The sequence below is a fragment of the Gracilinanus agilis genome, chromosome 3 (genome assembly GCF_016433145.1).
Source record: "Gracilinanus agilis isolate LMUSP501 chromosome 3, AgileGrace, whole genome shotgun sequence".
In the NCBI taxonomy this organism is placed as follows: Eukaryota; Metazoa; Chordata; class Mammalia; order Didelphimorphia; family Didelphidae; genus Gracilinanus; species Gracilinanus agilis.
The window spans coordinates 314,037,141-314,109,229 of record NC_058132.1 but is presented as its reverse complement, the minus strand read 5'-3'; the positions used below and the strand labels follow the sequence as shown (position 1 = coordinate 314,109,229).

Sequence of the window (72,089 nt, the reverse complement as noted above, 5' to 3'; positions counted from 1 at the left end):
TTAACCTAGTATCCATAAACATTTTCACATAGATTTTTATAACTCGGTTTCCATTTTCTTTTGTAATCCTACATATTTTGTTTTATGTATTTTAAAGCCTTCTGAGCAGGGATACATGGATGGTATCAGGTTATCAAAGAAATTCATGACACAAAACAGGTTAAGAACCCCTGGTCTCTAAGCATTTACAGTGCTAAAGATTTCTCAGCAGGAGAATAGCATGACCAGATGAAACTGTTCTTTAACTATCTTGCAGTGTCTTAGGTGAAACTATTGTAGCTTAGGGGAAGAAGTATGTTATGCAAGACCAATGAGATACCTTGAGAGGGACAGAGAAGGATGACTCATAAAAGTCATTGAACAAATTTTTTGTTTTTTGTTTTTTGTTTTTAATTCAAATGAAATAAGAGGGTCCTTTGTAACTTAAGGGCTAAATAATAATAAATGATAAAATAAAGACTACAGCAACTTAGAGAATTGAGAACTATTATCTTGGGAAAATTCTTCACATTTTTGACAGAGCCAGAATGAAGCTCTAGGTCTCAATCATTCAATCCATCATCAAGGATATAAGTGCTTGCTATGTATCAGGTACTTTGTTGGATCTAGGGAAAATAAAGATGAAATAAAATAGTTTTTGTTATTAAACAATATCTACATTCTATTTAGGAGACAAAATATATGTGTGTAGGCATATATGTGTATATATATACATATACATATACATATATATTTGTTTCTTTATACATATATACAGGGTGTAGTTTAAAAATATTATAAAACTTTTGAGAAACCTTGTGTTTATGTATATATGGCTAGAGAAAATGAAAGAGAGATTCTCTCTTTTTTCCTCTCATCTTTACATGATTATATAATGTATCATGGGAAGACAATATATAGATATATAAGAATGTATTCTAAATATTTGTATAGATATGTATTCACAGACTTGAGGTACATTAAGGTTTTTTTAAACATAGATTTGGATAAAAATATTTCAAAATAATTGGTTTACTTTACAATCTTATGTGTGTAGGTATAAATAGCATATAGAGAGATAGAAACATAAAAAAACAGAAGACAAATTATTTGGGGAGGCAAAATTAATATATTCTCTCTTCTCTCTTATCTATAATCAAATGTATATGTATTAAGAATAGAAAATGCATATTTATAATTACATAATTTTGATAGTTATATATATAGACTCATGAGGCTGAGGTCTATAAATTTTTCATATAGATTTTGATAACTGTGTTTCAGCATAACTGCTTTCTTTGTAATGTTATATGTGTATACATAGATGCTTACTATATACACATATTTGTCATATAGCATGTATAGAGAAAGAAACAGGGAGTGTGCTTATGTATATGGTATATGTGTTTAATAAATGTTTGCTAATTGCAAGGATATAAGACATGTCAGTTTTTCCTAATGTATATTGAATAGATAGTGTGCTTGGTGGGAAGGGCACTGAACTTGGAGTCAGTAAGACCGACCCAGATACTAGCTAATAGTCTAATATTAGACAAGCCATTTACCTCTCTGTATCTAAATTCCCTCATCTATAAAAGAGGAGGTTAGACTTAATAGAGTCTAGGTACCTTTCCAGTCCTGTGAAATATGTTATGTGTACCAGACCTTCATAGGATATGGACCCAAAAGTGTCAAACTAGTAAAACATCATCCTTGGACAGATGCTGAAGCTAAGTATCTGAGAAATTGTGATCTTTATGATTTCACATATAAAGTTAAATAATAGATATAGTGCTCAAAGTTAAACTTTATGAAAAAGACATGTTTGTTTATATATTTGTTTTCTAAGAGAAAGGAGTGGGGTTTTTTTTGTTTGTTTTTTAAAAATGGTCTCTATGCTTCTGGTGAAATGGTCTAGAAGACCATGACTAAAACTGTAAAAAGGAATTCTTTGTTCTCTTTGAGTTTACACTTGTGAAAGGGAATCCCTTATTCTCTTTGCTTAGTTGGAGCTAACACTTTGTTTAACAATAACTTAAGTACCCCTACTTAGTACCTCACTAGATTGTGAAGATGTGATTAACTCTCCTTTGTCTACCTTTTGATTGAATCAACACAAGCTTGAACTAGGTGGAGGAACTCCCAAACCACTTAGTGAATTCACAAATTGAGAAGCCAGCAAAATACTTGGAGAGCTCCACCCTTTATTTCCAATTCAAATAGTCAGAAACTTGTGAATTCTTTTAAGAGTTCACACCCTCAGAAACTGTGAACCCTTGCAATGAGTATTCACCTCTCCAGAAGGTGCAAACTGGTTCCCACAAACACTGCCCTCTAGGCAGTGCTAGGCTATTTGGAAGCTATGATTGGCCCCTGTGAAGAGGGGTGGAGACAAGAAGTCACTATAAAAGGTCCTGGATTTCTGAGGTTAGGGTAATGGACTTCAAGAAGAGAGTAGACTCCAAGAAAGAAAGTTGGCTTCAAGAAGAAGGTCAGCTCAAAGAAGAAAGTCGGCCTCAGGAGTCACCTTCAACTCAAGTCATTGTCTTGACCTGCCTCTTGGAGGGAACTTGGGTGAGTGGATGGCTGGCTTTCCCTTCCTGCCTTCTGGAGAGAGTTTAATTTTGGTTGAAGATTAACAAGTCCTGGTTTAGTTAAGTGTTAGAACAATATTTAGTTAGATAGGTTAATGTCTTCTCTACCCTTTTGTATTTCTCTACTTTCACTCTTTCTACCTCTTTTGTAAATAAAAGATTTATAATTTTCATATATTTAGCCAAACCATTAATTTTATCACTTAACATAACCCATCTCAGATCAAGACAATGTGGAAGATAAATAAAAATGGCTGCTATAAAGTGACTGATTCCTGAGCAAAGAGTCAGTATACATATGTTTAGAGGAGGCAACATATAGGGAAGGGAAGCAATGGAGTAAGCATAGAAGAGAAGAATGTAGTTTTTCATCTCAATTCTTTTTACTATCTTCATAAAAATGGGCAAATCATGTAATCTTACCAGAATTCAGTTCTTTATCTGTAAAATCAGGGATACAGTCAAGATATCTCTATTGTACCTTAGAGATCAAGAGTTATGAACTTATGATAACCTAGTCTTTCAGAGTAAGGAAATGTGAACTGTTGCCCATTCTCATGGCAAATGTGATCATAAGAGTAGTAGTGCTCAGGGGCAACCAGACAGAGGGCTGCAAATACACATAGGCTTTCCACTACTGGCATAACATCTATAGGTAATAAATCTATTACATCTTTGACATGTGCAACTGAAATATCTGCCATCTTTTCATCTCAGAAACTTCTAGATTATGGTGCAGTTTGAGTACACAGCTTTAATTCTGAATCCATACACTGATTTTCAATGAAAGACTGCTGGACTTAAAATAAATACACCTGAACTTGAATTATAGCCCTGTCATTTAACACCTGTTGTGATGTTGAGCAAAATAATTAACCTCTCTGAGCCTCAAGTTCTTCAAATGTAAAATGAGTTAGCATTTGAGGATTGAACTACTAGTAACCTTGAAGGCTCCTGTGAGCTCTAAATTCATAATCTTATTCAAAATTTTAAAAGAAGATGAATGTCTTAAGCAAGGTTTGTCTTTTTTTTTTTTTGCTTCATAATGACCTCTGATATCAAAGCCACATACTTGAAAGGAAGCAGTTAAATAAGAGAGTGAAAAGAAAACAAAACAAATAAAAACAAAAACAAAAAATACTCCAAACCTTTGACTTTTCTCTGTGCACTTTTCCCTATTGGGCACAAAGAGATTAAAGGAATCTTGCTTGATCATTACATATCCCATGAAGTACTAACTAAACACACACATACATATACACATACACACATACATACACACAGAAAATATAAGGCACCCAGGCACACATTGGAAATTACATTTTCAGTTGTGATCCTTTAGTCCTCACACTGTTCATTTTCTCTTCCTATTTTTATGCATTGTTTTGGTTCAATTTTCCAAAATGATTAATCCTCAGGAGGGAAAATATAATTTTCTTTTAGACAAATGGCAAGACATTGGTATTTGAAATAATGATTTATTATTATATTTTGGCCATGACACACATATAGGCACTGGGAGTGGTATTTGTATAGTTGACTTCTTTGGAAGGAACTCAATATGCCAGTTCTTAGACTTTGATCAGCAGCTCATTGTTTTCTATGTGTCAAGATGCCATTTCTGAGTTTATTTATCAGAAACATAGAGATAACTAAAAAGATGAATGCATATTGCTACATATGCTTCACAGTTTCAAAGATTCACAGAATCTCAGTTAGAAGAAAATTCAAATGTAATATACTTCAACTGGATCTAAGTGGAAATTCTTATCTTCTTTGCAACATTTCCAACAAGTGCTTCTCTAATTCTACTAGAAGACCTGCATTGATGGATAAATTTATCACTTCAAGATACAGACTCCTCTACTTTTGGTGTCTTCCAATATTATACCCCTTTCTTGGTATATTGACTTGAAATCTCTCCCTTTCCAATTTCTGCCAAGTATTCCTACTTATGTTCTTTGAGATAAATAAAATGGCTTATCTTTCTGCCATATGATAACCTATAAACCTTATAACATAGCTAATATATATATTTCCTATGTCTTCCCTTTTTCAGACTTCGACAGTTAGGCTATATAATTCAGAGAGGGCTAGACTTGGAGGCAGGAATATCCAAATTCAAATCCTGGTTCAGGTAATCACAAACTGTGTAGCTATGGTCAACCACTGAATATATCCCTCAACCTCTTTTTCCTCAGCTGTAAAAAGGGGATAATAATAATATATACCTCACAGAGTTGTGAGGATTAAATGAGGTAATATATCTAAAGTGCTTTGAAAAACCTTAAAGCAATGGATAAATGGTTGTTATTATTATTAGAATTCCCAATTCCTGTAACCAGTCCTTATTTATCATTGCTTTGGATTTCCTCAACATTTTTATTTATCTTTTTCATATAATGTAGTTTTTTAAGGTCTGACCTCAAATTAAAAGCAAAGTTGCTAATAATATTTCATAAGTGGTTTGACCACAGAAGATACAATGGGAATATCACCGTTAGCAATCTGGATATAATATACCTATTGACGCAGGTTAATATTACAATATATTGTTTGCATGCCCCTTCACACTTTTCCTGGGTGTTAAAATTTCAGATTTCTAAAACATTAAGAAATTACATACATAAGCTGTAGTTTACTCTTGATTCCACTATGTTCTAAATGTGTGTTTTTGAACTTGAATAAAATACTTTTAATTTATCCTCCTAGTTGTCAGCATTTCCTTTTTCCTCAAATTATCTTATAATTACTCATTTGTGTCTATGTCATATAATCTAGCAGAACATCAGCTCCTTATGGGGAAGTTTTTTTCCCCTTTCCTTTTTTTTTTGGATTCCAGACCCATTACCTAATATTTTGCTTTCTGGAGGTACCTGAAAAATGTTCATGAAAATGAACCTCTCCCCTTGTAATTAATTGAAATTTTAAAAAGTGAAACATTCATATGTGTGTAAACATTTGTCATGATTATTTTCCAGTATGTCTACAGATATCTTTTCAAAAAAGATCTCAGTATGGAAAAGCAATATATTTTTAAACCAGCAAGGTAAATATTTTAGCACTCCATCACTCTTATTCAGTCTTGCCATATAAGCTCTATTTTATTTCATGAATTTGATTGTAAGCTCTGTGAAGACAGAAACTATGTTATATAGTTAGCACCCCTCTCTATAGCCTTTTATAGCACTATGTTTTAGGAACATAGTAAGAGCTTAATTCATTCTTTTGTTCCTGGTACACAACTCAATTACCAATTTTCAGAATTAAAGTGCAATAAAATTCACATTACACTAAAACTATTTTGACCATATGGGCCCTTAATGATCCTGAAGGCCCGTTAGTACCCCTCAATACCTAAGTGTGGTCATCATGGCCAGAAAATGCTTATTTGTTGAATAATGTAAAGGAGCATCACTCTACAGGGATATAACAACAGAGAACCAATCCAAAATCTCTTCCTCATGAGCTGACACTGAGGTAAAAATGTTTGAGATTAGATTGTCATAATTATTTTCTTTCACTAGATTTTTATCTGTTTTTGTTGGGGCTGTATCCTTACATATATATGTATACATATGTGTATGTAAATAGATAGGATAGATAGATAAATAGATAGATAGATATGGGGAGAGAGAGAAAGAAGCCTGTTTGTGAGCACACACATTTTTTCCATATTTCTTCTTTTTTAAATAAATGATTAATCACAGAGACTTCAGATGATTCTTCTGGTATAATATGTACATGTTTACATATACATGTTCATATACCTGTACACACATATATTCACTTCATTCCCTTTAATAAAATGAATTGTTTGACATCTCAAAAAATGAAGGGGAAGGGGCAGCTGGGTAGCTCAATGGATTGAGAGTCAGGCCTAGAGACAGGAGGTCCCAGGTTCAAGTCCGGCCTCAGACACTTCCTAGCTGTGTGACCCTGGGCAAGTCACTTGACCCCCATTGCCTACCCTTACCACTCTTCCACCAAGGAGCCAATACACAGAAGTTGAGGGTTTAAAAAAATTTTAAAAATGAAGGGGAAGAAAATAGAATAACTTTTATCTTTTCTTTATAGTTTCTGCTTCCAGCCTGTTCTTAGCTATTCTAACTCTCAGGTGAAGTATGTAAGATGTCCCCTACATGCTTTTATGACCTATATCCAGTAATAACTGACATCCATATGGCATTTTAACCTTTATAAGATTTTCCATTCATCATTTCATCCAGTGCTCATAATAACCCCAGGAGACACACGCTAGATGTAGTAGAAGTACGATAATCTCCATTTTACAAATAAATTTTTTTTAAGGATATGAATCGTCTTGGTCATTATCACACATTCTATAAGTATTAGAGGTGTATTTGAACCCACAAAGTAAGTGACTTGAGATTCTCTGAACTAGAAATGTTCTCTCTGAAGGAAGAGCCATACTTCTTCTTTAGGTCAACTTTTACTTCTTCTATATGCCTTAGGTTTAACCCCCTGTTTTAAGTAATCTTCATAGATAAAGAAGTACTAACAAATTAAATAACATTCTTTTTATGCCTACCGCCTCCTTAAAAGCTCTGTTTTTGTTAAACTAAGACCTGTTTAATTTATTACAGTCTTTTTTTTTGCCTCCCAGCATGACATAATGTACTTGAAATTCACAAGGAAAGAAAACTTAATTCCAGATGTAATTAAAAGGCTCTGGAAAGGCCCTCTAAAGTGCTAGACTTGGAGACAGGAAGACCTGGGATCATGTCCAGCCTCAGGATATAATAGCTGTGTGTGTGACCTTGGACAAATCATTTAACTTCTCTGAGCCTTATATATAAATTCTAACATTCAATTCAAAATCTATAATGCCATGTTTGAACTCCCACCACTGAAGTTAACTGATGTTAACACTACTATATAGTAAAGATCAAGTCTTGAAACACTGAGACAGAGGACAATGAAGTTTTAATGAAACAGGAAACTAAGAATATTGTATAATATAAGGCACTGTCTACAAGGGCAAATCTGAATGACAGGTCATCCCCCATAAATAGTACTTGGCATTTAAGGAGTTAGATCATAAGGGGAGTTAAGGGAGAGGGTATCAATGAACACTTTGGCTTATTTCAACATTTTGTTTGGGGCTGCCTAATTTCCAAAAATGTTATAATTCCCTAAGTCCTATATTTTCACATAAGGTTCAACCTTAGCCTATATTTCCATGGAATGGTAGTCCTCCATAGGTTACTCAAGATGGTTCGTCATGAGGGAATGGGAATCAAACAAGGAAGAAAATATTGATGAGCACTTGTTATGTATCCTCATGGAGACAAGTCATATATTATGAGTTATGCTCAGAGTTGTACATAAAGATCTACAAGGCACTACCTTATAAGAGTTTACATTCAAGGTAAGAAGAAAGGATAGAATCTCGTGATGTTACCTGCCAGCTCAGGATAGTATATAGCTATGTGCCTAATGAGTAATCACAATAGGATTTTGGAGGAAGAGGTATAGATTTTCTGTGACTTAGTGACAGTGGCTTCTTGGAGACAGAGACATGCTTAAGGAATATGTAGCATTTAGAAAGTCAGAGGCAATGAGAGCAGGGAAGCAAGGGACAAGGAAGAGCCATGGAATATGGTTGAAAATGAATAGACCCAAAGTAGAGTCCTGGGAATGTGCAAGGTATCCTTAAGGATATTAAAAGGTGAAGTAAACAAGCCAGAGGAGATAAAGTGGTCCACGTAAGGAAAAGGTCAAAATAGGATGGTAAAGGGAGATTATTGTAAAGTGATTCCAATGTCAAGCTTACCTTAACCTTTTCATTTCCAATAAAGAAGGAGAATCACTAAAGTTCAAGGGATCATGGAGTCAAAGATTTATACCTTATAAAAAGGTACCTGAGAGGTTATATCCAACCTCCTTATTTCTGAGATAAAAAAAATACCAAGGTACATAAAATGTATGTGTTTTACTCAGATTTGCTCAAACACTCCTAGTATGCATCTGAAGAAGGATCTGAGTTCTTGTCTTACTTACTCCAAGTCCAATATTCTAGTCACTACACCACCTACTGTCTTACTAACCCTCCTAAAGTGACTCCAGATCCTCATCAAGAAAAGTCAAAAGCATCTTGGCAAGTGTTCCAGTTAAACATTTTAAGAAAGCCTATTAAGTAATGAATAAGGATGTGAAAAAGTGAAGACATAATGATAATTCACACTTATATAGGGTTTTAAAGTTTAAAAATATTTTACATACATTATCTCATTTGAGTCTTACGCCAGCCTTGCAAGGTATATCTGCTGCAGGTATTGCTACACTTATTTTGAAGGTGAAGAAACTGAAGGGTTAGACCATTAATCCAAGGTCTTAAGGATATTAAGCATCAAAAGTCAAATCTAAAATACTAACAAGAAATCTAGCATCTGACCTATTACATTGCAAAAGCTGTTGAACATGTAGCCCCCCCAAAATGACTATATAGATATAGATATAACTATATTTGAAATGACTGAATTAGTATGCAAATGACAAATGCCTCTATATATGAACCTCCCAAATTTGAGTTACAATAGAGATTGATGCATTCTGTAATTGATACTTAAAAGAACCCCAAATTCTTGCAATGAGAAATGATGACAGGATATACCAAACAATTATTCATCCCCAAATAGGTTAGATCTTCTTAAGATTCTATTTTTTTGGTTTCTGTTTATATATTGTTTCTTTTAGGATGATTTACTAACTCTAACATGAAATATGCTAGGAAGATTGCTTCATCTATCTCCTCATTCCTGATTCAAGCCAGGTGTGCTTCCTTGATTTCATCTGTAGGCCTAGGATTGACTTCTCAGACTTTGGGGCCAGGTTTAGCCTTTAGCAGTAAGTATAAGAAACATCTGATTCACAAAACCTTTGGTCCTGTAAAAAGACTGATTCTCACTGCTAATTAATGTGACTACAGAACTAGGTTGCACCATGGATAGAGTGGCAGATCCAGTAAGGAAAACTCATGTTCCTAAATTCAAATCTGGCCTCAGACACTGACTTGTGACCCTGGCAAGTCACTTAACCTGGTTTTCCTTAATTCTTCATTTGTAAAATGAGCTGGAGAAGGAAATGGCCAACTATTTGAGATATTTGCCAATAAAACTGCAGATGATCATGAAGTGTTGGGCATGAAACTATTCAACAGAAAAAACAACAAAGAAATATTTTATGATCAGAATCAATAAACTAAAGTATAAAGAATACATGAATAGACCTAAAAACTTCTTTTGAATCAATCAAAAGGAAAAACTAGTTCCTTTATCAATTTGAGTGGAGTGAAATATTGTGAGCCATGACAGAAATATGATAGCATAAGAAATGCATTATGATTCATTAAAAATACACACATATACACACATGTATATATATATATATATGTATATGGAGAGAGAGACACACACACACATACACACACACACACCTCAGAGTTTGTGTATGTCAGAGAAGAGATTTAAGCAAAAAAATTCAGTAAGATTTTGGTGGTGTTTAAAGAGACAAGTCTTACCAGACTGCAGCAAAGTGAGGGAAATAATCCCAAAGGGAGTGCTGAATTCCTTCCTTTCCCACCAACCTTCTCATATTGACCATGACATTAGGGAGACTGGGTCAGGGAAAATCAACACATGCATGTGGGAGCTGACAGCAGACAAAGTAGAGATACTAAGGACAGCAGCTTCAAGGAACATGATACCTTCAGAGAGAACAGCTACAGGTTCTGTAAAGGCATTGACCCTCCAAGCCTAGCTATATCTCAGGGAATTCCTTTAGCGTACGTGAAGTGAATAAAGCATTTTCAGTGATCCAGCACTGTGAGTTTATCCACCTGAGCACTCTTAGTATGGACCAACTTCCCCCTATACTCTATATATCTGTAGGAGACTGTACCACCCAGATTTGTGTGGGAGGAAGGGGAGGGATTTTTTTACAGCCACTGTTTTGCTCTACCAGTTAATAAACATTCACTTCCCAAAGCTAATTAACTGACCAAAAAAGGAACATATTTTCATATGTGAAAAGCTGTATTCCAACTAAATGATATCAACATTAATAATGATAATAATAGTAATATCAGCCAGCACTTATTCCTTTCAGGTTTGCAGAGCACTAAACATTCTATCTCATTTGATCCTCCTAAAAACCCTTTTATTTTCCTCATTTCATAGAGTGGGAACCTGAGGCTGAGAGAGGTAAAGTAACTTGCCCAGGGTCACACAACTAGTAAGTGCCTTAGGCAGGGCTTTCCTATCTCTAAGTCTAGCCTAACTGGAAGCCCTCCACAATTCACATTTACCCCTAGAACCTTGAGAAAAATAGTCTGCCATCCTTTGCAGCACTCGTTCTGCCAGTACAAACTGGAGTTGGGTGCTCTGTATACATTGTTGCTTTCAGGTCCTTTCTTTAAATACTATGAATCCATTTTCCAGTTCCTTTGCCTTCATCCCAAAGTTTTCTCAAGCTTACTGGTAATGAGGGAATAGGCAAATAACTGCTTTCAGTCCTGAATCAGACCTGCCAACCTATATCTGTAAAACTTCTAAGACTGGTTTTTGCATTTTAATTTTTTAATTTTAATTTGTAATATTTAATTATATTTTAATTTTAATATTTTATTTTCTAAATTAAATTAAAATATTTATATCTAATATTTTAATAATATATACATATATTTAAGATTTATTGGGTTTAATTTTTTTTAGCTATTTGTTTATAATCGCAGATGTCTGGCAAGATTTGGCAGTAGTTTGCCTGCCACTATCCCTGGTCTGACAAACTTAGGTATCTACCAGTTTCTTTCTCAACAGTCCAGTAGCTAGTCCTGGTTGCATCTGCCCTGATGCCTCAAAAATTGTAGCAGTGACAGTTCTCACTGAACGAAATCATGGAAGCTGCTTAATTTCCTGTTGCAAAGTGTTTGAGTGAAGAAATTTCTTCTTTTTTTTTTTAAGTGCTCAAACTTCTGTCTCAGGCATATGGTATACAAGGAAATGATGCTGGGTCCTGGCAGGGACACTTCAACTCAATTTCCCTGCATTTGAAATGCTTAAGGGTCTGGTTAGGCCTCACTGACATTTTAGTTTTCCTGGTGGGAAGCTCAGATGGCCTGAGCAGCAGAAATTCTTATTTTAATAAGCAAAACACTTTTCCTACTCTGATATGATGTGATACTGGGGCATTTTTATAAGGGCAACACATTCATGAGTCCCCAAATAATTGTAAAGGAAATTAAAAATAAAAGGCTCATAATATTCCATGCGGTTGATGGAAGTACAAATAGAAACAGCCCTAACCATGCTTACCATAAGTCCCTTTGTTGAATAAATGGGGGGGGAAATCAATGCGTCGTTCTCAATAGCCTCGAGAGGGTAATATTTGTCTATGATTGATTTTGTCATTAGAGAGTTTAGCAGTTCCAACTTTACATACTTTCCCCCCCTCCTATACATTTATCATTTGGGAGCCACCGAAAGGGAGGAGGCAGTCACTATGAATAAACTCAACCAAATTGGGGGAAAATATCCACATTAAACATTTAAAACACACACATACACAATGCTCAGGTTTCTGCACTTTGCAATGACTTAATTTCCATCAGCCGGTGCAGCTGTGTGCTTCCCACAGAGCAAAGCCTCATGAAGGGTATATTAATTAAGTCATTATGCCCTGAGAGATAGGTATAATTACGAATCTTCTCACCATACTATTTTGAGTTTCTAAAATTCAATAAGTTAGAGGCTGAGTGTTTTTTTTTTTCCCTCCAAGATGACACCACAAAAAGAGAGAGAAAGCAAGAGGAAGAAGAAAAATGAGAGAATTATGTGGGGAGTGGGGAGAACTGCATTAAGTACTATTTACAGGTAAGTCTGTTTAAGTAGTAGTTCTAGAGGGAAGGGACAGTAAATGTGACCTCTCTAGGTCAACCTGGGAGACAGTCACTCTCACCCATAACCTTCACTGTATCTCGTCTCTGTCATTATTTGTCCCTCTTTCACCTTTCATTTCCCTCCTCCTTCTTTTCTTCTCTCTTTTCTCAGGGAAGAAAATAACAGTATTTACAATATTATTATATATTTTATTATCATATTACATATTATAATAATATCTTATTATTATAATAAATGATTAAATATAATTTCACAGTATTTGGAATTCGGGTTTTACTAAGAAAAATGCAAAGTGGGCCTGACTATCAAGCAACATGGTTTGAAGTTCATTAGGTAATAGATAATCAATGAAAGACTTTGGGCAAGGGAGTACAATAATCAGATTCATAATAAAGGAGGATGAATCCAGTTTTAAGGGCCTGTAGTGGGAACTGTAGTGAGGTCAGAAAGTAAGAATGAGAAGAATTGCTCAGTGGCTATTGGAATTGTTGAGATTGGCTATGCTGAAACTTGTACTAGTGATGGCAGTGTAATTTAGAAGAGGGCACAAATGTGAGAGATACAGAATGATTATTATATTCCAATGCTGTGATTGTATAAAGACACAGTCTCAACCTTTAAGGAATTTCTATTCTTGTGATTAAAAGAAGATATGCACTAAAATAACTACAAGTACCACCTACATGTTAAAAAATGCTTAATGAGTTCATAGGAGAAAAAACACTTTGTAGAGTAGCAATCACAGAGGAAGGCTTCAGGTAGAGGTGGCATTTAAACACGGCTTAAAAAATGGATATTATATCAACAGATAAAAAAGCAAGGGGGTGAGCATGCCAAATATTTTTCCTTAAGTCTAACTTATCTTTTATATCTGTATTCATGTAACTCATTGAATATGCATTTATTCCTGCCTACATTCAGCAAATATTTACTGAATGCCTTCTATGTTTGGCACTCACCATTTCGTCTAGTCATGGTATCTATTGGCTTACAAAATGACTTAAAATAAGGGGATTTTCATCGTAAACAATTTTTCCTCACTTCTCCCAATTAACATTCTGGAGCTTTATTAATTCGGGTCAAAATCTCTTTGGACTTCTGGGTTTCACTTAACAAATCAAGGAATCTTTTACTCTTTTTTTCTCTATTGTCTACATATACATACATATGTTTATATGTGTATTTCTTTATGTATATATGTATATAAATGTATGACCAGTTTCTATGACAATTTATTTTCTCTATCTCTACTATCCTTCCCATCCTTTATGATATATTTTAACTGTTGAGGCACGTTTGCTCTGGACTGACTGAGTGGTCACAAAGCATTTGGACAAATGAGGCTCCTCAGAGGATAAATTGTTCTGCCTCCTCACATTCTTTTTAAGGCTAACATTTCCCAGGGCTAGTAAGCCAACTCATCAGCTGGATGAGACAGCTGGTCCATGGAGAAGGCCAAAGCAGGGATGTTTACGGAGAGAGGATTTACAGGGCCAGCTTGGCTTCAGCACCAGCAAGACAGGGCTGACTTAGGTATCTGACACAGGTATTTTATCATTATTTGTTCTAGTTGCCCAGGGACCAAAAGGAAAAGACGGGCAAGCAATCAGGAGGTTTTTCTGACAGCTGAGAAGACAGATGATAGTGAGAGGAGACTAGTAGGGATATTCTTCTCAAGATACTTAATATACTGTATTTCCCCAGACAGGGATAGATGTAGAGTTTCTAATATGGGTTTGACTCTCCAAATAACCCCTGTGGAAAAGTAATCTATTCCTTCGCCTAGTCTTTGTCTTGTTTAACGTAAGCTCACGTATAGGTGTTACGCCTATAGGGTGCATATGTGAGATCACTGACTGGACTCATTAATCAATTTTATTATATCCAAATTATTCAAGGCCATAAAATATAATGAAAGAACTGTCTTGTTAATACCAAAATGTCCAAGAGAGTACTTAGGGAAATTAAATAGACTGGAAAACATATGCTGGATGTCTCACAAATTAGAATTTGTAAATAAATGATTCTGGTTTAATCACATGGCAATTTACAGGGACATTTTGGTGAAAACGATCACATCGCCATCACTGACAAAAGCTTGATACAGATTGGGCTGTTTGGCTTGCTGCATGACTGGTTTTAGAGTTTTTATTTGTCATTAATCTTTTTAAACACTGGCTTTATTATTTTACTCAAGGATTCTGATTTTAAGGCAATTACATTGTACATTTCAGAAGTAAGACTCAGCATCTAAAATGCAGCAATCCCTTTGCGGCCTCAGAGCACATAAGCCCCCATGTTTCTGACAGCTTTATATGCCTTATTCTTCAGCAATAGAGAAAACTCTTAATTTATGAGAACTGATTGCTTCGTGTGCTACAGAGCTTCATCCTATAGCTGTACTTCTGTGGAACTGTTTTCAGGGGTCTGGTTTTTGAGGAATGACATAGCCTAGACTTGCTCTAGTTCCTGAAAATCACCAGACATCACAAAATCAAGATGCAAAACTTCAAAACTATGCAACTATAAATCAACCAATAAACAAGGATTTCTTAAACATCTACTATTTTCCAGGCACTGTAACAAATGTTGGGGACAGAATAAAAACATAAGATAGCCCCTGCCCTTAAGAAACTTAGGTCTAGTAAGGGAATACATTTTTACACATAAATACAAGTATATTTGTATATACATGCATTACATATACATATAACATTTTTGTTCAGTCATTCAGTAGTGTCTGAGTCTTTGTGACTCCATGGATCATAACACAACAATACTGTCTTTATTTGTGTAAAGAACACTTTTGTCAACCTGGAAACACACAGAACCAAAAAAGTGGTTACAAAGAACAAGTCTTTAAACAGGACAGGAAGACAGAGTTTTTATACCCACCACACAGAGTCAAGCTCTGAGATTCTGAGAATACCGTCTCCAGGAAAACTCACCATGAATGGGTTTGTCCATCATGGGAATAGTCTGAAGTACTTGGGGTCTCATTGGGGAATTTCATTGTGGAATAAAAGAAAGAAAGGACAATTGATTGGCTTACATGGAGATTTGGGAAGGAGAATTTGGGAAGGAACTGTACTACCTGGGAGAAGCCTAAATACACTGGGAGAAGCTTCTAAGACAAAAGGGTACTTAAGACTATATCTGTTAATTCTTCCAGGAGATTCAATTTTTGTGTAGGTACTATATGTCACTGAGAAAATGTGTACTCTTTTCTCTTCCCATTTAATGATCTCTAGAAGTTTATCATATCCAACTTTTTTAACATTATATTTGTCTCCTTAACTTTTTTCTTATATATTTTATGGTTATATTTATCTAAGTCTAAGAAGTTTAAGTTTAAGGCCCAAACTAATATCTTTTAATGTAATGTGGAGCTTATTTAATATCTCTTTAAAAAATTTTGATGTTATTCCATTTGGTGCATATATGATGATTATTGATGTTCATTATCTATGGTAACTTTTAGTATAATGTAGTTTTCATTGTACAAAGATTTTTATAACTCTTTTGTAGTGGCAAAGAATTGGAAACTGAGGAGGTGTCCATCAAATGGGAAGTGGCAGAATCAATTGTGATATATGACTGTAATGGAATATTACTATGCCATAAGAAATGATGAACATAAAAAAGATGAGAATAAATAACCTAAAAAGACTCTTGTGAAATGAGCAGAATAATATTTTTTCAACATTTTTGTATTTCTTTTATCATTTGGCCAATTTTGATTTTGGTGGAGTACTTGTTTTTCAAAGTTCTTTTTCTTTTCCCAGATTATGTCAGAAAATTTTTCGATAATCATTTTATGACATTTTACAATCCATGTTTTCTCCTTCCCTCCCACCTCTCCCTTCCTCAAAAGCATAGGTTATTTGATATAGTTTGTACATACATTATCATGTAATACTTATTTCCATGTTCATCATATTGTAAAAGAAGACACATATCACTAACAGTAGAGAAAAATTTGTGGAGGAAGTAGAGTGAAGAATGGCATGATTCACTCTTCATTTGGACTCTTTTTCAGATCTTTCCATGGAGGTATTGGAGTTATTTTCTTTAATACTTTTTTCCTTCTTTGAACAAGCTATTAATTATCATTTCATAATATTCTTGAATACCTCTCAGTTTTACTGAGATTTTTTTTTACCATTTTTATTTGATTTTTAAATTATTTTTAATTTATTTTTAAATCCCTTTCTGTAGTTGGAGGAATTTTTATTAGCCCATGTCTAATCTGTATGTTTCTTTGAGGCCTTGCTTATAGATATTTTCAAACCATTGTTTTCTTCTAAGTTTGTATCTTGAGCTTCCCTATCATCAAAGCAACTTATTGTGGTGAGGTTATTTTTTATTATTGTATTTGTTCATTTTTAACAGCTGAAATATGGTTTTTGGATTTTATGTTAGACTTGAGCTCTGGTTTACTTTTAAGTAGTTAGGGATTCTTGGCAGGAGTCTCTGTCTTTTATATTTTTGAGGGTCAACAAAGTGCCTTATATCTTTCTTTAAACCCTTACCTTCCATTTTAGAATCAATACCATATATTGGTTCCAAGGTAGAAGAACATTAAAGGCTAGCCTAGTATTGGCAAAGGTTTTCAAGTTTGTGTGCCCAAACTGCAACTTCAAGCTGCCTGTGAGCATTACCCCAGAATGAGGAGGAAAGAAGTGCTTGCTTTGGGTGGCTGGACAGAGGGGTGGGGCATGCAAAAAAAATATCCTGGGCACTGGGAAGAGGGGGGAATAGAGCAGCTCCCTCCACCTTGTCACCTGCACACATGTGCCAATAGTTGACCAATGCTGGGCTAGGCAATGGAGGTTAAGCGACTTGCCAAGCATCACACAACTCAGGAAGTATCTGAATCCACATTCGAACGTAGGACCTCCCATCTCTGGGTTCTCAACCCATTGAGCCACCTGGCTGTCCACCTAATATACTGCTAAACATTGAGAGAGAAGTAATTTAGGGTCAAAACCCAATAGCTATAACACAGAAATTGATATGACTTGAGTTCCTGCTCTCAGTTGTTATGATTTTGTTGAAGAGACAGGAAATATACCTGAGAATTAACAGAGAAAACTAAAGGGTAGAATATAACTGAGTGCTAAATGTGATAAACAGAGGTTTTTGCTGTGAGATTAAATGTCTAGAACAGGTTCACGGAGAAGATTAGGTTTAAGTAATGCCTAAAAATGCCTAAAAGTAGGACAGGCATATATTGTAGAGGACATTCCTGGGAAGCTAAATAGCTTAACAAAGCATGACATGAGTGAGGTAATGGAGATATAATTAATTTGCCTTCAGATACACTATTGTATACACTAAAATTTGGAAGATTTGCCTGACTATTGTTTTTCAGTTCTTTCTTAAAATCCCTTCCTTTTAATTAAGTCTGGGCAAAGTGATTCTTTTATATGTATTTATTTTGGCTAGTCTATTATACTATTTGCTTTATTAATTTTCTGTAAGTTTTAAACCTTGAGGTTTGTAATAGGACTTTTTGGGAAAGTTTTTTTTTTATATAATTGTAAAATACTCTCAATACGAGCAATTATTATTACTATTGTCATTATTAGTTCGTGAGAAAATTTATTATTCTCCATCCATAATAATAAATGTGATTGCCAGGAAGGATTTTTTTATCAAGCTGCTTTCAGCATTATATAACAAAGGTCAGAGAAAGAATGTTGCAAATGAGAGAAAATTGCAAGCACTTTAGTAATTACATCAAAGCTTTAGTTCACTAAAATTGTCATTAAAGGCAAAAAATTAGAGAAGATACATAGACAAAGAAAAACATTGTAGCCTGAAAAGAGAGATGATTTGGTAAAGGGATTCTTTATCTAAATGTCATATTTCTTCTCGGTATCCTTGCTCTTGCTTTCTCTCTTCCAAATATGTAGACAATGATGGTCATTATGAAGGGTTACATTTTTCAGAAAGTTTCTAACTTTTCTGCTGTTCATTGGATGCTGCCCCTTGGAGAGTCTTTCTGCAGATTTCTTCATGCTCATTTCAATTGGTCAAAGTCTCTTCTAATTTTAGCCTAAGAATATCAGCCTCCTCCTTTAACATGATCTTAATGAAGGTAGTCAGAGGTATCAACTTCATCCAATTACATGGCACATCAATCATTTTATACTCAGTTACCATTCTCTTCTCCAAACCTAAATGCCAATTGTCTTTATCTGTTACCATAATGTACTAATGCCTCCAATCTGGAAATTGATGTGAAGTGAAAACATATAAAAATCCAAATAATTATCAATCTCTTTCTATCCCATGTCTCTACCTCATTTGAGAAGCTCTCATATATGTTAATGGCCTGAGTCAAATGCTTGTGCTCTGGAGGGTGAAGAACTAGGAATAATTCAGACTCAACATGAATATGTCCACAAGGGAATCTATACAGAAAACCATTGATAGAGAAAGCACAACACAGACACGCTCCAAAGACATAACAGTGAGGAATGAAATTGGTAATATCAAGTAAATGAGAAAGAAAAAGAAAAAAAAGAAGAAAAGTTCCAGGAGGATAAAGTCAGAAGGATAAGTTGAAAAGCAGTTAAATATATGTATGTGCATATGTATACATAAATACATATATATACAAATATATGTGTATAATATATGTATATATGCTAAGCATACATTTATACACTATATATTATATACACATATACCTGTATGCATGTATATATATATATCATATTAATAGTATATAATCTAATGCAATAATCCACAACATCCTGGAATCAAATTTAACAACTATGGCGCCAACATAAGGCTAGGGCATCATGAAAGTTGATATGGCGAAATCCAGTCCTAGAAGAAAAAAAAGTGGTGAAGTAGAAAACTTTCATCTTCTTGTCCTTCTGCCTCCTTTATCAACATTCTTTCCTTTTTTAATCACCTTATAGGTGTTTCATTATCCTCTGCACATCCCCATACTTTGCCTCTTGTTGTAGACATTTTCATAAGTCCCATGCATAGTCACAGTTATCTATCAAATAATTTCTGAGTGAGGAGATAGCACTGAATAATAATGGAAATGTGGAGTAGGAGTCAGGAAACCTAGTTTTGAATCTTGGAAATAACATTCATCATAAATGGGTTCTCTCCCCCTTCATCCAAATTTCTACTTGTCTTGTTTCAAGGATTTTAAAACTAGGTATTTATAATTCTCCTCAAGCTTATCCCAGACTGCTGAGTTGTACTCTTCCTCTCTAATTACAAGGTATTGTCCTACTTCTTCAGTAAGGAGGCATCAGCATCTCAAGAACATACATGCATAAGTGAAGATTTAGTTATTTACCTGTAAATGGTTTCTGACTCCTATACAGAAATATGTTTGAGCAAAGTACAAAATGTTCAACTATGCTCACATACTGTAAGATTAAAATTAATATCCAATAACTCATAGTATTATATTTTATAAGATTTATTAATACTCACTTGAATTAAAAGAAATAAAAGAACAAAAGTAAAACCCTGAGTAAAGAAAAGTTTTCCCAGCCGAGTTTGTGTGAAAAGAGAGAGGACAGGGTCACATAAAACTTTATCTCCAAAATGTAAGGACATAATGTGAGAATGAAAGTGGGATGCTGGGATTCAGAGTCCTGGGGTTCAAATTCTAATTATACAATACATCCATGCTGCATGTGTGGACAATGTGGGAAAAACTTCTGGTTTCTATTTTGGACTTTTTGGTCACACCCATACATACAGTACATCATAGTTTGATGGGCAGCAGGATGTCCTGGAAAGCATGCTTCATTTGAATTCCAAAGACCTAGGGTCAATGTGTAGCTTTGCTATTTACTCTCTAAGTGACAAGAATGTAATAAACTCTTTGGCCCTTAGTTTCCTCATTTGTTAAATGAAAGAGTTGGATGAACTCCCAATACTAGCATCAACTTTTTATGAATTAGGCAGACAGAATGACAGACATACAGGTTCCATTTAGCCAAGCCTCTCAGACCCACACCAGATACCATGCTTATCCTTGAATTATGTATTTTGAATTATGTTGTTCTCTTCTTGTTAGGATTACCAAATGAAATAATATGGATAAAGCATTTAGTACAGTGACTAGCATGTAGTAGATACTATATCAATTTTAATGCCCTTCCTTATTTCTAAAATAATCTTACCCTTCCCACTACCCAATGCAACCAGGTACTTTCTTTAAGGTTTAGGTTAATTTCTTTTCAATGAAGTCTTCCCCTAATAAAGAGAAAAGGTGATTTAGGGGAAAGCGTAAAGGACTTGAGACTGATGACCTGGATTCAATCTGACCTCCCTGTTTAGAAAGAGTGGAGGATGGAGATTAGAAAGCTCCTCTCAGGTGTTCTCTTTTTCATGGGGACTCAGGACAGAGCCAGTAAACATTTACTAAGTGCCTATTCTATGCCAGGCACTATGCTCAGAGCTGGGGGAGAAAAAGAGGCATACAACAGACCCTTTCCTCAAGGAATTTACAATCAAATTGGGAGTAGAGGGGATTAAAAAAAAAGAAGCTGAAATTTTGGGGATAGTGAGGGAACAGGTAGGTTACCTTGAATGGAGCATTTTTGAAGTCATAGTCAGGGTAGGAAATATTCTAAGGAGGTGTGCTTTTCTGAGTTGTTTTCATTTTAATGTTTAATAACAATGATAACATTTATGTGCTATGTGCCAATGATATGCTAAGCACTTTAGAAATATTATCTGATTAGATCCTCATAATAATCCTGAGAGGCAGGTTCTATTATCACCCCCATTTTATAGATGAGAATGATGGGTTTCTGGAGATTAAACTCAGCAAAGTGTGTTGTTGTTTAGTCATTTCAGTTACGCCAATTCATTATGACTCCATATTGAGTTTTTCTTGGTGAGTATCCTAGAGTGGCTTGCCATTTCCTTCTCCAGCTCATTTTACAAATGAGGAAACTGAGGCAAACTGGGTTAAATGTCTTGTTGAGATCACATAGCTGCTAAGTGTCTGATGCCAAATTTGAACTCAGAAAAATGAACCTTCTGGGACTCAAGGCCTCACATTCTATCCACTGTGCCACCTAGCTACATCCAGGAAAGGAGCTGGGGTAAAAATGATGAGAATTTCCTGGGTGCCATCCTTAAATAGAGGAGGATATTTTATCATTTTCAACTGGTTACAAGACTTTATCATGGCTCTTGCATCATGACTCACAAAATTTTTGATCCTAGAAGATAATTTCAACCTTGGAACTCACACTGTACATGGAAGTGTCCTCTTCTGAGGGGTATGCTACCAATAGGGACTGTAGTTAATCTTTTTATTGTTTAAATTTATATTTTTACTTAATTATTTATATTTTATATTTTCATTTTTATTTCATTAAGAAACTTTATAACTCTATTACTGTTAAGTGAAACTGTGCTCAGTTCTACCTGGAGAAAGCAAAAGAGGTTGCAACCTTGGGTCATTTTCAGTCTTTAAATTCATAGGAAATGCTCATGAAATTACAAAGGAAGATTGAGGATTTTGTGTGCATGTGCATTTGCATTATACATGGCTTAATGTGGGTGGAAATTCTCTATTGTAGATGTTGGTAGCACCTGCTATTTGTAATAATAGCAATAAGAGCAGTGCAATTCATCAGAGACATTTCTGGAGACAGGAAAAAATGCTGACTGTAGCCAAATGGAACTAGAAGATAAAGGACAAGGAAGAGAATTGGAAAGGACTCCTAAGTAAATTAATGTGTCCCTAAAGGGCTGTCTGTGATACTTAATAATAAACAGACTATAAGGGGAAAAAACCTGAAAGTAAATGAATGAGAATGAAAGGGCAAAAGTTAATCATGACAACTCTACTGCAAGGGGGGGGAAAGCATCTCATAAAGAAGAGAGAACTACAGAATTATAAAAGAAGCCTTTAATGTTATCGGCTTTCCTATGTGTAAAAAGTCTATCACTTCTTCCATAAATAAGTGAAGGAAGAAAAAAATAAGGGAAGGGCATAACTATATGCCAAGTACTTCCTCCTGTACTTTGTATATGAATAGAAAAAGCCAGGACAGTCCTGCCCTCAAGGAACTGACTTTTGCCAGTGAAAAAGCTGGTAGTCAGAGATTATTTTGGTTTAGTGACAGTTAAATTGATTAGGGAATAACTAGAAGTGCTGTGTGGGGGGAGGGGGGAAGAGGGTTCCTAACTGGTCTAATGGAGCTGAGTAAGATGAATGGAGAGGAAAGTGAAGCACGGCTAGATCCAGGTCTGGGTCAAACCTAAATGTTAAGGACAATTTGAAGATATCACCCTCCAGGATTATAGGATCTCAGAACTGGTTAGGGGATGGGGAGGTGAAAGAGTTAATTCATGAAGTTTTTCTTAGATCAATTTAGTCTACAATAATCTCTTGCTTCTTTTTACTGTCCTATTCATTTGGAAATTAAGCATTTTGGGGGATGGCTTTTATGTTGCTGTTTTTTTTTAAACCCTTACCTTCTGTCTTGGAGTCAATACTGTGTATTGACTGTGTATTGGCCCTAGGACCTCCAGTCTCTAGGCCTGGTTCTCAATCCACTGAGCTACCCAGCTGCCCCCTATGTTGCTGTTTTTTTTTAATTGATATTTAACTTTCTTGCTATTTTTAAAATATCCATCAATCACTCGATAAACTTTATATGATCACTATGTATGTGTCACTAAGTACAGGGAAGAAAAAAAAAAAGCAAAAAAGAAAGTCCTTGCCTTCACAGGGCTTACATTGTAAAGAGAGAAAACAGTCCCTAAAAGGAAGATAATAGTGAGAAAAAATGGAAGTTCCTTGTTTTGGAGCAAAATGGAGGAGTCTGTTTTGCGGCTTGGTGGTAAATGAAGAGAGGGCCAGTCTGAGTATCTAGTCTTGGTGACTTAAACTCATGGAGGACTCTTTGAATATCTCCCTACTTGACTTTGTTCTAAAAAGTCTTTATTAGTAATTGTTATTTTATCCTTTCACATCCAAAGATCATTCTTCTTGGAACAGAAAACAGAAGATAAATGAATCCTGTGGTGCTGCCTTTTTTCTATTATCACTTATCATTGTTCCATCTATCCTGTAGTAAACTGGGTCAAAGCTCTCCTATTACTACCTAAAACAATCAAGGGAAGATCTTCCAAATGCTCAAAATAAGCAATAAAAAGGAGATAAAAATGAAATAACACACCACATGCTAACTGTGACAAATAAAAAAAGATGGAAGAACATCTTACCAGCCAAACTATTGATACTCCTGCCCCCTATATTACCCACCTATATCCTACAACAAAACACTCAGGAAATTCAAAAAGATCCCATTTATAGTAGGTGCAAAAATTGCATTGCATTGGAATTTGTTTGTGTTTCTGTTTACTTTCAGTGAAGGCTAGGGGGAGAGGACTTTTTATGAATACCCATGAATAAAAGAATGAATGAATGAATGCATGAAACATTTATAAGCCTTTATGATTGTGTGCAAAGCACTTTGCTAAGTGCTAAGGATAAAAAGAGAAAAAAATGTATATATGATATAGAACAGTGACAGGCAAACTACCGCCCACAGGTCAAATGTGGCCCCCTGAAATATTTTATCCAGCAGTGTGACATTATTCCTAATTTGATGAATAGAATGAGTAGGATACAGTACAATGAAACTTTGAAAGAGTTGCTTTAGAAACAGACTGACAGATGCACATTTCCTTTGGCCCCCTCTTTAAAAAGTTTGCCTATCACTGATACAGAATATTCTATAGGGAAAACAATACCTATGGATGACTTTTTCTCCATTCCTTCTTCCCTGGAAAACTTACTCTCATAAAATCCTGAAATGACCTTGGAAAAGTCAAAGTTTATTGTTTACTGTCTTAGGGCTCTAAACTTGAAATTCATTGGCTAATATCAGTGACATGACATCACTAGGCACGTAATTTTTAAGGCATTTCTTATTTAAACACTTGTAAATCTGGTGCACTGAGAATCAGAATGCTTACATACTAGGAAGTCAATAGCTACCTTAATATAATTCAGTGGTACCCACAAGTCCTGATTTGCCTAGTGTTAAGTAGCTAGATGGACCTCCAAATGACTAGTTGACCTACACTTTAGTACTTGAGGGAATAAAAATGTATATGCTTTTATGGCTATTCCCTGTGTACAAATCCCTTCCAAACAAGCTATAATTCTCAAAAAATGTTTTACCAAGACAAACATAAAAGAATGGGTGAGGCTATTATAAAACATAAAAGCAGAAAAGGAGGTTATGGAAAGTCTGCAAGGATATTTTTACTTACATTAGAGAGGTGAAGTGAAACTGAAACAAAAATATTCAAAGTCTATAGTGGATTATTTCTCAAATGACAAAAACTTAAGAGGAAGACACTTTCCCATCAAAATGTACTGAAATTAATTTTTAAAAATAATAATAATTTGGAGAAGTCACTTCACTTTTGTGGGCCTTTGTTTCAACAACCATAAGATGAGGGCTTCACTTCAATGTTTTTAAGATCTCATAGCTCTAATATCTTGTGACTAAGTTTCTGATTAAACTGGCAACAGAGGTCAAGTTCTCCTGACAAATACCCCAGGAAAGTTCTAAAATTATGTAATATGAAACAATAATACTTAAGACTAAAGAAGAATACCAGAAAGACCCTCCATCTGGTCTAAGACCTCATAAAAAGATGGCTGGAAACCTATCCTGAGACAATAAGATAGTGCCTATATAACTTGGGTCCTTCCAGCACATCTATGGAAACACTGAAGGGTCAGCATGACAACAAGGCAACCTATGTATCTATATGTCAACCAACATCCTCTGACAAACAAATCAGTACGTTGGCAAAAACTTGATTTTAAAGACGCAACCCACTGAGTTGCCGAATAATTCCACATCTACCTTTCTCAACCCCTTAGCTGAAGAATTCCAACCTAAAGCAGGGGGAAGGGAAAGGGAGCAGTTGTTATCCCCAGTAACCAGTGTGACTAATAACAACAATAATGAAGCTTGGTTAGTGATAGAAGATAAAACACATCTGACTTCAACCACACAAACTTCAGGGCAAAATAGGGAACATCAGTCAGCTTTTAAGTCAGTAGTTATACCTGAAGTGTTGAAGGGAATACAATCTAATAACCATACATTCCTGGATACTACCAAAGGGAAAACTTCTGATTTGAACCCTGACAGTTCTCTAAATGTCAGAGTGGATGGTAAATCAGATCAAACCTCCATTTCTGTAGCCTTTAGCAAAAGCCAACATGAAATTTGCACAACTGATAATGACTCATCAACTCTAAATGAGGGAATGCTCTTTAAGCCTGCTTTCTGTATTTCTGATTCTGAACTTAACTTGCCTGATGGTGCTACATGAAGTTCGAGTTTAGATACAAATAATCATATGCAATACTGGATCGATAATAAGTGTACACACCAAACTGAGGATTCTTTATTTCCCCTAGTGCCAGTGAAGTCCAATGACAGTGGAGAACCATTAGTTACCCTAGAAATTGGGGGGGGGGAGTACAGTATGAAGGACTACTGGACACTGGTGCAACTTGTTCCTTTTATGCGAGGCACCTGAAGGATGCCAATATCAAGGCAGTTTGAGAGTAAGAGGAGCTTCTGGGGTAGCACAACAAGTCTGAAAGCTAAAAGTTAAAATGGTAAAATTCAGACCTCTAACTCTCGAACACACCTTCTTATTGATACCATCATGTCCTTTGAACCTCGTGGGATGAGATCTCCTATGCAAATTGGCTGCCACCATCTAATGTCAACCGGATGGACAAATTTATCTCCCCCTACCCAAGAGATCTCTAAACACCATCCCATTTTATTTTTAGACCCATGTAGTGAGGAACCATCATACCAATCAATTGATAACATTTATAAGGTTCCTGACAATATTCCTGATTACGTGTGGGCTAAAAATTCAAATGAAGTGGGCAGGACATTATCAGTGGAACCAGGAAAAATATAGGAAAAATAAGGTTTACTTCCAAGAATTCCTCAGTTCAGACTTAGCCAAGAGGTGATAGAGGGAGTGAAACCCATCATAGAGAGTTTATTAAAGCAGGGTATATTAAAATATGGCTTTTCACAATATAACACACCAATCATACCAGTAAAGAAAGCCAAATTATCTCCTGATGGGAAGAATCAATGGCGTTTAGTACAAGATCTCAGAGCAATAAATGACCATGTGCAAAAGACCTATGCCATGGTACTGAATCCATCACAAATCATAGAAGCAATATCACTGGAAGCTGCTTAGTTTACTGTTCTGGACCTAAGCTCTGCGACCTTCTCTGTTCCCCTGCACAGAGACAGCCAGAAGCTGTTCGCTTTCACATGGGAAGGCAAATCCATCCAATGGACCTGTTTGCCCCAAAGTTTTTCAGATTCAGCTTCGGTCTTCTGTCAAATCCTACAAATAGACCTTAAAGCAATCACTTTCCAAAACAGCAAAATGGTACATAATGTTGATGACATCCTGCTAATGTCACTATCTGCTGAAGTCTGTTATAAAGATAGCATATACTTAATCAAAGAGCTAGGCAAAAGGGGCCATAAAATTTCCAAATCGAAACTTCAATTTGTGATGGAAAAAGTACATTATTTAGGATTCATCCTAGAAAAAGGCTCCAGAAGAATTTCCCAAAAGAGAACACAAGATATACAAAATTTGAGTTTGCCTAAGACCAAAAGGCAGCTCAGGGAAATTATAGGAGTAACGAGCTTCTGTAGAAACTGGATTCCAGGTTATGCTCTCATCGCAAAACCTCTGATAGAGATAACCAGGAAGGAAGTTCCAGAACCGTTAAAATTAACTAAAGACCATGTCCATGCAATAGAGAAATTAAAATTACTAACTCTATCAGCTCCAGCCCTACGTATCCCTGATCATGACAAACCATTCCTCTTTTATGTACATGAGGATAAAGGGATAGCATCTAGTGTTTTCTCTCAGTCATTTGGGAATATGTTAAGACCAGTAGCTTAATATAGCTCAAAATTAGATTCAGTGATCTCTGGTATGCCTAGTTGTTTAAGAGCCATAGCTGCTGTAGCCATCATGATTAGAAAATCATCAACCTTGGTATTAGGGAGTGAACTAAAAGTATTTTCCCCATACCAAATGGAATCTACTTTACTTATTTATTTATTTATCGAGCTATTCATTCATTTATTTATTTATTTTAAATGGCTCAAGTATGTGATGAATTTTATTTTATTTTATTTTATTTTAAACCCTTAACTTCTGTGTATTGGCTTCTAGGTGGAAGAGTGGTAAGGGTGGGCAATGGGGGTCAAGTGACTTGCCCAGGGTCACACAGCTGGGAAGTGTCCGAGGCCAGATTTGAAACCAGGACCTCCTGTCTCTAGGCCTGACTCTCAATCCACTGAGCTACCCAGCTGCCCCCTGGAATCTACTTTAAGAAACACTACACTACAAGCATTCACCTCCCAAAGACTATCACAATACCAAGCAATCTTGTTGGCTAATAAAAATATAACTTTTCACCGGGGCAGAAACTTAAATCTTGCAACTCTGATCGCAGATTTACCTCTGGAGGGAAAAAATCTACACATCTGTGAAGATGCACTTAACATCATGCGTAAAACAAAGCCAGATTTAGACGACAAGCCCATGAAAAACCCCCATATGACATTATTCACAGATGGATCGTCATATATAGTAGACAATCAGAGATATACGGGAGCAGCTGTAGTGACAGCCTCTAAGACCCTTTGATACTCATCATTACCATCTACCATGAGTGCTCAAGGAGCAGAATTAGTTGGTTTGATACACACTCTGAAGCTTGCCGAAAATCGCAAAGCTAACATTTTTACCGATTCTTATTACGCTTTTACATTAGTGCAACATTCCAGTGAAATCTGGAAAAATCAAGGCTTCATTACTTCAAATGGCAAACAGATATTGTATAGGAATTTAATCAATCAGTTGTTGGATGCAATCCAATTACCAGCCCAAGTGTCAGTCATTCATCACAAGGCTCATATCAAGATCTAAGGGCCAGTGGAATCAGGGAACAAACATGCAGATATCACAGCCAAATACTCAGTGAAGTATGGACCATTTACAATTCTGAACTTATCTTTGGTGGAGGAAGATGACCTCAAAATGCATACTCCCCAAAGGAAGTGAAACATCACGGTGCATACTTAGCTAACGGAGTTTGGCTGGGGGCAAATGGAAAACCTATGTTGCCTAGATCCCTGTATTTCACCTTTTGCAATGCACGGCACCAAAAAGGGCATTATGGAAGTCTGGGCATGGTAGATTCCATAAATAGGTATTGGAATGCAAGGGGCATATATGAAGTTGCTATGAGAGTTTCACAGAGGTGCAGAATTTGTATGCAATATAACCAGACAATTACAAAAGTCCACAATCTGGGAGGCAAACCACTAGCCTATACACCATTCGAATGCCTACAAATTGATTACATTACTATGCCAAGTAGTTAAAGATATGCTTTAGTGATAGTGGATAGATTAACTAAGTGGCCAGAAGCTTTTCCAGAAAAACATAACACATCATCATTTGTTGTGAAAGTCTTACTGAGAGAATTAATACCCAGATTCTCTATCCCACTTCACATTGCATCAGATTCTGGGTCCCATTTCACGAATAAGAGTTTAGCTACAGTATATGAAACCTTAGGAGTCAAACAATATCTTCACTCATTATATAGACCCAGTTGAGCAGGCAAATTGAATGAGTGAATAGATCTTTGAAGACTCTTGTAGCCAAAATCTGTGCAGAATCCCACATGAAATGGCCGGATGCATTACCATTAGCACTATTCCATCTAAGATGCCAACCCAACAGCATTATGCACTTATCCCCATTCGAAATGCTATATGGCCATCCACCTTTACATGGCAAGTCACCTCAAAGCATTCACAAATTATCATGCCTGGGTATGGAATACAAACTCCATGAATATATTAAATTGTTCAAGCAATGATTGAATCAACTCCATAAATTAGGCTTGATACAGCAAAGAGTACCCTTTTATTTTAGTCTACACAACTTCCAACCTAGAGATTATGTTTACATCAGAAACTTCACTAGGAAGTCTGTGTTAGAACCCAAGGGGCTTGGACCATCTCAAATAATTTTAACTACTCCTTGTGCAGACAAAATTAAAGGAAGGGATCCTTGGTTCCATGTCACTCATGTCAAGCCAGCAGAAGACATGTCCCAACAACAACCACAAGACCCAGTTATTATACAGCACAAAGATAAATGAGCAACAACCAATCAATCAAATAAATCCTTAGAAAGTCCACAGCCTATACATGAGACCATAGAACCAGAGCAGCAATTAGTACAACAATCAGAGCATGAATCAGAACCACAACTAGACCAAGAACCAGTGAACAACCAGATATTACACCAAATTTTACACCCAGATGATTATCCCAATCTCAATTACATCTTAAAAGAATGACCCATAAACCATTATGACAATGAAAAAGAATCAATGGCAAAAGAAGACACAACATTTGATTTGCAATCAATCCAAGACCTAGACACTGACATCGACGAATAAATGAAAACACAAAAGACTTTATCACGAACTCTTGTTACCTGTAATCATCTTTATTAAACCAAAAAAAAAAGAGAAAGATTAATCATGTTTCATAGACATTTGAACTTTGTTCCTGACACAAGTCAACACACCAGAACATCATTTCCAGTGCAAGATGACAAGTGCAGGTACATTAAATGACACAAGTCAACACAACAGAAACATCAGTTCCAGTGCAAGTTGACAAGCATGTGGGTAACATCAAACAACACAGGTGAGGTGTTGCTGAATTCGCAGATCATCACAAGGACAGCAAACCTGAGGACTACAAAAAACATCAGTGATCGAATACACATTTGGTGTATGGGACAACAAACCAAACTCTGAAAAAGAGCATTGGAGCAGCGTTGGACACATGCATTTGAAAAATATAACTTACACCCAACAGAATTCTCACTGCATCCAACACTTTAGATTCCATCCACACAGTACATACACTTTACAGAAGAATTCCGGTGAAGTAAGTATATAACACTTCATTACACAGAAATGTCACACTAGACAACACATAGAACATTTTCTGACTTCACATCTACATGGGAAACATAAACTTGCATTTAAGAGAGAAGTTTGTCTGCCTTAGCACAGAATTTTCCTCTTACTTTGGTTCAGACACCTTCTACTCAAATCACCTAGCATTTCTTGTAAATAATGTATATATGTAAATGTTTGCTTACTAATCCTTACAAATAAGTTTTACTAACACATAGGGACAGTTAGTTAGCTTGATAAATAAGAACAGGGACAGAATTTTCTAAACTTTCTTTGTAAATACTGTATATAGCTTAAGTCTATAGTTTAACCAAAAGACTTAGAAAGAATATTTTATTTACTTACTTATTCTTACTAATATTTCTAATATAGGCATAAGTATACTAACATATCCATATACTAACTTTAGGAAGATGAAGTAGAATTTGGAAATTTCGATTGCAAAATTTTCTTAATTAATACTTTTGTTGCTAGTTCATGAAATTAGATAAGTACATAGATATAATTGATTACTTTGTTTTAGTTAGCTTAAATGTCTCTAGGCCTGGTTCTCAATCCACTGAGATACCCAGCTGCCCCCCAAGAAGAGGTATTTTAAGACACCCTTACTACTTCTTTTAGAGGTAAGAGATTCACAGGTATGGAATATTTCAAATATTTTGAGGTTTTTTTCAATATATTAATCAGTTTTACTGATGATTTTTTCTCTTTTTCTTTTTCTTTCCCTTTAAAATTATTATTTAATATTTGATTTAGATATAAGTCTGTAGGATTGGGAGAGGAAAAGAAGGAGAAAAGAAATTTAGGTGATTTAAGAATAAAAATACATTTAATTTGATTTTTAAAATTTACACAGAATTGTAACAGATCTTTTTTTAATGCCTCAGATAACTGAAAAAAAAGCGAAGGAAGACACTATATTCAAACAAGATACAGTAAAAAGAGATGTGATTAAAAGAGTTAAACTAAGGAAAAGCAATGCTTATGGGCCTCATATATTTTTAATTGTTTTAATAAATCTGTACATTACTTTTAAAGCTAGAAAAATCTAATAAAAGAATAAACAAGCAAAAAAGTCTAACAATCTACATATATATATTTTAGAAGTTAGATATAATAGACTTCTAGTGACTATTAAATGAGAATTATAGAGAATGTACATAATTACTAGGGATTTATGTCACTTTATAAACTAACAATGAATTAAGGAATAAAACATAAAATTCAGAAGAAAACTGATAGTAATGACATCTTTTATTAGCTACAATGTAATTATATTGTATATTATTCATGTTATTAAGAAGGTCAAATGGAATAATTATGAGCAAAAGTTTGAAAACAAAATTCACAGGATATGACAATGAAATAAATTAAATGCTTATAAATTATTTATCCAATTTTAAAATAAACAAACAGAATTTGTATGAAATGGATGAATATAAAAATACCTAGATTAATAATACTAAAAGAGAGAGGGGGAGAGAGGGAGAAGGAAAGAGAAAAGGAGAGATTAAAAAAGAGAGAATTTATGTAATGCATTTGAAAAGCCATGAAATATATTTGAAATGTTGCATTTGTATGTGTGTGTTTGTTGAGGAAATGTAATCAGTTTAATATATAAGTGGATTCTACTGAATATTCAAAGCCAATTATCTTCAGTAATATATACGTTATTTATTACAAAACAAAGAAAACTTTTTAATATACCTGTATAGCAAATATGATACCTAAACCAAAGGGATAAAACAGAGAAAGAAAATTTTAAACAAATATCTTAAATTGCCCTTAATTGGGCAATATTTGTAGAGACAATAACAACATATTATACTAATATTTAAGAGGATAAGTTTTATACTTGAAATATAGTGTAGTTCAGATTATATAATCATTGTTTGCAGAGAGAAACTGATGGATAAAATTTAAAAAATCTGAATCAATGAAAAACAGCACTAAATGGCATTGTATGAAATAAATACACAAAAAGAATGCATATTACTAATACAAGTAAGAGATTAACCAGCTGTGTGATCCTGGGCAAGTCACTTGACCCCCATTGCCCACCCTTACCACTCTTCCACCTAAGAGCCAATACACAGAAGTTAAGGGTTCAAAAAACAAACAAATAAATAAACAAACAAACAAACAAACAAACAAATAAATAAATAAATAAACAAATAAACAGATAAATAAATAAATAAATGAGTGAGTAAGCAAATAAATAAATAAATAAAGAGATTAAGATGACACTTAACCTCTATTTTAACATTACCTAACAAATATAGAACCACATCAGTCAAGCTACAAAAGAATTTCTCTATAGAACTTGAAGAATCAAAGTGAAATTCATTCTTCATGAAAAAGGTAAAAATAAAAAGCAAGAGAAATTATGGCAATAAAATAAGTATTAAAGAAGGGGGTTTAGCAATATTAGATTTCAAATTACAATTTAGAGGTGTCATCAAAACTATTTGTTATTGGTTGAAAATTATAAAATTCAAACCATTGAGTAGATTAGTTAAATGAAAACCAGGAGTATTAAAACATAATTTGACAGAGGAATGAAATTTTGTCTGATAACACTAAGAAAATGAATTACTGCACAATGAACTCCATATTCCACCCAAACTGCAAGGAAAATAAGAAATCAATTTGTCAAAATTAAGTTTAGGCCAACAAATCATACTGAATAGTCCTATAAACTTCGATGTATATAAGAACTCAATATAAAACTTCATGTCACAAATCAGAGCAGATGGGAAAGAAAACATTTCACAACTATGCCTAGAAGGACTGTCCTTTTCCAACAAGATATAGAAATGATCCTAAAAATAAAAATGACAATTAGAATTATGCAATATTATATAAACAGTATAAAACCAAGGAACACTTTAACTGAGAAAAACATTTCTATCAAGATCCACTGATGAAAATATCACATCAAACCCTTGTACAGAATTCATATATATCAAAATGATTGCCATAAAAGTGTAAAATGATAGGGAGTAGGGCTATTTAGAAGATATGAACGGATTCTTAAAAGGATTAGTATAGTAAAATGGGAGATTTGATAATATTGTATATGGGTGGTAAAAAAGTAAGTAAAAGTTTAGAACTAGGAAAATATAAGGAGTAAGCAACATATCAGCTGAATAGACCTGAATAATTGTAAAATGGAAAATAAAACTGCACAGGTCATAGAATGGCATATTGATATTTGTGAGGAAATTTAGAAATCATCTACTTTTATCTTTTTGTTTTAGATATTCAGAAATTATTGCCAGACCTATAAAGTATTTTTTCCAAAATAAAAGATAGTTAGCAGAAATGGGATTCTGTTTTCCCTTTTGTTCCCCTTTGCCATACAGTCCACTAGAGTTTGATTCTGTAATACTTTCTAAATGTCAAACTATGGAGTTTGAATTTTGTCCTAGAAGCAGAATAAGCCATCATAGATTATATAATAGGGGAACAAGAATATCAGAGTGATATTTGGAGAAGATCAGTCTAGTAATAGTATGTAGGATTAAGTGGAGGGAGAAGATAGAAAATGACATCAGTGAGCAAGGAATATATTGCAACAGTTTAGGCTCTAAAGTTCTGGATTTTCACTGAAACCATCAAAGCCAAATAATGGAGATAGTTGTGCAAAACATTAATAAGGAAAAAGGAACAAGGCTTGCTATCTGCTTAGATATTGGGAATGAAAGAAAAAATAAAGATGAATTCAAATACTCAAGTAAAATAATTATTGTAAAGTTTTACAATGAAAATCCATAGGGAAGTATGAAGAGAAAAAGTAGAATAGAGTAAAAATGATATAAATATTTAGATTTCTTGTATTTATGTTCAACAGTCAAATCCAACTTCCTTTCTATTTCTACCACAGAATAGTCTATTATGGCATATAAACAGATTCTACCTGTGCTGTAATTTTAATGGGCTTTTCTATAATCTCAAAATTTTTTATTTACTTGAGTAAAATACCACTTTAACATATTCCAAGAAAATTTGTGTTTCTATTGCATGTGTCAAACCTTATAAGATTCCTTGAAAGATGTTAACATATCAGATAACTTTATTTGATGAATTTCTGATTTAAAAATACCAAAGTAGGCTCAAATGAAGGAGATAGTACAAAAAATTTTTACCATATTCATGAGGTTGTCCAAAGAGAAGAGAAATTTCCTATACATGATGAGGTTCTACATATATTCTTCTTTAAGGATGGCATTGTTCTGATTGTATCAAGCACCAGGCACATCACTCAAAAAGAGCTGGACTAAGTATGTGACTGTGACTTAAATGATATTCTTTTGCATACTATGATATGATAAAAATTTAGTGCAATTCAAAATAGATTGGCAAGATAGACACAAACATTTTTGATGAATGGATTGATGTCATCTTGGAGAAGACACAAAAATGAATTCTTTTTTTCTTTCTGTTCAACATTTTTCTTGATAAGAAGAATATTTGACAGAATATTCAGATTTACAAGTGACATGAAACTAAATTAAATTGGATAACATTTGGAATCCCATATGATCTTGAAAGACTGGAAGAGGACATAAAACAATAAATCAAAAATAATTATTAGGGAAAAATTTATAACCTTGCTCCTAGGTTCATAATATCAACTACAAAAAAGTGAAGTAGAACAGGGTCAGAGGAATTTAGGAGTAGTGGAAAGAATATAAAGAAATGTTGATAAAAATACTTACAAAGTAGAGCTTCCAAGAGACTACAGTTGCAATGGCCTGAAAAAGAGAAATTCCAGGCTATATTTATAAAGCAGAGTTTTCAGAATTAGGAAGTCATCATTTTTTTTACTTGTTATATAACTTTGGACCACTTACTAAGGCCATAAAACATGATAATACCTGTATTTATTAACAATGCTTAATAATTGTGATTTATCTTAAGAATATGTGCTTTTATAGTGATTCTCCAACTGACTTCTCAGAGGTTCATGAGTTAGCATTTTTCCAAGCTGAATCCCCTCCTGGCTATTTTTTTTTTCTTTTCTCCTGAATTCCTTCCTAAACTTTAGACCTTGCTGGCATATGTAATATCTCCTAATTTATTATCATCAGCAATTGTTAAATGGTCTATTTGCTTCTAGTGAAGATCATTAATAAAGATCTTAGTGATGACCAAATAGCCCCACACCCTGCGCCACTCCATTAAACATTTCTAGATATCAGAATCTGTTGTCATTTATCATATTTCCCATTGGTTACAAACATTTAATGTGTTTGACTCCTTGAGCCTTACTTATAAAACTTTTTTATCAACTCATGTAGCAAGGATTATTGTTGCGGTAATTGACAATTTAAGAAAGGGTATTAAATATTAGGTTGAATAAAGACATCCATAAGTCAGATATAAATTTTGCATAAAGAATCTCAGTTAACTATTTCCCTTCTAACTGCATTGGTTTTTAGTATACCTAAACTTTTAGTTTTATTACATCAAAGTAATTCATTTTATGTCATTTTTATTTCTTGTTTCACTAATAAATTTCACTTTATCCATCGATTTTAAAGTTAATTCTTAATTCCTCTTTTTCCTTTTTTTTTTTTAACGAGAAGGCTTTTGCATATTTAGGTCATGTTTTCATTTGGAGTTTATTGTGGCATAAGGTATGAGATGTTGGTCTGCACTTAACTTCTGTCAGACTGCTTTTTAATTAACAAAATAAAATTTTAAAAGACCAATAGGCATTCCTAGATTAAAGAAAAAAATTAAAGAAAGAGATTTTTTAAAATTCAAAATCAAATTACACCTGTAAAGGAAAAAGGGTAAAAGAAATGAGAGTAAATGCAAGAGAATTATGAAAAGAAAATAGTTTGATAAGAGAGGCACAAAAATATCAGTCAAAACAACTTGAAAATCAAAATTGGATAAATGATAAAAGTAGTACAAAAATAATAAAGAAAATAACTCCATAATATCAGAATAGGACAAATAGTTAAAAGACGTAAAAAGCTCACTGAAGAAAATATTTCTCAAAAATAGAATTCATCAAATGTAAAATGACTCCATGTTGCATAATCAATACTGTTAGAGTTTATTCTCTTCCAGCAGACTAGAACTAACTGTGTGAACCCATACCTGACCCAATGATTCTGTATTTCTCAGACTTTGCCTTCTGGCCTTCAAATATACTAACCTAAACCTACTTATCCTTAACCAACTCATCAACTAGTTATCAACTTCAATTTGAGCTTCCTCTTGTTTATTTATTTCACCTGTGACTTTCAAGTACTTAAGCTACCTTCCCCAGGATAGAAACCTGACTCTCTAACTGATATCCAGATTCCTTTTTTCTAACAAGCAAAAGATATTGGAAAAATATTTAATAAATAAATACAATTTAATACATTTAATAAATCACCATTGATTCATGAATGCAAATTAAAATAATTCTAAGATACATCTTCATACCTATCAGGTTAGCTAACATTATAGAAAAGGAAAAATGAAAAATCGTGGAAGTGATGTGGAAAGATAGGGATACTAAGGATTATTAGTGTAGTTGTGAACTTATTTAACCATTCTGGAGAACAATTTGGACAAGCAAAGGGATAGAAAACTGTGTATACCCTTTGACCCAACAATATCACCATTATGTCTATATTCTAAAGAGATCCAAGGAAAGGGAAAAGGAGCTATTCATATAAAAATATTGATAGCAGCTCTTTCCATAGTGGCAAAGAATTGGAAACTGAGGGGATGTCCATAAATTGTGGAATGGCTGAACAAGTTGTGGTATATGATTTTGATAGAATATTATTGTGATATAACAAATGATGAATAATATCAACTCAGAAAAAAACTTGGCAAGCCATATGAACTGGTGGAAAATGAAGTGAGAAAAACTTCGGGAATATTGTTTATAATAATAGCAACATTGTAAAGATGTAGAAGACTTGGCTTCTTTGATCAAGACAATTATCCAAGACAATTCAAAGTTACTCATAATGAAAAATGTTATACGCATATAGAGAGAGACCTGATGAACTCTGAGTGCAGATTGAAGTGTATTTTTTATTTATTTTTCTTTTTGTGAGTATTTTTTCTTTTACAACATGGCCAGTATAGAGATATATTTTGCATGACTCAGCATGTATAATTGATATCCTATTGCTTGCCTTTCTTAACAAGTGAGGGAAAGACAGAAGGGAAAGAATTTGAAATTTGCAATTTTTAAAAAATGAATGTTATTTTTTCTTATAATAGAAAAATATTTAATTAAAATTATGTACAAATATATGCATATATATTTTAAAAGTTACCATTTTTTAAAGTAAATCCATTATAACTATAGAGATAGTCATCAACAAAATTATACTTTCCATGTCTTTAAATATTTTTTTTTCATTTTTATCTTCTTCATGGAGCAACCTTGCCTATTACCTTTGGAGATTTAATGTAGGGGGTGTCTATGGATTCTTTCAATGTCCATTTTGCCCTCTTTTTCAAGAATATCAAGGTAGTTTTCTTGGATAAATTCTTGTAATATGATGTCAAAGCTTTTATTTTGTTCCAGGCTTTCTGGTTGACCAATAATTCTCAAATTTTCTCTCCTGGATCTGTTTTCCGGATCAGTTATCTTTTCAATGTGATATTTCTTGTTTCCTTTTATTTTTTCATTCTTTTGATTTTGCTTTATAAATTCTTGCTGTTTTGTGAGATCATTAGTTTCTACTTGCACAAAGTCTATAAAGACTGATTTTCAGCTATGTTCTTTTGATTTTCCTTTTTTTTTGGTTTAGTCTATCCTGCTTTTCTTGGCTTTCAGCAGGTCAATTCTGGTATCCAATTTGCTTATTACTTCATTTGATTTCTGTGCCTCTTTTTCCATTTGGGCAATTTTGTCTTTTAAGCTGTTATTTTCTTTTTGTATTACTTTCATTTATTTTTCCCAATTTTCTTCCCATTTTCCTTCTATCTTTCTATCTTACTTACTTACTCAGAAACTTGGTTTCTGAGCTTCTTTTTGAGTTTTGAGAGCTTGTGACCAATTTCCATTTTTTTTTAGGAAAGTTTGGATATGTTTGTTTGTTTGTCACTCTTTGCTTTTCTTCTGTATTTTGCTCTTTTTCTCCATGGAAATTATCCAGGGTGCCTTTTTTGCTGCTGCTTATTCCTTTTGCTACTAGTAGATTGTGGTTCCTACATGTTGATTGCTTTCTTTGCTTCTGACTTGCAGGGCTTTTCTTTGGTAGTATCTTCCCTTCCCAGTCAGAATCCTGAATGAAGTGTTTTGCTCTGAAGCTATCTTTCCAATCCCTGCTGCTTTGGCTATAGCCAGCTCCACTTCTGCCCAAGCTCTGAGCTCTGCTGCCCAGCCTCTGCACTCCTCTGCCTTGGGTCTCAAGTCTCTCTGTCAAGGCCTTGCACACTCTCAGGGGTAAGTCTGTGGTACCCTCAGCCAGCCCCCAAGAATTTAGAGATTTCCATGGCCCTTGCTTTGACTCTGGCACAGTAGGTGGTGTGGGGGAGGGGTGATCAGTTTGTGCTTTAATAAGTGCAGTTTCACTCCTTTATAGGGTGGAAATCCCCAAATATTGCCTATCTTTAAGGCTACATCCAGTGGGAGAGCCCCTTTATTCATCTGATTTTGATTTCTGTCCTTTTGAGATACTTTGTAATAATCAATGGAAGGAGATTCAGAAGTCTCCTGCTCCTATACCACCATTTTAGCTCCACCCCCTGCCAATTACCTTTGGATCCTTTCCTTTTCAAAATTTGCTACAGATAAGGATCTTAGGTAAGCTTTATACTCCAGTGAAAGTAAATCAGAACACTTTGTAGTGCATCCGAAAACATAATAGACTAGGAATAGCCATAATAATGGTGCAGGAAGAGGCAATAGTCCAGTTGTTTCTTATATCTTCTTCTTGAAGTTCCAAAAAATGGAACTGACCTATTAGAACCTGATCAGGATTTCCAAGAAAAAATTGCACAAAATCATTTCTAACCCAAAAAGAGTTTAGGGAGAAAAATCTAGACTTTAGGGATTACACATAATTAGAAGGGTTTAGTTGTGAATGGGTGAGTTGCCTGTGGCTGTACCCTGGGGCAAGAAGAGTTCCTGTTTCCAATAAAAAGATCTAGTGCTACTCAGAGAGCAGAAAGCTTAGTCACTTCATTTGTCTGGAAGGGGAGGGAGATTACAGATACACTACAGGCAGAGAAGCAGAGAAGGGAACCTGCAGTTAGGGGTAGAGTGCAAGGAGGCAAAAGCTACCCTAGTGATCTGTCCTTATGAGTCCAAAGCAAGGAAAAAAAATCTTGGGCGTGAGGTTGTTTATTAAGCAAGGAACAAGATCAGAAGCCAATAGTGCTATGTCACTTTGATCTCAGAAGTGGAGGGTGATTTCAAATGCCACTTCCACTGGAGGCTGAAGGCTACATCCAGATTGCCAGGTCAGGAAGCTCAGACTAAAGCACAGCCTTTAATTTTATTGCTCTAAAACTACAAAGCTATCAGCTGGCTGATAGTGGCCAAGGCCAGTAGCAGTTTACTATATCTTCAAGAGTAAGCCCACAGCTCTGTTTTTCAGACCAAACCAAGGTCAGGAGTTTAGAGAGATTTTTTGTTTGTTTGTTTGACTGGTAGTTCGTAGGAGTTCAGCTTAAGTAGTCCCTAAAATCTTAAAAAACACACACACACACACACACACACACACACACACACACACACACACACACACACACACACACNGACCTCACACACACACACACACACACACACACACACACACACACACACACACACACCCTCCGAGAAAGCAAAAGCAGAAAACAAGGGTGGGGGAAGCAAACAAACAAGTAAGTCTATTCATTTTACAGAACCTTCCAGAAAGAAGCAAAGGTAACTTTCATGAAATGTAAGAATGATCAAGAAACAAACCAAAACATAAAGATTTTTGCTGGATACAGGAATGCCCAAGGACACAAATTCAAAGGAAGACAGTGACTCTGGGAGAAATAGCTAAAAGCATAGTATCAAAGAAGACAACAACATGATATAAATTCATCCAGAATCTATGAAAAATAGGAAGCAATAGTTTTAAGAGTTTTTAAGTGTTAATAATGATAGCTAAAAATAATAGCCCTTATTTCTGATAACATTTACAGTTTGGGAGCAAAGTAATTTTTCAAATATATAGTGTTTTCATGTGATAAAAATATATGAATCCCACTTATACAGTATAGTAAAAAATTATTACACAACATATATACAATTAGTAATTTCTTTAAACAGCATTAAAAAGAGTATGAAGAGAAAAACAAATAGCATTTATTAAAAGAACTTATAGAAACCTAATCTGTTCACAGTTAAAGAAGTTACTTGGAAACATACTAGGAGTTATCTCAGCTATCAGTTATGTTTAAACTGGCCTGGTCTACAGTGCTAGCTTATCCACCCAATTGTGTTAACAAAAGTCTATGCTGCCTTCAAGGGCTTAAGAATTCTCATTTAAAGTCCTAGTTTTGAAAAAAAATTTAACAATGAAAACTACTCATCCCCTTTCCAATATTGAGTGATAAACAGTCAGAGAAGTGAAATAATGAAAAGCAATGCAACAATCTTAATACTACTTTGCTGATGACTGAACTAGGTTCACAGTTGCTCTGTATTTGTCCAGTTATATCAGAGACCCTCTGAAATCTATCCATCTAAAGCTCTATGTTCCCTAGATTATGAATCACTGTACTAGGGACTGACCAGAACCAACAGATTAATGAAGTAATGGCTGTTTTTTTAGTTTCTAGGCAGTATAAAACTGGATGTTCACTTTCAAAGTGCATGTACTCAATCCATCAGTCTGAGATATGTGACCCTACCCTCTGACAGAGAAAAAATTAGGTTTAGTCTTATAAAATGTCTGATGTTACATTAACAAATCCTAACATAAAAGTTTTCACATGTATGGGGAGTAAAATAGCTCTAAGGAACACTGAAGAAGGAAGGAAGGAAGGAAGGAAGGAAGGAAGGAAGAAAAAAGATGAGATAAAATAGATTTGTGGTGCCAATGTTTTCAGATTCCTAAAATGTTTCTTTTGAAGGCTTTTTGCAATCCTGTTAGAATTAAGATAACTGAATTTGGAATTTAATTGAACAGGTAGTATTTGTCAGAATACAGAAACAAGAAATTGGTGTATGTGTGTTATAATTGGAAAGATTTCTAATCAGTTAGAATAAAGTGTCCCACAGTGGAAAGGATGAATTCTCCCTCTTTGGTTTCCAGTTCCTTTAATTTTCATATAATTTTCCAAAATATTTCTAAAAATATTGTATGGTATAACATTTATATAACATCTTTAGCTAAAATTGTCATCTTTTAATGAAAAGATTTCTTTATAATGGGATCAGTTGGTGAATAAGCATTTATGTGCTAGAGCTACAAAAAGAATGGCTAAATAGAATCTATTATTGAGGATGTAATGATCTAATGAGGGAAACAACATGCAAACAACTATGTTCAAACAAGTCATATGCATAACAAATGGGTAACTTGGGAAAGACTTACTGTGGATTTTGTAGGTATGCTATCTTGGACTTTAAGAAAGCCAAGAAAGCTGGGAAGTAGAGATAAGGAAGGAGAGTATTTCCAAGCATGGGAGAGAGATCATGAAAAGGCCAGGGCTATTCTTAAGCACAGGCAGAGGAGAGGACTTCTTTATAAAGTGTGACTTCCAGTATAGAAGGAGGTCATGCTTCTTCTCCATATGTCTTTCTCCCTTCCTAATGCAAAAAAAAAAAAAATGTTTTCTTCAAATGGAGATGTTTTAGTCCACAATTAAAGGCTTATGTAAATGAGGGAGAGAGATAGGAATGTTAAAGGGAAGAAGAATGCTCTGCCAGGGGCAACAACATATTATGACATAAGGATCAGTCAGAGACTGAAAGAACTTAGGAGAAAGGTTAGGGCTCCAATATGTGTGTGGAGCTACATATAGTCTGAAGTAAAGGATCAGCATTTTCTGCAGGGGGAAAAATTGTAGTCAACTGCAATAAGCCAAAAAATCTGTTCATCTTGATAATGCATATAAAAATAAAGACTATTTTGGGGGGTGGAGGAGGGAGAATACTTCCAAAACTCAGATTTATTATTTTTCAAAAATATCTTTGCTTAAAACATCCTATATGTTTGTTTTCTGGATTCTCAAATAAAAGGATTCTGAAGTTATTGGAAAGATGTTAAGTAAAGTTCCATGTTTTCTGGGAATAATCAAACTGGTTTGTGAACAGAAAGAAAAGAAAAAAACTGCAAGTATTTCTATTGTTAAATTATATGACATGTTCTAGAATATTTTATGGTTCTTTAAACAATTTGAAACTTATTAATAAGTTGGAAGCTTATCTATTCTCCTTCAGTATATAAATGTACTAAACTTCAGATACCCCCTAATGCAGACACATCCTTTTGTTTTTGCTCAATATGTGCATCCTGACACCATAAAAGAAAAATTCTTATTTTTTTATTTTCTTTTGAAAACTTCAAAGGACATTGGAAGTTTTTTTCCTTCAAATAAAACTTTGGGAAGAAAAGCTTCATATCACTGTAAAGAGAGAGATCCCATAAGACTTGGCAATATATCTGGTTTTAAGACTTTTATGGGTAACAACAATAACGTATGATGATCAAATAATGACTTAGCTATTATCAACAAGGCAAGAATCCAGGACAACTCCGAGGGACACATGACAGAAAAACATTTACACCATAGAAGGACCAGATAGAAACCAAATGAAGATTGACAAATACCATTCTTCACTTTATTAGCTCCATGGATTTTTCTCTAGTATAAATAATATGTATCATGTTTCACAACTTGATGAACATGGAAATCAGTATTATATGATAATATTTGTACAACCTATATCATACTGTCTGCCTTCTCAGGCAGGGGGAGGAGATGGAGGGAGGGAGAGAATAGAGAACATGAATTGCAAAATGTCAGAGAAAAAATATTAAAGAATGTTTTGACATAATCTGTTTTTTTTAATTTTAAAAACTTATGGAAAAGCAAGCTTCTCCAATGATTCCAATTTATTGTTTGTTCATTTTACTACAGGCACGCACTTGTCACAAAGAGTCTTCCATCAATTATTTATGTAATTTATCAGTATAAACTTTAACATGTCAATAAATCATATTTTAAAAAGATTTTGTTAAGGAAGGGGAGCAGAAAATGAAGTGATTCACATTTTCTGGTTTTCAAGAGGATAGCTTGAATTTGTTTGAACTAAGAATATTTTCCCCAAAAGACAAAATAAATCTAATCTTGGAACACTGAAAGGATTTTATCCATTGATTGCCTTACATGGAATTTTTTCCATATAAATTACACAATCTTCCATTTGAGAGCCTTTATGTCACTCATGGACACTGAAGAATCACAAGTATTCTTGGCTGTCTAGATAAGATACAGAAGAAAAGGGTCAGCCTAATAACAACCTTTCTTTTTTATACATAATAAAATGAAAATATTTTATACTGATAGAAACTGATGGGAAAATGCAAACTGCTTCATAAGTGGGTAAAGAAGTACATAAACATATGACTAACAGTATTTAAATCCTTGAAAAGTCAGTCTTTATCACAGAATTGTCAATTTAAGAAAAAACTTATGTATGAAATAACAAACTAACAATTATACAAATGATAGCTCTGAAATATGTACATAAAACAAGGAAATTCTACACTCATGACAATTATTCTGATGAACTGCTTTCAATATCATTTTTCATCAGCTCTGATTTTATCATACAAGACCAGCATTAAGGCACAATCTGAGCATTGGAGAAGGCTCTGAGAAAAAAGAAAACCTTGAAGACTTCCTATTGATTTGTCTTCAAAAAGTATTGTTTCCCTTGTCCTGGAACTCATCTTCACCACTCTATATCATCATAAGCTTTTTGACTGTGTCAAAGGGACAAGATATAATTCCAGAGCAGGTTGTCACCACTTGAGCAATGAAAAATGACTCAAGAAATAAGGTTTCCTTTGTAATTGGTAATAAGCCCTTAATTGTGTTATAAGGTCCAAAATAAAAGGCTTGATACATCATGATATCTTGAAAGGAAACACTAAACCCATAGCATAAACCAGTGATAATAGAATTTTTCTATCTTAATAATTCATTCATCAAAATCTTTGAACTTCAAACCCTTCCCCCCCCAAAAAAAATCAGCCTCTAATCCAGTTCAGGCAAAACCTAGTGGATCTTGTATACAGGGATATTGCCCCAGCAGCTCCACCTGAAGCTAGATTAGCCAAAAAACACCTCCAGAACATTGTTCATCTTTATCTTCTGACAAGAAAATCTGTCTGTATTTGTCCTTAAAAGCAAAGTTTAGAGTAACTGTAGTAAAATATCAAATAACATTTGCCAAATTACCACCTCTTATACTGAAAAAAAAATCAGAGCTAGTTCCTGCTGCCCTAGTACGGTCCCTTGGGGCTGATTAGCTTGGACCAAGACTGCACCTGCAGCAGCAACTTCATCCCCTGAGGATGCCACCTAGGTCTTGGGCATTGGGTTGCCATGCCGCCAACCAATAGGATCTGGAGAAAGGACCCCAAATCCAGCATCTGCTGCTGCTTTGCCTCCAGCTCAGATTGGCCCTCGTGCTTGGTCAGTATGGCTCGGCAGAGTGGCAGAGGCACGGACAAATATGGCCTGGGACAGGGCACAAGTGGAGGCAGGAGATGGTTAGGCAAACACAGAGGACAGCCTTCACAACTTTTCAACTGGTAGCAGTGCTTTATAAAGGTGGAATTAAGAAATGAAATTTCGGTCAATTTCTTTGAAAAGGTTAATCTGCAAAAACCTAGAAACCCTTCATAATTTTCCCAAAACTTATATCCATTGTGATGGCGCTGAAGTTAAACCCTGAGAATCACAATGCTTTTCTTTCTAATATTAATTGTATCAAAGATGTTGATCTGATCAAAAATAAAATAATTGAGCAGAAGACAAAAAATGTTATTGAAGTAGAAGAGCCTCCAGAAAATTCTGGATAATTCTGCTATTCTTTGAGAGAAGGCTACTCCTAACATTTTAATTTCATTTGTGATAGTGATAGTATATCTTTGTTCATGGGGATTTTTGACTCCTGTTAACAGTGAAAACAAAAAAAAATTGAAATCAATTGTCTTTAAAACTTTTCATGTAAGTTATCTAGTCAAAGAAAATCTCACAATTTAGTGTTATTATTTTAGTGAAACAACTACAACCTTCACAATAAGTTTTTCAAAATGAAATTTAACTTTATCTCAACTGTATTTTAAATGTATCATCTTATCATTTAATGTGTTTAAAAAGAAGTGCATTATTATAAGATAATTTTGTCTTTAATGTCAAAGAATATTTAAAAATGATTTATAACACACACACACAAAGGTTAAGAACCCCTACTCTAGTGGAGGGGATTATTTGTAATGCAATATTTAAAAATTTTATTTTGATTTTTAAAATCAGAACTGGCTAGTTGATGGTTCTGGACTTACATAACTTAATAACCCATCATTGAAGAAAATATGAAGAAAAACAGATTGACTTAAGCATTCATTAAGTTGTTATTTTAATAAAAGGTATATTAATGTACTTTCAAGCCCCAGAATGATGTTATAAAAGAGACAAACAAGTGAACTATGAGCCATCCGTATTAAAGTCAATAAAAGAATTAAATTAGGCTTTAGTTTTTCAATAATCATGTGTTTATTGTTAAGGATACTAGTGAATATTGAGTCCTAGTTTGTTAACAACTTTATTCAAGATAATGTTCTGTTCTGTTGCTTTTTTGAAGTTCCTGAGCAATTATACTTTATTTCATTTTGGCCTTTGGGTTGCTTCCTTCTCTAAGAGGGTGTTCATAGTGCTTCCAGATTAATATCACAAAGTTAATGGATCTTCATTATTTGGCTTCTTGTCCTGACAGTCAAGGGTTTCCATCATTTGGATTCAATGTAAATTTTCAAACTTATTTTCCTATATCACACATTTTAGCCAAACCAAACTACTTAGCTAAAACCTAAAAAACTACCTCCATTCCTTTCCTCACATTTATATATATATATATATATACATATATGTATATATATATATGAAATACCATGAACTCTCTTATTCCTTCCTATAGAGTTGCCAAGTTCTGTCAGTTTTACATTCATGTCTCCTTTGATAATTAACCATTCCATTGCTGTAGGCCTTCTTTCCCTCTTCTCAGTTATATTGCCATAACTTCTTGATTGGTCTACATTCTTGTCTCTCATTTCACTCTGTCCTCTATTCAGCTGTCAAATTGATCTTTCTAAATACTGTCTTACATTTGTAGCAATTTATTTATATGCCATGATTTATTTACCTATTTCCCAATCATTGATCATCAGTTTTGTTTCTCATCTTTTACTATGACAAATGGTGATGTCACTCACCCCTTTCAATAAACTTCAGTGTCTCACTGTTATCTCCAGAAACAAATATAAAATCCTCTGCCTCTGCCAAATATAAAATCAAAAGTTTTTGGTATTCAAAGACCTTCATAGTCTGCCCCCTTCTTACCTTCCCAATCTTCTTATAACAAAGTCACCCCAATGTAGTCTGCCATTCAGTGACATTGGCCTCTTTCCTGTTCTTCAAACAATATACAGCATCGCCCAGCTCTATGCATTTTCATGGGCCCCATCTCATATCATGAATTCTTTTCCTCCTTGTCCTGACCTCCAGACTTCCCTGGCTCCCTTCAAGTCCAATTTACAGTCTGCCTTTTACAAAATGCCTATTCTGATTCCTCTTAATTCTAATGCTTTCCTTCTTCTGAGTATCTCTAATTTATCCTTTGTAAATATATATATATATATATATATATATATATAAACATATATGTAAACTATTTACTAAAATATGTACATATTTTAGTAAATAGTTTTCTTCTTGTTATTACCCCATTTGACTATGAACTGTTTCTTTTTTTTTTTAATCCTCACATTCCATCTTAGAATCAATACTATATATTTATTCCAAGGGCTAGATAATAGGCATTAAGTGACTTTTCCAGATAGTAAGGGTCTGAAGTAAAATTTAACTCAGGACCACCCATCTCTAAGCCAGGCTCATAGTCCACTGAGCTACCAACTGAACTCCTATTCCCCTTTGAACTCTTATAAGACAAAGAGTATTTTTTTGGACTTTCTTTGTATTTTAAAAGTTTAGCTTATACCTATCACATACTAGACACTTAATTAATATTTGTTGGTTGTTTAATATATTCCTGTTTTTTTCCGTTGGAAATTCTATCCTTCCAAAACCCAACTTAAGTTTAACTTTCTCAAGAAAACATTCCCTGATCATATAAACTAGATTGGAATTTCTTCATATTCTCACTGCTTTAGCATTTACCTGCTTTTTACAACTCTGTGTATGTTAGCTTCTATTACCCATTCTTAACAGTCAAGGACTGTGTCTGATTTTTCTTTTGGTACCCCCCTGAGTCTCAAATACTTGCCTAAGCATTTAGTAGATTCTTAAGTATTTCCTTAGTATGTGATTTCAAACATACTCTGTTAGGAGAGAAAGCAGATCTTGCAAATAAATACAAACATAATAAAGGCTGTCCAACGCAAAAATCTAATAAAAATAAAATAAAACAAAGCAATAGTGATCAGGAAAAACAGAATATCATCATTTTCATTTTCCTGAAAGACTAAAAATAGTTGATGCAAATATTTGTAAATTAATTCATTTCCAGCTTTCCTTTTTTTTTTAATCTTCAAGAAGAGTGGTAAGGGTAGGCAATGGGGTTCAAGCGACTTGCCCAAGGTCACACAGCTGGGAAGTTTCTGAGGCAAGATTTGAACCTATGACTTCCCATCTCTAGACCTGGCTCTCAATCCACTGAGCTACCCAGCTGCCCCCTATATATGTACTTTTAAGGAGAAAAGAATTTGTGTCTCTTCCCTCTCCTACATTTCATGAGTTACCTTTGGGCCATTACATGGATCTGAGTTTGTGAGGAAGTATCTGTAACTTAGGGAGATGTCTATTATATCTCATCACAGCTTATTCTAGCAATTAATTCAGAGTGCTTCTAGAGTATGATTTATGTTTTTGTTGATTGTGCTGTATGTACATTGTTGGAGAATTATTTGTTAAAATTTTACCAGTATACCTCTGGGTGTTTCTTAGAGATACATGTTAAGAAATAGTCCAATTTTCTAATCTCACAGTTATAACCTACCTTACAACCCCACTCCCCCTGAAAAAGGGTCTATAAGAACCAATAGCTCTTCCTCACCTCCTGTAAGGAGCTACCACAGTTGGACATCAGAACTCCTCTGTCACCATAGAACTCCCCACATGAAATTCCCTAGGACCTAATTGAGGGGGGGAAAAGACCTCTTAGGTTGAGAGTTAGGAAGTACCCTTTGCTGGATGTCTTCTCTACAGATATATATCACTGAATTTGTGACTTAATACCCAGGGACCCTTGATATGCTAGGGGAGGAGAATATGCTGTGGATTGAGCAAAATGTCTTGTGCCATCCGTTCTTTCTATACCTTGTCAGCCAATTCCATTTCTAAATATTTTTTTAAAAAGCAAAGAAAAAAACAATGATCCTACATCAATCTATAATTATATTAAGTTCATTAATATTTTTTGTTGTATGTGGGACTCACTTTTTATTGAAGTCATAGATCCAATGGGGGATCATGGAAAATTAGCCCTTTTTTTCTCAGGAATATTGGTGATCTCACTTCTGTTTCCTCTGTGAGCTCCTCATCACCTTCCTTTCCCTCCAGATGTTCTCTCAACTCCAGGCATAGCAATAGGCCCTGAATAATAGGCAAAGAAAACACTTTTGACAAAATACAGTACCATTCCTATTAATCTCTCATGCCATATACCAAAATAAATTCAAAATGGATGTATAATTTAGAAATAAAGGGTGATACCATAAACAAATTAGTAGAGCACAAAATGGTTCCATATCAGTCCTATGGATAAGGGAAGAATTTATGACTAAACAAGACATGGGGAATAGTACAAGATGTAAAATAGATAACCTAAACTAAATTAAATTACAAAAGGGTTTATAGGAAGGAAAGCAATGCAACCAAGAAGGCAAAGAATAAAGTGGGGAAAAAATTGAATAGCAAATGTGTCTGAAAAGAGCCTTATTTCTTAATTTATAGAGAACTGAGTCAAATTTATAAGAATCCAAGTCATGTCCCAATTAATAAATGGCCAAAGGATATAAATAGGCAATCCCCAGATGAAGAAATTAAAACAACTTTAGTGATGTGAAAAAATGTTCCAAATCATTATTAATTAAAGTACTAAAAATTAAAGCAACTCTGAGTTACCACCTCACACCTATCAGGTTGCCTAATGTGATATATATATATATATATATATATATATATATATAGTTGACCACTACTTCCTGCTGGGTTCTGCTCTCACTCAATAGGAAGGCAGTTACTCTAGCAGGAAGGGGCTGCTCATTCAACATCTGAAAGGAGCCTACAACTGCAAGTGGAGATTGACTGGGCATCACAGCTCAGGCTGTTCAACACTGATAGCCCCAAATCTTCTACTAGTTACTGGCTCCCAGGACCCTGGTGACTCACTTTTACTTCTGGTATCATAATATCCATCACATCATTATCTATTACACTATCTTACCCTCCCAAATGCCTATTACAATGCTCTCAGTAGGCATTTGTTTAAATGAATCTTTCACCATTAGCAGGCCATTCATTGGACCATAGGCTACTAAACATAAGAAGCTGTTCTTAACCAAGAAAAACAGAATACCTTACTTTATTTTTCTTGCCTCTAATGAGAGATAATTGAAGGAGACAAAATGAACCAGTAAGATTCCCTGATTAATGAAAGAGATGTGATTCATCCATCCATGTTTCAACAAATGGGCTATCAATAGCCTTGTGTATTTATGTTGATTTTATGGAAAAAGGTATTTGATTTTATCAGGGGAGCAGCAAAATTAGACCTATATCTTCTTTTTTCTCCTGAGATTCAGAATTTAAAATTATTTTGGAATAATAATAAATGTCTTTCCAGAATTTTGACAATTTTCTATTTTTTAGTTTATTTATTTAATTTATTTTGAATATTTTCCCATGGTTACATGATTTATGTTCTTTCCTTCCCCTACTCCCACCCCCTTTCCATAGCCAATGAGCAATTCCACTGGGTTTTATATGTGTCATTAATCAATACCTATTTCCATATTATTAATATTTGCAGTAAGGTGATCATTTAGATTCTACATCCCCAATCATTTCCCCATCAACCCATGTGATCAAGGAGTTGTTGTCCTTCTGTATTTCTACTTCCACAGTTCTTTCTCTGGATGTGGATAGTGTTCTTTCTCATAAGTCCCTCAGAATTGTCCTGGATCATTACATTGCTGCTAGTAGAGAAGTCCATTACATTTGATTATGCCACAGTCTATCAGTATCTGTGTATAATGTTCTCCTGGTTATGCTCCTTTCACTCTACATTAATTCTTGGAGGTTGTTCCAGTTCACATGGAATTCCTCCAATTCATTATTCCTTTTAGCACAATAGTATTCCATCACCAACAGATACCACAATTTGTTCAGCCATTCTCCAATCAAAGGGCATCCCTTCATTTTCCAATTTTTTTGCCACCACAATTAGTAAAGCTATAAATATTTGTATACAAGTCTTCTTAGAATTTTGACAATTTTCTTAAAAATACTAAATCCTTTATTTAGTAATTTCCAACATCAGAACAACATTTTCAATGAATAAAATCTATAAGAAATTTAGTGTAATGGGAAGAACTCTCTATCCCTTACCTCTACTTACTTCCCCTGTTTCTAAGTTCATTTCAAAAGGAGAAAAAAATCTAGAACAAAATAGAAGTCTGCCTTTTATACCTGGAATGAGAAAATTTTGAATTTTTGAGTTTAACTAAAATTGTCCTAAATGTCTACTAAACCATGACTACAATCAAACATTTTCCTAATAGTTCTTGATTGGCACTTAGCAGTTAGCAAATTTCAGAAAGTTCAGGAGATAATTTTGGATATTTACTGTGAAATTGTGGATTATTTCAAAATTGCCAAAGCCTCCACACTGTAGGTGCACAAAGTCAAGCAGGAAATATTGGAGTTATAGACTTTCTTCAGGGAGATGCATAACACTGAGTTTATTCAAAGCAAACAAGGTATGACAGTCCATGACTCTTTAGAGACTATGCTTTGAAGCATGGGGCATGGAGGTGTGCAAAAAGAAAAAGAAAAATGGACAGAAGCTGGTCCAGATGGTCACAGGTCTCTTCCTTTCAAGTTCTAGATGAAGGATCTTCATTTTTGTATTTGGATCATTTTAAAAGTAACTGTTCTCACTTTTCCCTGTGACTATAGCTAGGGTCATGTACCCCATAGCAGAAATGTAAAAAAATAGTTTCCAATGATAACTTTGGAAAACTTGATCAGTGGTGGTATATTTTTATGATGGGAAGATATTCAGGAATATAATCATTCATTTCATTCATGTCATTGTGTAGATAGTCCATCATTGATTAAGAGTCAGATGTAATAACATATTGATCTTTGGACTTATAATCATGAAGTCCTGGATTCATATCCTATGTCTGAAAAGTTGCATGACTCTGAGAAAGGGAGATAACTTCTCTGAGTCTCAGTTTCCTCATTTATGAACTAGTGATAATATCTGTAGCATTTACTAAATTGGGTATTTATGAAGAACAAATCAAATTAGAAAATGCCTTAACTATGTTACCTTAACTGATCAACAAACAAACCTACATATTCAAAAGAAGATGAGTGACTTGTCTAACATCAGTTAGTTTGTAACTGTCTGAGGACTTGAACTCAGGATTCCTGTATCCAAATTCATTTTCTAGCCTCTGGACCAAACTACCATTTCATTTAAGGGTGTTCTTCCCTAAAATCACCATATAAATGCATGTTGCTGTCCTCCTTGCTGCTGCTATTGTTGTTTGTGTACTTACACCCAAAAGCTATGGTATATATACAATTTTATTTTTTATTTAGTTTCATGGGCCTCGGTTTTTATGAAGTGTAAAATAAAACGGCTGGATTAGGAAACATTATCCTATAACTCCTATCATTTCTTCTTCATCTTCTTTTCTTCTCCTTTTTTCCCCTTTCTCCCTTTAGTTTGCTTCTCTTCTTATCCCCTTCAATATCTTCTAGCACTTTTGTATTTCCTTCTCCTTTTTCCTTATTTTCATTTCCTTCATTTTGCATGTGGGTGTCCCTCAGTATTTATTCTCTTCTAAACATGCAAATTATCTTCTTGAAATCGACTTCTATACATCATTTTCAAAGTTTATCTATCAATTAATTTATTGAAATACACTGAAATATTTAATAATTGATGTTATTTCTAATGCATTGTGAATTGATCTACTACTACTACTATTACTTGTTTAGTCTCGTGTGACACTTTGTTACCCAATGGTGGATCAACAATCCATGGGGTTATCTTGGCAAAGATACCCAAGTGGTTTGCCATTTCTTTCTCTACTTTTATTCAGGCAGTGGTTAAGTGACTTACCTAGGGTCACACACAAATATGGCTAAGGTCATATTTTAACTCTGGTCTTTCTGACTCCAGATCCACCCAGTCCACTATCTACTTTGCCACCTACCTGCTGCTGCTGCTGCTGCTACTCCTCCTCCTCCTCCTACTACCACTAACACTGCTACCACTACTTCTACTACTACTACCACCATCACCAGAAATAATGACAATAATGATTCTCTTAACCTTTTGTTATTAGCTACAAAATGAATAGGTTTCCTAAGTATCATTTAATAAGATTCAAATGCCATTCAGAGAGAATTAGTACAATCTTAAAATAATATCTATTAAATAACTATGGTGTGCAGAGCACTGTCTTTGGTTCTCAGAGTTATAAAATTTACATGAGATATTTTCCTTACCATCAAGCACCTTATACTCTAGTGATAGATAATACAAAAATAAAGAATATAATAATATGATTATTATATGAATGTGTCTTAGAAAATTATTGAAATAGTAAGGAGCAATTTGCATTGATGGAAGAGAAGGAAAAAAATCAGAAAAAATATTTCTTGTTGGATGTGATATGAATTTATAACCAGACAGTGGACAATATTTTTACTTTGATTTCATCTTTTGAATTTTAACAAGATAGCATTTTCCTTTTGGCTTTCTTTGGGGAAGAATTGCAGTTTTCTCTCCTTCCATTTTTCATTATTCTGAATCATAAATCAGATTAGACAAATGATTAGCAAGGTCCCGTAAACTACAAATACTAACACATTGCAAGCTAAGACAAGAGACCTGAAAGGAATCAGAAAGCTAGTGTTATCTTACCCTAGGGATTCAGAAGATTGGGAGATTCAGAGCTGGAAGTACTATTAGAAAATAGGAAAGAAGGAAGTTTTGCGAAAAGCAGAGGTTTGCTTTTGCAATCCAGGTTGGCTTATGAGCAGAACACAAGGTGAAGGTTCCAAGGAGTGTGAGGAATATATAAAAAGAGGAACAGAGTATTGGAGGGAGCTCTTTGGTTCCTGTCTCTTGGGAGCTTGGAGAGTTCACTTCTTGTCAGGGAAGAATAACAAACTTTCTGTTGGAAGCCATTGGACCCAGTACCTGAGGTTACTCTTTCCAGCTATCCAACCTACAAAAATAGATTCATCCACCAGAGTTTCATTTGTTTCTGCTACTTGTGTTCCTGAGTTCCAGCTTCTTATTTATATCTAAGTTACTGAGAAGAAGCCAACCTGAGACAAGAATATCTGTCTGTCAACAAGGATACCTTCAGCCTTTTGGCTGAAGCCTTCAGGGTGACTTTGCCATCTACTTGCACCCTATCACAGCAACCTGAACTATATTTTTCCTACCAAGAATATTTTGGAGGACCAACAGTCAGGAAAGCTGGACAGGAAATTTTGGGTAACAGACAGAGAGTGTAGATTTCAGATAGCATCAAAACGAGAAGAAAGACCCATTAAGGTCTTAAAGGATTGGAGGGAAGAGAAATTAGAAATCTAGATTTTAGAAAACTTCCCTTTGACCATCCTTCCTTTACCTGTGTGTAAAATCCTTCAAATAAACCCTTTTTGTTAATAAAGAAAGAAGTCAGATTGCATTGTATCCCAGAATCAGGTCTGAGGCCCACCATTTCAGCCTATCAGCCTGACAGAGACAAAGAACCTCACTTTATCAATATATCACCTATAAAGGTGAAAAAACTCATTTATTTCAGTACTCTGTTCTTATACTTTTATAGTTCAAAGAAGATATAACTTATCCATAAATGTAAACATAATCTCTCACACACACAAGATTCTACTTCATTTCCTATTAACTGCAATGAATGTTTTTGTTATTCAGTGACCTTGATGGAGTTTTCTTGCTAAAGATACTGGCATGATATGCCATTTCATTCTTTAGCTCATTTTACAGATGAGGAAAATTGAGGCAAACAAGGTCAAATAACCAGCCCATGATCACATGACTAGTAAGTATCTGAGGATGGAGTTGAACTCATGAAAAGAAGTCTTCCTGTCCCTAGGCATGGAATTCTAACCACTGTGCCACCTACCTGTCCTATTGTAAATTAAAGGTAGGAGAATTCTAAGAATTTAAATACCATTAATTTCTCACATTTCTATGGGATTTGAAGAACTTTTCTCAAAACAATTTTGTCACTTTAGACTATTACCTCTATTTTTTTGGCAGATAAGAAAAGAGATTCAGAAAGGCTAAAGTAATTTTGGTCAGAGACAATACAGCTAGAAATTATGGGAATCAGAATATAAATCTAGGTCCCCTGGACCCATGTCTATTTCTCTTCCCTAAACACTATAGTAAGAAAAGTATTGGGGGAAGCTAGGGTGCTCAGTGGATTGAGAGCCAGGCCTGGAGATAGAAAATTCTGGATTCAAATCTGGCCTTGGACACTTCCTAGTTCTGTGACCTGAGACAAGTCAGTTAACTCCAATTGCCTAGCCTTTACTATCTTCTGTCTTGGAACCAATAAAGAGTATTGATTCTAAGACAGAGGGAAGAGTGTAAAAAAAAGAAAAGAAAAAAGAAAAGTATAAGACAGTAGTCTGCTCTAAACCTTATGCTACTGAAATTCATTGGAAACAATCACAAAACTATACAGACTAGATGCACTAGAAATTAATGTTGACTAATCTCAACTGAATCCTCATGACATAAAGGCAAAACTTTAGACCACCCTAATGAATTCTCTTTTTCTCTCAGCACATCAGTGTTTCTAAACATTTTTATCCCTCCTCAAATTTATTCCAAATCTTGCTTCCCACCCTCTCTGATGAGAACTTTGCTTCACTAAGAGAATTTAGGTTATTCATTGATAGTTGATCATTATTTTACCTATTGATCTGATGTGATCGCCTAATAAAATAGCAAAGAAGGTGTAGGTAAGAGGTCCCAGGACAGAACATTGAAGGACACCCTCTCTTAAGTAGACATGTCTTAGATGTAGGTCCATCAAAGGAGACTAAGAAGGAATGGAAAAAAAAATAAGTAGAAGGAAAATAAGAATTAAGTAGAGTCATAGAAAACAGAGAAGAGAGAGATCAGTGGTATCAGAGGCTTAAGAAATATCAAGAAGGATAAGGATTAAGAAAAAAAGACATTTGCTTTAGCAATGAAGAAACAATTGGTAGAGGGCAGCTAGGTGGCTCAGTGGATTGAGAGCCAGGCCTAGAGATAGTAAGTCCTGGGATCAAATTTAGCCTCAGACATTTTCTTGCTGGGTGACCCTGGGAAAGTCCCTTAACATGCCCCATTGCCTTGCCTTTACTGCTTTCTTCAATGAAAACAATACTTAGTATTAATTCTAATACAGAAGGTAAGGGTTTAAAAAACAAAAGAGATCGTCAGTACTTATTGGATCATTGGCAACTTCTCTTCATCTCATATCACTAATATGTCTTCTGCTACCATGTCCTCCATCACCCCCTGACTGACATGAGCATGTAGCACTTTGCCTTGATAAGTCAAACTTCCCTCCATGTACAAATGATACCTTCCCTTTATTTCCTCCATGAATTTTTCTCTAGTGTAAGTGATATGTGTATTTTTTTCACAACATGATGAACACAGAAATATGTATTTAATGCTAACACATATACCCTGGGAATCACAAGACAAGAGAGAAGGGGAACATAGATTGCAAAATATCAGAAAACAGTTATTAAAAATTACATCAACATGGAAAAATAATTTTAAAAAGTGATCCCATTCCAGCCTGTCTTCTTAATAAAATTGCCTTTTCTATTATCCCCACTCTCTAAATTCTCTTGAATATCTTTCACCTACCTCCTTCCTGGGATGTGTGGGGTGTTCAGGAAGAACTAGCACCTCTGATGTGAAGGCTTTCTGAGTCCTTTTCAAGACTGCTCATCCACCTTTGTTGTTTACCTTTCATTCAATTCTCACCTGGTTCCAAGAAACTCTAGTCATACCCCAGTAAAACTATCTCAGCAAGGAGGCTAAGCCAGATTGATGCTAACCAACAGGCCTCAGAATACCTGGTGACTTGGTGATGTAGGAGTATGTCTAACCCAAGCATACAAAGACTTCCATGGGGAAAGGATAGATGGGAAAATTTGTTTCAGTGGCCATTAAGGTGGCTGAAGCAGGTGCTGTGGACTGTTTAGAACTTGGTCAGACATCAGGGATGCCAAGGTCATCCACTGCATCCTGGATCATCACCAATCATCTTGACTTTTGTCTTGTAACTAGACTCTGATGATTGGAAGAGAGTGAGGCTAATAGACTTTGTGCAGTTATCTCACTTAAATACAATTCAAGCACAAGTCAAGACATCAACCTGATGCCATTGATCCTACTCTAAATGAAGGCTTTCCAACACCATGTTTCCCAATTGCTGGATATATATCTATGTCTTGCCAATCCCCGAAAAAAAAATAAAAGAAAAAACCAACCCTAATCTGATCTGTCCATCTCTGCTAATTATTAACAATCACTCTTTATCTCTCCTCTCTTTTATTACTACATTCCTTGACAAGGTCATGTACAGGAGTTTCTATTTGCTTTCTTCTCATTCTCTTCTTAGTTCTTTGTAGTCTTGTTCCCCACCTAATTTTTTCAATTGAAACTGCTCTCTCTAAAATGTTTGCTAGAATACATGCAGAGGTGTTGGCTGTGTCAAAGAGATGGAAAACCTCTTCATTGATATCTCTGGTATCTCTCTTCTCTCTTTCCATATAACTGCCATCTTACATAAGGTTTTCATTATCTTTCTTGAATTATTATACTAACCTCATAATTGTTCTCTCTTCATTCAGTTTCTTTCCTCTATAATCAGTCCTTCATATAACTACCAAATTAACTTTCCTAAAGCGTAGGTCTGACTACATTACTCTCTTGCTCAAAAAGCTTTAGTGGCTCCCTATGATTTCTAAGAAAAATTCAAACTACTCTGAATTTTGAAGCTCTCCAGAGTCTGGCAAAATCTCTCTTTTAAGCTCATATTACATTGTACAACTTACAGTTGGGTTCAAATAAATCATCCTAGTGCTGTTCATACTACACAGTATTCCATGTCATCTCTGTCTTTTTGCATAAGTTGTCTCCTCTCCCTTGAATTCACTGTCTCTCCATTATGACTTCTTGAGGTAATTTAAAAAATCACAACCTTTCCTTAAGGGGAAGTGCAAATGCCACTTTCTTCTTAGGACTTCTCTCTGATTCCTATTCCAAGTTCATAACTTTATATTTTCTGTATACACATTATCCATTGATATCTATTTACCTGGTATTTTCCTATAATAGGACGTAAGGTTTTCTAAAGCTTCAACTGCTTCTTTTTTTTAACTTTAAATGTCCAGTGCATAACACACTACTTTACTCACACCAGTCATAAAACAAATCCAAATCAAAAGAAAAAAACAAAAGAATAAGAGTGTTCATGATGAATGTCATCACAGACTATGCTATCATTGTCCTGTAACTTTTAATTTCTTTCTACCTTAGCTCCTTGCAAAAGCAATGTTCTTGTGGAAGGTAAAATCTACATGTTATTCTACATAGTGCCACTTATAGTACTTTCTCTTTAAGTAATCAAATTAAATGCTCAATCAATGTTTTATAAAATCACAGAAGGTCAGAGCTGAAAGGAATCTAAGAGGTAATGGAGTCCACATTTCTCACTTTACATATGAGGATACTAATCCATGAAACCATTAATAAAGTGTGAGGAGTACCATGTTAAGTTCTAAGGACAGGAAGTAATATAAAGTATGATCCTTGGCCTTCTTGGATATATAGTCTAGTTGATGAGGCAAAAGCATGTATAGAAAATAATATATAATATATGTAATAAATAATAAATAACATAATAATATATAGAAAATATATTAGAGTAGGTGGATCAGTGGATAGAAAGCCAGGCCCTGTCTTTAGGCAAATCATTTAATCCACATTGCCTAGCCCTTACTGCTCTTCTGCCTTAGAACCAATATATAGAACTGATTTCAAGATAGAAGGTAGGAGTTTAAAAAAAATGATATATAAAAATGCTAGGTCAAGGGGAAAATGCCCTAATCAATCTATTATGAAATCACTTGAAAAAACAGAAATTACTTCACATTTGATTTTATCAAACACCTACTGGCAGGTTTCAAGTGGTCATTTTCACATATAGTGCTAATAAAAAGTGACTGGCTAAATAAAACTTTCATCTTAATGTATAATGATGTTCAACCCAGCCAGCCTAAGTTCTCTTTTGAGACTTCTCTTCATTTTATCAGAATAGATGGTGTGTATGACTCCATAGTCATTCAATCAGCAATAAAGACAATGCTGTTTGGGTTTTGTCTCATTTTTTCACCATCGACATCAAGGAATGGAATAATTAGCCAACCAATCATATTATTTTGATCATAGTTCCTCCTGTGCCCTCAGAATCATAATGGGTTTATTTATTTCTCTGCAGCTAATTTCCTCAAAACAAGGACTTTAGTAAGATGCCTTTAGCTCTTCTTTAAGGCCTGTGTAATTATCTTTCAACATATTCAGAATATATTGTTTTTAGTTGAATGAATGCCATTAAATTTGGTTGTCATGTTTTTATCATCACAGTTATTTCAAGAAGTCTCTGTTTCAAAGAATATGACATATACATATAAATCTAAAATGCCTCTCTGTGTGTCTCTCTGTATCTCTGTTGTCTGTCTTTATGAAAGAAACGAAGACACGTCAGCATACTCAAGACAACATTTCAAAATGTGTTCTCATCACATAGCACAAATTAAAGAAAAATTTATAGAATATTCTTCCATGATCATAAGATCAGGACCTCTCAAGAAAGCAATTAAATGATATAATAAAGACAGTTTGTTGACAAAAATACACAACAAAGATGAAAAAAATAGGGGGATATTATAATTTATAAAGTAGAACACAAAGAATGATCCAACTAATAGGCTAAAAAGTCAGAAAATAATTTAGATTTTTGGAATATAATGAACATGGTGAAGAGGATCATAAGTATTTTCATTTAGTGTACCTGTGCTTTAAGAATGTGGAGGGATAGCAGATCCCATTAAATTAATTCACTATCAGTCCATGAAGGAAGAACAAAGAAGTTTTTATAGGTTAACAAAGTTACGATCTAGTCCAGATATAGAAAACAACCGGATACCTATGACCACATGGATTTATTCCTATAGAGTCTTTCTCATTCCATTCAACATATATTTTGAACTGAGAATATAAATCCCTCTGAGTCTACCTATGATCTCAGTAAGAGTGACCAACTGAATTTTATTTTTTTAATACTTTTTTAAGTTTATTTATTTAATTAATTAGTTTAGAATATTTTTCTATAGTTACATGAATCATGTTCTTTCTCTCCCTTCCTTTCACCCCTCCTGTAGCCAATAGAAATACTAGAACTAGAAACACTAGCAGTAGAAATTAGAGAAGAAAAAGAAATTAAAGGTATTAAAATGGACAATGAGATCACTAAGCTATCACTCTTTGCAGATGATATGATGGTCTACTTAAAAAATACTAGCGAATCAACTAAAAAACTAATAGAAATAATCAACAATTTTAGCAAAGTTGCAGGATACAAAATAAATGCACATAAATCATTACCATTTCTATATATTTCCAACATATCACAACAGCAAGAGGTAGAAAGAGAAACACCATTTAAAATCACCCTAGACAATATAAAATACTTAGGAATCTATCTGCCAAAACAAACACAGTGATTATATGAACACAACTACAAAACACTTTCCAAACAATTAAAACTAGGTCTAAACAAGTGGAAAAACATTGCTCATGGGTAGGATGAGCTAAAATAATAAAAATGATCATTTTACCCAAATTAATTTACCTATTTAATGCCAGACATAACAAGGTACCAAAAAACTTTTTTACTGAATTAGAAAAAATATAAAAAGGTTTCTTTGGAAGAACAAAAGATCAAGAATATCAAGGGAAATAATGAAAAATAAAAACGTGAAGGAAGGTGGCCTAGCAGTACCAGATATTAAACTATACTATAAAGCTGCAGTCATCAAAATGATATGGCACTGGCTAAGAGACAGAAGGGAGTATCAGTGGAATAGACTTGGGGGTAAGTGACATCAGCAAGACAGTGTATGATAAAACCAATGAGCTGAAATCTGGGGACAAAAATCCACTATTTGAAAAAAACTGTTGGGAAAATTAGAAAACAATATGGGAGAGATTAGGTTAAGATCAACATCTCACACCCTACACCAAGATAAATTCAGAATGGGTGAAGGACTTAAATATAAAGAAGGAAACTATAAGAAAATTAGGTGAACATAGAATAGTATACCTGTCAGATCTAAGGGAAAAGGAAAATTTTAAAACTAAGCAAGAGTTAGAAAAAATTACAAAATGTAAAATAAATAATTTTGATTATATGAAATTAAAAAGGTTTTGTACAAACAAAAACAGTGCAACCAAAATCAGAAGGGAAACAACAAATTGGGAAAAAATCTTTATCACAAAAAACTCTGACAGAGGTCTAATTACTCAAATATACAAGGAGCTAAATCAATTGTATAAAACATCAAGCTACTTCCAATTGATAAATGGGCAAGGGACATGAATAGGCAATTTTCAGATAAAGAAATAAAAACTATCAATAAGCACATGAGAAAGTGTTCTAAATCTCTAATAATTAAGGAAATGCAAATGAAAACAACTCTGAGGTACCACCTCACACCTAGCAGATTGGCTAAAATGATAGAAGGGGAGAGTAATGAATGTTGGAGGGAATGTGGCAAAATTAGGACATTAATGCATTGCTGGTGGAGTTGTGAACTGATCCAACCATTCTGGATGGCAATTTGGAACTATGCCCAAAGAGCTCTAAAAAGTGCCTGCCCTTTGATCCAGATATATCATTGCTGGGTTTGTACTTCAAAGAGATCATAGATAAGCAGGCTTGTACAAAAATATGTATAGCTGTGCTTTTTGTGGTGGCAAAAACTAGAAAACGAGGGCATGCCCTTTGATTGGGGAATGGCTGAACAAATTGTGGTATATGTTGGTGATGGAATACTATTGTGCTCAAAGGAATAATAAACTGGAGGAATTCCATGTGAACTGGAAAGACCTCCAGGAATTGATGCAGAGTGAAAGGAGCAGAGCCAGAAGAACATTGTATACAGAGACTGATACACTGTGGTAAAATCGAATGTAATTTACTTCTGTACTGGCAGCAATGCAATGACCCAGGACAGTTCTGAGGGACTTATGGAAAGGAACACTATCCACATCCAGAGGAAGAACTGCAGGAGTAGAAACATAGAAGAAAAGCAACCGCTTGAACACATGGGTTGATTCAGACATGGTTGGAGATATAGACCTAAAAGGACCACACCAATGCAACTATTAATAATATGTAAATAAGTCTTGATTGATTACACATGTTATAACCAGTGGAAATGTTTGTTGGATATGGCTGGGGTAAGAGGGAGGTGAAGGGGAAAGTAAAATCAAGAATCATGTAACCATGGAAAATTTTTCTTAAAAAATAAAATATTTCAATCTTCAAAAATGCATAATTTGGATAACATGACAGATTCAAATCCACTTAGAAGGACTCCATTTGCTTTAAAAGGCCAATATATTATTATTATTGATTAAAAAAACCAACTTATTTCTAAGTGCCAACTATAGAAAAATGCTTTAAAAATACAAATGCCAAATGAGGGAAACAAATAACATGAGAGCTCTAAAAAATTATTCTTCCACCATCATAGCCACTATGGTTGTTTTCCATATAATGAGTTATGTTTGCAAAGGAGAGCTGCAGATGCTTTACTTGTCACAAAGAGCAAAGTAAATCCAAGAACCTAGGCAATTTTAGAGGAAAATACCCATGACATGTTACATATGGTTCTAGCCTAAGGTAGAAATAAATGTAAAAATTCTCAAAAAGTATTATGCTCATATTTATAAAGGAAAAAGGAAAACAATTATCTTTGAAAATATATTGGCAATATTCACTCCATGATAGCATCAGGAATGATTGGATCTGATAGGTGGAACTTTTCCAAGCATGACCAAAATGAATAAGAAATAAAATGTCATCAGCTGGAGGGGACAAAGTAAGTTCTGTCTCTGTGACTGAATCACTCTGTTATTTTCTGCAACTCAATCTTTCTGAATATTGTCCTTTTCTATAAAGTGATGAAAGGAAAACTTTCCATTTTTATGTCTAAAAGTTAAAAAAAAAAGAGGTATGGATGGCCACTAGAAGAATGGCCACTAAAAGTATTTAGTAAACTGCAGTAATTATAAACGTTCATTTTATTTTTTTAATTTTGCTTGCTTATCATGAAATGAAATGGAGAAAAGGGTGGAAAAGCCCAGACTTGACTACTTAAAGAATCAATAGATCTGAATTCTAGTTTTTTTAACCATATCTTTGATCTCATTCAAGTTATCTGACCATTTTACACCTGTTTCCTCACCCATAAAGGAATTATCCAGGATAATCTAAAAGATCAAATGCAACTCTACTGTTCTATGATTTAAAAGTTCTGTTTTGAAAAGGGGATGTAAATTTCCCCCCTTGGGTTTCATACAAAAACATGAACTCTTCTACTTAACCAGCACCACTAAAAAAGAGTTGCTGGATCTCTGAGTCTTGGATTTATCTTTTGAGAAAGGAGGGAATATTTATAATGATTTTCTTTACCTCTAAGCAGTGCTAAGATGTAATGGAACCTTGATTGTCTTAACATCTTGTAGTGTGATGGGGTTAAATATCAAGCCGATTTTTGTATTGGGAATAGACACATTTTAAGGCCAATTCCCATAGTTATTTTTTACTTTTGAAATCCTAATGCTAGAGAAGATATAAAGAAAAGAAAAGCATAGATAATATTTCTATAATCTAGTACTACAGGGGATAGCTCGCTTTAGTGATTTTTTTTTATTTTTGTTTTGTTTTTACTTTTTTCAAGAGAGAAAAAAGTCACACTACTTGATATAAAACAATGTATTATCCTTCAAAATTCTTTTCTAACTTCAAAAATATGTTCTAAATCCCTTTAGAAATGCTTGAAAAAGAAAAAAAAGGTACTTAAATTAGTTGTTTTCTTAATGTAAATAGTACTTGCCACTAAATGCTATGAAGTACATCCCTAAGTCTAAGATATACAAATTAAAAATCAGTTGGAGGGACTTCTGGGCTAAGATGGTCACACATTATAGAAGCAAGGGGATTGCTCTCCTCACCACCTACCAATATAAAGTGCCTCAAATAGACAAAAACCAAAACTAGATGAGTGAAGGGACTCTTCTGTAGGGTGCAGCCTTTAAGGTAGTTAGGATTTGGGCATTTCCATGCTATTAGGGGATAAAATTTCACCTACCAAGGCTCGAGCTAATCACCCCTCCCACACTCCACCTCTGGTGCTAGAGTCAGAGCAAGCACAGAGTAAGACTGAGTGTGGGGCAATCACTAGGTTCCCCGGGACTGGCTGAGGAAACGAGAGACTTATGCCAGAGAGCAGCAAGACTTGGGAATCCAGGAGGATGAGGAAAATGGAGATAGGGTGTAGAGATAGGACAGAGAAGGACTGTACACAGAAGATGAGGCAGATACTGAAAAAAGGTCTCAGAGCAAGAAAATGCCCTACTATTCTTTTTTTTGTACTTTATTTTTTAAATATTTTATTTTTTTAGAAAAAGTTTCCATGATTACATAATTCTTGCTTTTACTTTCCCCTTCACCCTCCTTCAGCCCACCCCATATGCAACAAACATTTCCACTGGTTATATAACATGTGTAATCAATCAAGACTTATTTACATATTATTGATAGTTGCATTGGTGTGGTCCTTTCAGGTCTATATCCCCAACCATGTCTGAATCAACCCATGTGTTCAAGCGGTTGCTTTTCTTCTATGTTTCTACTCCTGCAGTTCTTCCTCTGGATGTGGATAGTGTTCCTTTCCATAAGTCCCTCAGAACTGTCCTGGGTCATTGCATTGCTGCCAGTACAGAAGTAAATTACATTCGATTTTACCACAGTGTATCAGTCTCTGTATACAATGTTCTTCTGGCTCTGCTCCTTTCACTCTGCATCAATTCCTGGAGGTCTTTCCAGTTCACATGGAATTCCTCCAGTTTATTATTCCTTTGAGCACAATAGTATTCCATCACCAACATATACCACAATTTGTTCAGCCATTCCCCAATCAAAGGGCATGCCCTCGTTTTCTAGTTTTTTGCTACCACAAAAAGCGCAGCTATACATATTTTTGTACAAGCCTGCTTATCTATGATCTCTTTGAAGTACAAACCCAGCAATGATATATCTGGATCAAAGGGCAGGCACTTTTTAGAGCTCTTTGGGCATAGTTCCAAATTGCCATCCAGAATGGTTGGATCAGTTCACAACTCCACCAGCAATGCATTAATGTCCTAATTTTGCCACATTCCCTCCAACATTCATTACTCTCCCCTTCTATCATTTTAGCCAATCTGCTAGGTGTGAGGTGGTACCTCAGAGTTGTTTTCATTTGCATTTCTTTAATTATTAGAGATTTAGAACACTTTCTCATGTGCTTATTGATAGTTTTTATTTCTTTATCTGAAAATTGCCTATTGATGTCCCTTGCCCATTTATCAATTGGAAATAGCTTGATGTTTTATACAATTGATTTAGCTCCTTGTATATTTGAGTAATTAGACCTCTGTCAGAGTTTTTTGTGATAAAGATTTTTTCCCAATTTGTTGTTTCCCTTCTGATTTTGGTTGCACTATTTTTGTTTGTACAAAACCTTTTTAATTTCATATAATCAAAATTATTTATTTTACATTTTGTAATTTTTTCTAACTCTTGCTTGGTTTTAAAATTTTCCTTTTCCCTTAGATCTGACAGGTATACTATTCTATGTTCACCTAATTTTCTTATAGTTTCCTTCTTTATATTCAAGTCCTTCACCCATTCTGAATTTATCTTGGTGTAGGGTGTGAGATGTTGATCTTAACCTAATCTCTCCCATATTGTTTTCTAATTTTCCCAACAGTTTTTTTCAAATAGTGGATTTTTGTCCCCAGAGTTCAGCTCATTGGTTTTATCATACACTGTCTTGCTGATGTCACTTACCCCAAGTCTATTCCACTGATACTCCCTTCTGTCTTTTAGCCAGTGCCATATCATTTTGATGACTTCAGCTTTATAGTATAGTTTAATATCTGGTACTGCTAGGCCACCTTCCTTCATGTTTTTTTTTTTCATTATTTCCCTTGATATTCTTGATCTTTTATTCTTCCAAATAAACTTTGTTATAGTTTTTTCTAATTCAGTAAAAAAGTTTTTTGGTACCTTGTTAGGTCTGGCATTAAATAGGTAAATAATTTTGGGTAGAATTGTCATTTTTATTATGTTAGCTCGTCCTACTTATGAGCAATCAATGTTTTTCCAATTGTTTAGATCTAGTTTTAATTGTTTGGAAAGTGTTTTGTAGTTGTGTTTGTATAATTCCTCTGTTTGTTTTGGCAGATAGATTCCTAAGTATTTTATATTTTCTAGTGTGTTTTAAATGGTGTTTCTCTTTCTACCTCTTGCTGTTGTGATGTGTTGGAAATATATAGAAATGCATTTTGTGAGGGAAACACTTTGTAGACCTTAAGATTCCACATAAAAATCGGCTCTTTTACGATATGCATTGTCTCTTCAACTAGTTTTAGATTCATCCAAGTGCTGCACATGGGAGGAAGCATAGCTCAATGAAAAACATTCAGGCTTTGATCTCAAAGGATCAGATTTCAAACCCCTGCTCTTCTACTTACTACCTACTTGACCTTGAGTTATTTTTAACTCCTCACAACTCAGTTTCTTCTTCTAAAAAGTGAAGGTGTTCAACTAGATGTCATTTAAGGTCACTTCTTTCTCTAAACTTATGGTCCATAAATATATTTTAGAATTTTTTAATATCTTGATAAGAGTACTTTATATACATATTAGGAGGGCAGTTAGATGACACAGTGTGCTGGGCCTAGAGTCAGGAAGACTTATCTTCATGTGTTCAAATCTGACTTCAGACACTTAATAGCTACAGGTCCCTGTTCAAATCACTTAACCCTCAGTTTTTTCATCTGGAAAAGGAAATGGCAAATCAGTCTACTATCCCTGCCAAAAGAACCCTAAATGGTATCACAAAGAGATGGATATGACTGAAACAACTGAATAACACACATATTAGGAGTTCAATTTATATCTGCTAATTTATTAACATAAATCAGTAAGTTTTTTTATATAGATTAGAACTTTTTTTTCTTAGAGAAACTGATAAAAATTATATAAAGGAAAGTCTGGATTATACACAAAGGTATTGGCCTTGAATCCTGTCTTTGACACTTACTACCCATATGACCTAAGTCAAGTCACTTTACTTCACTTGGGTTTCATTTTCCTCTTCTGTTAAATGAAGGTACTTAAGTTATATAATTTTCAAAATCTCTTAAAATTCTAAATCCAGTTCTATGAACTGTTAAACTGATGTTGTAGATTATAATAAATACATATTTAGAAACTATAGTCTTGGCTCATTGGAATATCAGGAAATAGGAATTCATGGATAAACATGCACATACTAAACACTTACTATACACCTAGAGGAATCAGGGTGCTACGGTGAATAGAGGGTGATAAAATGGAATCAGCAAGACCTGCATTCAAATATTACCTCAGACTAGATATGTGGCCCTGGACAAGTCACTTAACTTCTATTCGACACATTTTCCTCATTTGATGGCTACCTATATATAATGCTTACCTCCTACAGATGTTGTAAAGATTGAATGAAGTGATACTTATAAAGAGTTCTGTATACCTTAAAGGATCATATTAATATTATTATTATAATGATGATTATAATGATATTGTGATCATTACTATCAGGCACTAGGGATAAGAAGACAAAAGCAAAAGAGCCTCTGCTCTCAAGTAACATATTTTGAGTAAAGATAACACATAATGAGACCTAGCAAAAAGAAAAGATCTATAGCCATGTGCTGACATGATTTGGAAATATAAAGTAACTGATGTGGAGGTCTGGTTTTGGAGAAGATTAGGAGAAGCAGATCAAACCTTAAAGTCCCACTGACCAAATCTAGTAGAAGGATCCATCTTCTTCCAGTGGGAGAGGTTAGAGCAGGACAGTAGGAATGTAAAAATCATGGTTAAGAAAATGACCACTAGAGACAAGAAATGATTGTTTACTAGTAAATTATTCCCTTATCTGCTCTACTATTCTTCAAATTTTATGACTTTTTAAAAATGAGAACCTGATAGTATTTATTCTTGTTTTCTGTTGCTATGTATTTTCTCACCTCTCTTAAAGAAATCATTAGTCTTTCCTATAACTTTTTAGGATTTTTTATTCGTATTGCACATGCTCTTGAAATTCTTAAATGTGATTTTTCACTAATAAAGTTCCAATTATATTATGAATCCAGCGAAAGGGCTGAATTCTATACATAAAACCCCAATATTCTGGACTTTCTTTTCTGCATGAGATAATATTTGACATGTAAGAGCAATATAAAAATATTTATAGCAGCTAATTTTTTGGTGGCAAAGAAGTAGAAACTGAAAGGGTGTCCATCAATTGGAGAATGACTAGATGAGTTGAAAGTAATGGAACACTATTGTGATGTGAGAAATGACAAACAAGACAATTACAAAAAAAAAAAAAAAAGAACCTGATATGATTGATAAGAACTGCCACAAAGTGAGTTAAGCAGAGCCTAGAGAATCAGTAACAGCAATAATGTTCAATGAGCAACTAATGAATGATTTAGCTATTATAAATAATGTGAGGATTCAAAATAACTCCAAGGGACTTATGATGAAAAAGGCTATCCATATCTACAGAAGGAACAAATGGAATTTTAATGGAAATTGAAGTATACTCTTTTTCACTTTATATCAGTCATATGAGTGAGTTAGGACATTTTTTCATATGAATATCTATAGCTTTAGTTTCTTCATCTGAAATTTGCATGTCCATATACATTGACCATTTGTCAAATGGGAAATGACTTGCATGCTTTCAAATTTGACTTAGTTCTCTATAGATTTGAGAGCTTATAACTTTATCAGAGGCATTTGTTATAAAAATTTTTCCCAGTTTGTTGTTTTGCTTCTAATCTTGGGTACAATAGTTTTGTTCATACAAAAGCTATTTTATGTAATATAATCAAAGTTATTCATTTTACTTCTTATAATGCTCTCTATCTCTTATTTGGTCACAAATTTTTCCCTTTTCCATGGATCTGATAGCTAAACTATTCTATTTTCCATTAATTTACTTATGTTATCATTCTTTATATCTAAACCATATGTCCACTTATCTTAGGACAGTGTGTGAGATAATGATCTATATCTAGTTTTTGCCATAATGTTTTCCAATTTTCCCAACAGATTTTGTTAAATAGTGAATTTTTATCCCCAAAGCCAGGGTCTTTGGATTTATCAAATACTAGGTTGCTAAAGTCATTTACCCCTATATAATCTGTATCTATTCTATTCCATTGATCTACCATTTTATTTCTTATCCAGTACCAAAGTCTTTTGATGATTACTGCTTTGGAGTACAGTTTGAGATCTTAGACTGCTAAGCCACCTTCACACTTTTTTTTCATTAATTCCCTTGATATTCTTGACACTTTGTTCTTCCAAATTAATTTTGTAATTATTTTTTCTAATTCTATAAAATAATTGTTTGATAGTTTGATTGTTATGGTAATTAATTGGTAATTAATTAGGTAGAATTATAATTTTATTATAGTAGTTCAGCCAACCTCTGAGCAATTAATATTTTTCCATTCATTTACATATGACTTTATTTGTGTGAAACATGTTTTGTAATTGTGTTCATTTAATTTCTGGGTTTGTCCTGGCAAATGGATTCCCAGGTTTTATACATTGTCTAGCATTATTTAGAGGGAATTTCTCTTTCTACTGCTGAACCCTGTTGATAATATATAGAAATGCTAATGATTTATGGGGATTTATTTTCTATCATGTAACTTTGCTAAAATTATTAATTATTTAAATTAGTTTCTTAGTTAATTCTTTAGGGTTCTCTTAAGTACACCATCATATTATCTTTAAAGAGTTTAGTTTCCTCATTACCTAGTTTAATTCCTTCAATTTCTTTTTTTTCTTTTCTTATTACTAAAACTATCATTTCTACTGCAATACCAAATAACAGTGGTGATAATGGGCATCCTGCTTCACCCCTCATCTTATTGGGAAGATTTCTAACTTATTCCCATTGCAGATAATATGCTGATTCTTTTAGGTAACTATTATTTATCATTTTAAGAAATGGCTCATTTATTCTTATGTTTTTTAGTGTTTTCAATAGGAATGGGTATTATATTTTATCAAAGTTTTTTTTTTCTGTACCTATTGAGATAATCATGTGATTTTTGTTAGTTTGAATCTTGATATGCTCAAGCATGATGAGAGTTTTCCTAGTATTAACCTTGGTATATTCCTTGTATAAATCTGACCTAGTTATAATGAATATGATATATTGCTGTAACCTCCTTTCTAGTATTTTATTTAACATTTTTCATCAATAATCATTAATTTAATTGACTATAATTTTATTTCTCTGTTTTTACTCTTCTTTGCTTAGGTAATAGAACTATATTTGTGTCATAAAAAGGATTTGGTAGAATTTCTTCCCTGTCTATTTTATTAAATAGTTTATATTATATTGGGATTAATTGTTCTTTAAATATTTCATAGAATTTACTTGTGGATCCATCTGACCTTGAGTTCATTGATGGTTTATTCAATTTCTTTTTCTGGGATGGAATTATTTAAGTATTCTATTTCTTCTTTTGTTAATCTGGGCAATATTTTTGCAAATATTCATCTATTTTGCTTAGATTGTCAGATTTATTGGCATATATTTGGGTAAGATAGCTCCTAATGATTGCTTTAACTTCCTCTTCATTGGTGGTGAATTCACTCTTTTCATTTTTGATATTGATTAGTTGATTTTTCTTTACCTTTTAAAAATCAAGTTAACCAATGCTCTGTCCATTTTATTTGTTTTTTTTTTTACTTCCATGAAACCAATTCCTAGTTTTATTTATTAGTTTAATTGTTCTCTTTCAATTTTTATTAATTTCTCTTTTAATTTTTAGGATTTTAAATTTAGTCTTTTATTGGATATTTTTAATTTGTTCTTTTTCTACCTGTTTTTAGTTACATGCCCATTTTATTGATGCACTTTTTCTCTCTTTTATTGATGTAAGCATTTAGATATATAAATTTCCCCCTAAGTACTAGTTTGGCTATATTCCATGAATTTTTATATGTTTTCTGCTCATTATCATTAATTAAATTATAGTTTCTTTAACTTGTTCTTTCACCCACCCCTAAAAAAGCATTAATTTCATTTCCAATTAATTTTTATTTGTTTTTCCATGAACCCTTATTAATTTTATTGTGTTATGATCTGAAAAAGTGATATTTATTATTACTGCTTTTCTGCATTTGGTTATGAAGTTTTTTTGTCCTAATAATGGTCAATTTTTGTGTATTTACCATGCACTGCTGAAAAAAAAGGTATATTCCTTTCTATTCCTATTCAATTTTCTTCAGACATCTTTTATTTCTACCATTCCCTAAAATTTCATTCATTTCCTTTACTTCTTTCTTGTTTATATTTTGGTTTGACTTAACTAGATCTGAAAGGGTGAAATTGAGGACCCTCACTATATACTTTTACTATTTCTTCCTGAAGCTCATTTAATTCTTTCTTTAAAAATTTAGATAGTAGACCATTTGATGCATATATATTTTAGTATTGTTATTACTT

At 34.1% G+C, this 72,089-nt stretch overlaps 1 pseudogene; it reads right to left on the bottom strand.

The window, feature by feature from the left end:
• Nucleotides 1-44,346: 44,346 nt before the first annotated feature.
• Nucleotides 44,347-50,191, bottom strand: LOC123241514 (annotated as a pseudogene).
• Between the last annotated feature and the right edge of the window lie 21,898 nt (nucleotides 50,192-72,089).